Raw genomic sequence first — 72,089 nt, 5'->3', positions numbered from 1 at the left:
AACAATTTTATATTTATATCACCATCTTGAGGAAAAGCTTCTAATGTCGATTTAAAACTGCATACATACGAATAAACCTGATGAAACATGTTCTAAAATTGTGAAATGAGTTCAGTTTTAAATTCGAGAAATATTGATAATTCTTGTATTAGACTATTCGTTGTAGTCGAATACAAAATATATTTAAAGAAACTTAGGTTGGCCTTCAGGCAAAAGGGATCCTATCAAATGGTAAACTTGACTTTGTATCTTAAAAGTAAGCATGAAAGTACCTTCTGATAATTGTTGAGCACCAAAGGATCATTTTAAACGCACTACTATAAGAGCGAATATTGTCTAAGAACTGTTTAGATTGCACATGTTCCTCCAAAAGTAGTGATTTCAAAGGTTCCGGTGTATCTTCAAACGAAAGCCGACTCCTTACTCCACTTTAAAGCATTACAAAAATAACATACTACGTTAATATCGCCTATACAGAAGATGATCTGTAATCAATTGTGAGGTTATAAGCAAACCCACTTTTATTATATTTGTCGGACCCCACCACCGAATTCGTAGATTGATCTTCTATGTTTACCTCTAATCTAAGTCATTAAGACTATGTCGAAATCTGTCTGCAGTAAGAGGGGCCTCTCGATATTCGTCCGTTTCCAGAGACCGAATAGTTTCAATTCTTAATCTTTCATTAAACAAACTTATTAATCGTTCTTATCTCAAATAATGGTAATATTCGCGTCCCTACTCTAGTCATTGCTTATGCTCATGTTCATCTTCAAGAGATCGAATAATATTATGATGCACCCTATCATTTGTCAAACGGTCTTCATATTGAGTAAAGTTTCAGATTCTCGAGATAAAATATGACTGTCGTGATCAGTAGTGAGACGTAATTCCCTCTCAGTGAAGGTTTCGGTCTCACGGGATAGTACATGCCGTTCGCGGTCAGCTGTGAGCCGCAATTCTCGTTTCAGGTTCTCGGCATAACACATGTTGTTTTCGGCCTATAGTAGTCACCCCGTGATAGTTATTTAGGAAATATATTTCATGTACAGATTTAATAATATAAGTATAGGTACATAATATATTTAGATTCCAATTTCCATGTAACGTTAAATTCGACTATACAATAACTAACAGACAACGCAGGTTACTCTCGTTTCCGTAAGTTGAGGCGACTACATATTCGGTCCTCATAACATCACTTTTAGTGAACGAAACGACAGCGCGGTTTAATTCGATGCCAATACCATCAGAAAAAAGGAAATATTTTTAATTGTGAAAAAATATTATGATTTACACTATTAACACTATTTTAATATAAAATATATGGCTGTGAGTGTGTAAAAATAAATCCAGCTAGTTTCACATCACACTTATATTTATAATTAGCTATACGACATGAAAATATACATATTAATTACCAAGCAAAAATCATACAGGTAAATACTGAACAAAAGTATTAACAGTCAAAGTTTATTTTTACTAACATTTAACAACATGTAAATGATGAAGAAATAATAATTATCAACGAACTAACCTTTTCTATAATACTTAACACAGCACATTTTTTAAATTATCTTGCTCAACTCTGCTCAAAAATTTGAGGGTTTTGTTGGAACTTTAATGTGTCAAAACTATGATATATCTAAACTACGATACAACTTGCATGCGGAAATGCTCATTACAATCTGTGAATTTAAAGAATAACTAACAACATACTATTCAATTTTATTGAGCTGATGAATATCTTTTGCCTGGAAGAGATCACCGCCGCCTAATAATATACTGTGTTTTCTTATAAAATCGTAACATAATTTCTTTTATCTACTAAATTTTAATAAATAAGTTCTCTTTGTTATTTTTATCTAAAAATGAGCTTGAGCTTATATTAGGCAAAAGTATACATTACAATTTCAGGACCGCACTTTAAATGGGGCGCTCGGAAAATATGCCTACGGGTTATTAATAGAAAATGATACACAACAAAGTTATGTTGGTTCCATTTTATTTATAAAATATAATGAAAATGGGCAAATATAAAACATATTATGTAAAATGATTAAAAATAAATAAATGAAGCAACTACGATTCAAAGAAAACATCTTTTTCAGTGTGAAAATGCTCTAAGCAATCCTGGATGATGAATATATCATGTACTCTCATCCCAGTACGGTCGGTACCTTGATAGCCATAACGATAAATATTATAATCAGATAACAGCAAAGTCAGAAAAAAATCATAACTTGTACAGTTGTGAGTGCAAAATTTATGTTTCATTTGGCAATAACATTTTTTTCGGTACTATTAAAACGTAGTAGTTTGATATGTGGTTGGCTGCCCCTCCTCTCCTTCCTGAAAAATATCCTCCAAAATTTCCCGAGATACTTCCAATGATTGAACCATTGGACGTTGGACATTAACTTCAGTCAAAAATTGACGAAGCGGATGATTACTAATTTCCACTTAATCCTCGCTGCCACTATCTTCATCATCAAATCATCAATTTTCAAGTGGTGTTGTAAAATTGTCAGCAGAAATAGCCTTTCCAAAGGCGATATAATTTTATGAACATTGAATCTGTAAATAAAAAATCAAAAGTTAACTGTAAATCTATAATAAAGCTACTTACAAATAAAATTTTATCAACAAACTACTGTTCCCAACGCACCTCAAAATCTTGTAAAAGTCAAAAAGAATTCATCATTTTATTATTTCATTCTAAAAGTGTAATATAAAACCTTTATAAAACCAATAAAAAACATGAATTGCTATCATTATAAATAATAAATAACTATGTATAAAAGTAACAACTTACCTTTTGTGGGAACGCATGGTGAAAATTCACAAAACACGAAGATTGAATTTGATATTTTTGGTTTTATGACATTCAAATCCATACTAATATTATAAATGCGAAAGTAACTCGGTCTGTCTGTCTGTTACTCAATCACGCCTAAACTACTGAACAAATTTTCATGAAATTTGGTATGGAGATATTTTGATACCCGAGAAAGGGCATAGGCTACTTTTTATCCCGGGAAAATGACGCAATCCCGGAAATCCCACGGGAACGGGAACTATGCGGGTTTTTCTTTGACTGCGCGGGCGAAGCCGCGGGCGGAAACCTAGTGCTTTATAAATATAAATTTATAAATAATAAATTTATAAAGAATAGAAACATTCGATCACGAAATTATGCGGGTTCGAGTCCCGCCTCGTGATCGAATTTTTTCTATTCTTTATAAATTTATAAAACACGAAGATTTTAAAAATGTAACCAATGAACACAATCCTCACACAATCAATATTAGATTAATTGTAATGGTGTCTAGTTTGACTTAAAATAATCTACCCTCACTTTTAAAAATGTAGTATATTCACACTAAATATAAGCGCACCTTATAGGGAAGGGAAGATATGGGTTAAAGAGTTAAATAAATAACATGATTATATTTAAATTATTAATTTTCAACAGTATGTTCAGTAGTGTTAACATGTAAATTGATTTGATTTTTACAAAATCTCATAGATGGCGCTGTTTCAAATTTGTCTTTATACTACTAAATTCATTAAACTGTTTCTCTGCCCAAATTACGTAAATGACATAGTTTTTATTTTGTAAAGCTAGATAATAGCATGGCTTACTCGAAACCAACATTTAAACATGAGTCTTTAGATTGTACGCTGTCGTAGTACACGGAATATGTAAGAAAAATAAAGGTTCACAGCTCCTCGCCCGAAGGTGATATCATGATAATATGTTTAAACTATCCTCACCCGACCTCTTAGGAATATTCATGCAAAATTTGAAGTAAATCTATGCAGTACTTTTCGAGATTAGCTCGGTCAAACATACAGACAAACAGACAAACAGACAAAAATTCTAAAAACTATATTTTTGGCTTCTGTATCGATTATAGATCATGGATTATGTATTCTTTTAAAAAAATATTCAATGTACAGTTTTGACTTTCCTACGATTTTATTATATGTATTTACAAAATCTCATAGATGGCGCTGTTTCAAATTTGTCTTTATACTACTAAATTCATTAAACTGTTTCTCTGCCCAAATTACGTAAATGACATAGTTTTTATTTTGTAAAGCTAGATAATAGCATGGCTTACTCGAAACCAACATTTAAACATGAGTCTTTAGATTGTACGCTGTCGTAGTACACGGAATATGTAAGAAAAATAAAGGTTCACAGCTCCTCGCCCGAAGGTGATATCATGATAATATGTTTAAACTATCCTCACCCGACCTCTTAGGAATATTCATGCAAAATTTGAAGTAAATCTATGCAGTACTTTTCGAGATTAGCTCGGTCAAACATACAGACAAACAGACAAACAGACAAACAGACAAACAGACAAAAATTCTAAAAACTATATTTTTGGCTTCTGTATCGATTATAGATCATGGATTATGTATTCTTTTAAAAAAATATTCAATGTACAGTTTTGACTTTCCTACGATTTTATTATATGTATAGATTTACCAAAACGGCCGTTTTATTACTATACGTTGGCAGTAATTTATTGTAATTGGTCAGTTTCGTAATGACGTTTGCAACCAACAGAGTTCGGCCTCAGCACTTAATTTTTTGCTCATAAAACGTAGCGGTAACGAAGCAATTTTAACTTTTTCTATGGTCACCTTTAGTTTGTTCAGAAATGAATTGCTAAATACTTGAAGAATTTTTATTGTCGTCCCTATATAGTCGAATGCCACCGTCCACCTTCCGCCCCCTACACCAATAGCATAACAAATATACAGTCATTAATCATTATCCGAATTAGAATTTCAATTAGTTAACCTTCTTCACTTCTATTAATTAACCATATTCATATAATTAATGGTTACATAAATTGTGTGTTCTTATAAGGGATTGTTTGTATTGTGACGGGTTCCAATTAATTACTGCAACATAGGTATTTTAGTTATTGAACAATTGGTTGGGGGCAGCTTGAAGGGTTCTAGTATGAAGAACCCGCATGGAATATGCTGGTGGGTTAAAAACCATGAAATTCTTCTATAAGTATATAAATATATTTTATTAGTAGGTAAACAAATAGAATACTTGGAAAAATATCCATTCCATTATATTCAACTTCAGCAACTTCAGCATTATTATATCTACAAACAAGTTATTTATATTATTTTGCACTTGATCAAGTGGTTTTACATTTCATAAAGGAATTAAGAACCCATAAAAATTGTTTTTATTAAATTCATCATATTATTTTCCTGTGCCTTTTTACGCAGTAGAGCTAAAAAATATAACGTAATATAATATTCACGCATTCGATTTAAATATCATTTAGAATAGGTTATTTTTTCTAATGTAAATTATCAAGCCAGAATCGGACCAAATTTAAGTTAAATTTGAAAAAACTAGTTTTACTAATTAGTAACAATTAATTAGCTGATTAGTTGATTAATATGTTTAATTAGCGGGTTGATGCTTTAATTTTATCGTTGTTAGATCTAGAACATATTATATTAAATTACCTATATATTTTTTGAAATGTTTGCTTAATACGATATTCGACGAATAAGGTTAACCACGGATTGAAAAGTCAGTCCTTAGAAATACAGACGTGTGACCATAGTCCACACCTGATGAAAAATGGGCAGATTCTAAAGTGGTAAGTCAACCCAGAAGGTATTTTAATTTTATCGTGTTATTTCGGGCATAATTATACCCAGTAATTTACAGATAAGTGCATTTAAATAAACACGAAATAACGAATCCCCAGATAATATTCAAGTAAACATAGCTGAGCTCTTATAGGTAATTATATGCTTAATAGGCCAGTAGAAATCGACACTAAAAAACCCTAAATTCGCAAAGCACGATGTAGATTTGAATTTTTGGTATGTTGTTTGGATCAGTTAGGGTGATGTAAATCCCAATTTGCAACTTCGAAAAAGTTGTGCTCGCTGCGCACCACGTGATAAACTGCGAAAATTTTGGACTTATTTCACTTTTTGCTCTAAAAGTCATAAACTATGAGTTTCCGACAAGTATGAATCAGTACATAAATTAAGGTTATTAAATTTGCAACAATTTAAGCCTAACCGCAGCTCTCTAAACCTTATAACGACTAAACTGTGGCCATTCGAAGATGGTTCATTTTTCCGGAAATATTGAAATTTTTAGTTTTGCTCCCGTTTGAAGCAAAATATTGGCAAAAACCGCTCGTTCTATGAGAAGTTCGTATAATAAAGTTGTAGTGCATTTAATTTTCTTTCATAAGAGCATAGAACAAAGTCTGTGAGATAAATAGTTCACTCACAATATCTGAAAAACAAAAGGAAGGTAGAAATAGATTTTTAAAGAATTGAAACTGAGGGCATATAAAATCATAAAAAGGATAATACTTTTTCATTTGCAGGATAGGTAATTAACAAAATTACAAAGATAATTAAATTTGCAACAATTTAAGCCTAACCGCAGCTCTCTAAACCTTATAACAACTAAGCTGTGGCCTTTCAAAGATAGTCAGTTTTTCCCGAAATTTTCAAATTTTTAGTTTTGCTCCCGTTTGAACCAAAATATTGGCAAAACCGCTCGTTCTATGAGAAGGTCATAAAATAAAGTTGTAGAAAATTTAATTTTGTTAATTACCTATCCTGCAAATGAAAAAGTATTATCCTTTTTATGATTTTATATGCCCTCAGTTTCAATTCTTTAAAAATCTATTTCTACCTTCTTTTTGTTTTTCAGATATTGTGAGTGAACTATTTGTCTCACAGACTTTGTTCTATGCTCTAATGAAAGAAAATTAAATGTACTACAACTTTATTATACGACTTTCTCATAGAACGAGCGGTTTTTGCCAATATTTTGGTTCAAACGGGAGCAAAACTAAAAATTTGAAATTTTCGGGAAAAACTGACTATCTTTGAAAGGCCACAGCTTAGTTGTTATAAGGTTTAGAGAGCTGCGGTTTGGCTTAAATTGTTGCAAATTTAATTAGCTTTGTAATTTTGTTAATTACCTATCCTGCAAATGAAAAAGTATTATCCTTTTTATGATTTTATATGCCCTCAGTTTCAATTCTTTAAAAATCTATTTCTACCTTCTTTTTGTTTTTCAGATATTGTGAGTGAACTATTTGTCTCACAGACTTTGTTCTATGCTCTTATGAAAGAAAATTAAATGCACTACAATTTTATTATACGACCTTCTCATAGAACGAGCGGTTTTTGCCAATATTTTGGTTCAAACGGGAGCAAAACTAAAAATTTGAAATTTTCGGGAAAAACTGACTATCTTTGAAAGGCCACAGCTTAGTTGTTATAAGGTAGAGAGCTGCGGTTTGGCTTAAATTGTTGCAAATTTAATTAGCTTTGTAATTTTGTTAATTACCTATACTGCAAATGAAAAAGTATTATCCTTTTTATGATTTTATATGCCCTCAGTTTCAATTCTTTAAAAATCTATTTCTACCTTCTTTTTGTTTTTCAGATATTGTGAGTGAACTATTTGTCTCACAGACTTTGTTCTATGCTCTAATGAAAGAAAATTAAATGCACTACAATTTTATTATACGACCTTCTCATAGAACGAGCGGTTTTTGCCAATATTTTGCTTCAAACGGGAGCAAAACTAAAAATTTCAATATTTCGGGAAAAATGAACCATCTTCGAATGGCCACAGTTTAGTCGCTATAAGATTTAGAGAGCTTTAATTAGGCTTAAATTGCTGCAAATTTAATAACCTTAATTTATGTACTGAATGATACTTGTCGGAAACGCATAGTTTATGACTTTTAGAGCAAAAAGTGAAAAAAGTCCAAAATTTTCGCAGTTTATTATTTGCGTATAATCTTTTTTCCTACTTTTCCAAATTTTGTAATTTTGTTAATTACCTATCCTGCAAATGAAAAAGTATTATTCTTTTTATGATTTTATATGCTCTCAGTTTCAATTCTTTAAAAATCTATTTCTACCTTCTTTTTGTTTTTCAGATATTGTGTGTGAAATATTTGTCTCACAGACTTTGTTCTATGCTCTTATGAAAGAAAATTAAATGCACTACAACTTTATTATACGAACTTCTCATAGAACGAGCGGTTTTTGCCAATATTTTGCTTCAAACGGGAGCAAAACTAAAAATTTCAATATTTCCGGAAAAATGAACCATCTTCGAATGGCCACAGTTTAGTCGTTATAAGGTTTAGAGAGCTGCGGTTAGGCTTAAATTGTTGCAAATTTAATAACCTTAATTTATGTACTGAATCATACTTGTCGGAAACGCATAGTTTATGACTTTTAGAGCAAAAAGTGAAATAAGTCCAAAATTTTCGCAGTTTATCACGTGGTGCGCAGCGAGCACAACTTTTTCGAAGTTGCAAATTGGGATTTACATCACCCTAACTGATCCAAACAACATACCAAAAATTCAAATCTACATCGTGCTTTGCGAATTTAATGTTAATTTCCACTGGCCTATAAAGCGAAAAATAATTAGCAACATGCGCACGCAAGCATATCTCATATTACTATCTAATCGGCATTCTGTTAATAAACTGAGCGGGGTGTGGCCGAGTAATTGCAGAGTCACCTAACTAATACCTGCATGCAAATAAAAACACCTAGGGCTGTCACTTCTTTGTTAAATGTAAGTTATCAATGTAGATGTTAAAATTACTAGCACTCATACATATATACTAACACTTATAGGAATTAATATCAAATTGATGTGAGTGTCAAGTGTCGACATACATGTAGATTAACCCTTATTTTGCGTAAAAGAGTACCTACTTACCTTACAAATGTCCATCCATCCTTATAAAGTATAAACTTACGTCAATTCTCAAACATATTACAATAGTATCAGTTGATAATAAACGATTGCAGGACAAGAACACACTATTGTTATGTAAATATATGAAACATAATTTAATAATTCGCTAAAAATGTGGTATAGCTTGGAAAATTTGTTAAACTGTCTTGTTATCGTATAAAATTGTAAGTTGCATGAGTTCAATATTTTCATAGGTATGTATCGATTATACAGCATCAAAATATCTTACTAAATTCAAAATAAAATTCAAGTGACAACCCTGACTCACCGCGATCCCCTGGTTAGCCATTTGTCAATAATAATTCGTTTTGAACGCAAATATTATAACCGAATAATAAACCCTTTGATTGCAAAATGTTATTTTAGTCCTTTATTAATCCCAGGTAATTAGTTATGATACTTCTGCTTTAAGTACGTGTCTCAGTGGTTTGAAACTGCTTATAGACGTATGATTACCTATAGTTACACACTACACATACTATATTTGCACTCAACTTACAATTTTCTCGATTTCATTATTTCTTCATAACTATACTATCTCCTTTTACTACTATTTTTATCCAAAATAGGTTCGTTTGACGACGCGGTGCATTGAGTAAGTACTTTATGATGATAATATTGTTATGTTTGCTAATGCATTTATAAGTACACAATAAAGAAAGGATTTTCGATGTTTCTTGCTTTATTTGTCGATGTTGTTTTGCTGCTGTTCGAAAAGGTAATTAAGTACTTAATTAACGCTAAAATAGTTATTTAAAGGTGAATAGTAAAATAAGACCTACTGCTTAAATTATGTAAAAATTGGATACATTTTTTACTTTGCAAAAAAAAAGTTCGACAACATCGTCCACAGACTAAAAATACACCTAGAACAGAACCATAAATCGAGCATCGCTAATAGAACTAAAAGATTAATGCAGCTACTTTAAATAATAGCTGGCTGCATCATTTTGCACCGTTTGTATTTATACGCGTATATTTAATAGTCAGAACATGGCCAAAGGCTCTACCTGACAGTTAAGACAAAATATGAAAGATTATCTGTCGGCAGCAAAATGGCCGCTGCCTGGCTTGATGTTTTAATTAGCCCACAGGCAACGGTGTTAGCCATTTGCCAATTGGTCTGTAGGACTGTCAATAGTGCGAATTAGATATATTATTGGTGATGCGATTTTGTATAGATACAGGAATAATGTAATATTAGAACTTAACCTTCAAGTAACGTTGACCAATTAAATTGTAGAAATATGAAGACCCCAATGGAACTGTGACGACTAGACAGACAGGCAGACAGGCAAAAAATGTATAACTATCATTGACCCATGACTGTATATTCCATACCTTCCACATTTGTAAAATATTCACATATCTATTCTTCATTCCTTCATATTATAAGGCAGAAGAGTTTGCTCGTTTGCCGTTTTCAAAACATCTTTTACCATTGGATATGTTCGTGACCCACGTGCGAAACCACGGCGGACCATTAGTTCAATTACATATATTAAAAGTAAGTACTCGAATTGTTAATCTGTGAAGATTTATGATGAAAAAACGACTAATGAATTATGAAATATTCGGTACAGATACAGATGACGACTTTCTTAATCTAGATTAATCAAATGGACTCCTTCTTTATATGATTACCGAGTGCAATCTAGAATTTTCAGATTTTAATCACACGCTAGATTTATGTTGAGAAAAGTCAGATTTGACGACGATTAAAACAATTTTTGTGTTTTAAATGCAGATGAAACAACCCGGTGTCAGTATCTAATCATACTATCTCATCAAGACCTAATAAAGATTTAAAATTATTGTCATAAACTTTCTTCTTTATACATCGTTTAAACGTAACTTGTCAGTTACGGGTATGAATATCACTTAAAAACCACCTTTAATTCATCAAACATAATTGGTAATTTTGAATAATTAGTTTGTAATTATGTATCAGGAGCGATTGTAAAAACGTTTACGTTAGTAATAACGTTTGTGAATTTCATTAATATTCAATTAACGAAATTAAGTACTAATGAGTTCAAAATATATGTATTTGCATCGTAAGAACGGAACAATGAGCATATTATATTGACAAGAACGTTGCTGTTTTTTGCGAAGTCTAATTAATTTTTGCAGATATTGCACATTGAATTTGCATTTACTAATTGTTCTAATATTATATTGGGAACTTTAAATGTTAATTTATGTTGTATAAGCAATATGTATTTTTTTACTAAAGAATTGATATCCAAAGCATTTGACACAATCACATGTGTCCGTAGGGAATTTTTAAGCCAGGCGCAGGCGTATTCATCCGTAACATTTTGTTACATTTTTTTTAACAACAACGCATTTGTGTTTGATATTAGGCAAGTATTATGAAATATTATATAATTTAGGGCTCTAACAAAAAAAAATTATTAACATTTTTTTTTTATTTTTGGCAACCCTACCTCAAGGTTGGTTAGTTACTGCTATGAAGTCATGAAAATTGTTTAACGCCCTTCCAGTGTCGGCGAATATCTTCATTTAGCTCTCCGTATTGAAAACTAATTTTGAATCAAGTACCGGAAAGTATTTTTAATTATATTTCTGACATAGGGGCGGTACAGTCTACAGAGCACTTTATGTTTATTTATCGGGACAATAAATTATTTATTTTCAAAATAAAACTCTGCAAACGCAATTCCTGTCAAAATAGCCTTGAGGTGTGCCAAATTAATAAATTTATTTACTTTTATCACATTTCTTTTATTTTTGATTTACCTTATTTTCACTTGCCTTCATCTTAACTTGTTAGAAAATGAAAAGCAACCAGCAAAGTAAGACTTTTTTTACCGACTTATTTTATTATTTAGGAGATGACTCAAATCGTCGTATTACCTATTTTGACGATTATTTTTTTGTTGAGATTTAATTTTTCCGGGAACATTAATTAAATTTAGAAACTGTAGAAATTTACGTAGCATAAAAATTAAGAAAACATTTTACTTACCTATAAGTCTGAATTATATATAAGAACTTGCCAAAGCATTACATTGCAATACGGTTAATTAAAAACTATTCACTTGATTACAGTTTCGATAACTAGTAAATCTTGTTTTTACACTTGAGTAACAAATAAAATAATTATAAATGCAGTGCAATGAAATAAACTTATTTAATTAATTAGTATAATTGTACGTTTTATTTCAAGTTTATTTTACTTAATTATGTATAACGCATAAAATTAAAGCTTATTACATCAAACAACCCACATTTTGTGTAAGCAGTGTGGACGTACCATTACATTTTTTGGCACCGTGTATCCGCACCATTACTCGAATGATCCTTAATCTCAAACCGTGATTAACACAAGCTCAATATAACGCCCACTAGCAAGTGAGTTATCAAAACACGTCAACATTCCGATTAACGATCGATTCTCGGTATATTATTCGTGTGAATTAATCGATTCCATTCGCAATTTTAATAATCGATTGCCAGTGTATGAGTTATGTTTATTTGTTTTCGGACATGTTATTTTTGATTTTTTAATGAATTGTAGTGGTTAGGATGGTTGGGTAATTAAAATAATTATATTGTATTCAATTTTAATAATATGCTTAAGGTAAGTTCCGAATCAAAAGAACAATTTGAAAATATCTATTAAAACATCTAGGTATAGATCCTTATTAAAATAATTGTATTGAACTAAAATTTTAATAAGTGTCAATTAAAAATAACAGAAAAAAATATGAAAAGTACAACTCCTATCAACCACTAAACGTACATAATGTTAGGTAGATACTAGCATAGACAAATATAATCAATTATATTATTCGTCCATGGTACTAGTGAGATTTCAGGTTACTCATATGCTACGTGGCTCAGCTTACAATTTGGCTTACAAACATCTTACAAATTACAATACATTACAAGTCTGTCAAGACTTCGTCGATGACGTATTACTATCCAAATTACACGCCTATTACCACAGACTATAAAAAAAACAATTCACCATTAATTATGTTTAAATTTAATATCGACACAGATGCATAAGATAATGCAAACAATACAAGGGCATTTACTTACATAACGAGCGAACAAAATAAATGGGTTAAAAATTTTAATTTACTGAAAAAATGGCCGCTGTTAACTTTTATCACTACCAGTATTTAAAGGTTATGTACTGATATTTTATTAATTAAATTAAGGAAAACGTATGGTTGGAAAACATTGTTTTACAACTATTGGCACCTACTGATAAAATTCATACAAGTTTATCGGTTTTATGATGGGATATTATAACGTTTATTTCAAAACGATACAAAATTATTTGCTCAGTAAAAAGTTTCGGTTCCTTTTTTATTTATGAGTGACAGGCAAAATATTTCAATTATATAATATTTAAATTTTAACATAGTTTATTTTATCTGTAGCGAAATAATAATTGATCACTTGTTTACAATAATTATAAATTGATCACATTAGTTGTACGACCGAAAATTATTATCAAACTACCCTCTTTTATGCGTATAAAAATACTTAAGTAATAAATTACAAAAATTTTAGCCAGCGTGGTATTTATTTAAAAAAGTGTTCTTTGTCCCACAAAATTGGAAACATTCTAATGCTTACCAATTACCATGTTCAACAGAGTATCTAATAATTACTTCATACGAACAAATAAACAGATTTGATGATTAGATCAATATCATCTAAAGAAAATGCAGCAGTATTTAGTAAGTTCATAAGTAGGGTGAGTTTTCTGTTTGTTAAGTCACTTAGATAGTATAAATATTTTTCTCAATAATTATAAACAATATGCAAAGAGCTCAGATAACCAGTTAAAGGAAATTAATTCAATAGTCTATATAATTTTAGAATCCATAAGTATACCACAGGAAATGCGCCTAGAACAACATGGTCACCAACCTCAAAGACAACGCATTACACTTTTTACTCAATCCCCATTTGGAAAGTGTATCTGAAAATGGTATTAAATGCTTCGTGGAAAAATTTCATGTCGTCACTCTCATTAGTGATCACCGACTGTTTAATATGACGCGAAAACTTGCCAGCAATCGATGTTACACTTTTTGCCTTGCCTACTTAATTAGCATACAACTGTTGCTTCTGCCTTCAGACCCCATATTAGGCACCTCAGATATGTGACTATTAAAGTAATGATAGGTTTAATTGAGGTCTTCTATTCCGCATATCTGTTTATATGCAAAGTAGTCGAAGTCAGGTTGGAAGGAAATCCTTGGTACGGAGAAACATGTTGGCCTGGCTAGAATGTTCGCGTTTTTTGGTTCCCAGGAGCGAATTACATTGATTATCTGATTATTATAGATAAGTAGATGTTTACTGAGCAATGTTCAGCGAAAAAATATAATATGACAATTTTTCTTCAAGGTGGTCTCACTATCGTTAGGTACTACTACTTACGGATTTCTTGGATATCGCAGTTTTTGTGGATGATTTATAAATGTAATTTCTCAGAAATGCTTACGAACTGATAGTTATGATGGAATATGGCAAAGCATATACATATTTCTTGCATATAAGTACCTATGATATGATTTTCCAAGCATGTATTTTCTTTTGATTTCAATTGTCAATCCTTATAAACACTTGACCTTCTTCATGTCCATATAGGTACGTAAGATTGTAGAAGTTTAGACATTTTACACAGCACCATCTTCTTCATTTCATCACGAAATACCTCTTAAAATGAGAACCAAAGCAAACAATAAAGAAATCCATCCCGTAGCACAAATAAAATAAATTAATTTGGCATATAGTTGCCAAGCATCACTTACTCTAATTATTCGTCGAGTTATCTCACCAAAAATGGCCAAATAAAAGCCAACACGAAACTGGTCGACAACACGGCCCTTAATTGACTCCAATTCTTAGAAAGTAATTTCACAAATTACTTTTAGCTACTGGATTTAAGAACGACACCGGGGAAGGGACCTTGTCGAAGTGAACCGTGTGCTTAATTATATGGGTCGGTAGAGAAGCGCTTACTGTGACAGAGTTGTATGTTTTGCGTAAAGGTGTAGCGTGTTTTCGACCCAATGTTGAAGGTGTATGATGAAATGTACATTTTCATTTGTGACTGAATTTCTTTAAACATACTTCTGCAATGGTTGATATATGTGCTGTTAATTGCATGTACTAATGTTCGCTTTTATTTATAACATTATTAACATAATATTATATTTATAAACAATTAACACATTAAAAAAACGACGAAAGGGAATGTGGTTTCATATGTCAATGTTTACATTCGCAAACTATACATAAATATAAAGTGCAATTAGTTTTAAAATAGTACTCATCGTACAAGATCATCCTTATTTATTGTATCACAATTAAGGATACAGCAATGGGCATCTATTCAGTTGTTATTTTAAATTATACTGCCTTACACCAGTCTTTTATTGAATAATAACAGATAAGGTATATTGAACAACCATTTATGGCAAATTTAATCGTAAACATAATATATTGACGTCTGATAATTACCGTATGAATGCATTTGTTTTTCCAACTTGTAACAATGCATCTGTTCACTTATTTATGAAAACTATGTATGTGTTTAGAAACTACGTGCAAATAAAATAATAACAACTGTCCCTGTCAACTCATATATAAACACTATGTACGTATAAGTATCTGAACTAAAAAAAGCTATGGAATTAAATCATTAAAAAAATAGACACTTTAAAGGATGCCAAGATAATACAGTTGCACCGTGTCATTGACCGAATCGTATCAAGAAAAAGTATCACTTAACATTGTGTGCCCAAATTAAAATTCGTGAATTTTGTCGTGTATGCCTTGGAACGAGGAATTTCTTGAGATATAAATTTCCTCATAATTAAACTTAATTTGTATTGCGACCACTGGCGAAACAAACGTGCCTACCTCATCTTGACCATATTATTATGGCTTAAAAGCGCTCATTATAACCATAAATTTGCTTAATGATTTTTCTCATTATTGTTAACTTATAGAAATTCCACTTCAATTACCGACCGAAATTCTAATTAATCTCTGCCCATAATGATCATTTAATGCTACCGGTTAGTGTCGGCGACGAATATTTTCGTCCAATTAACTTGTTACATTCTCGCTTCCGAAAATAGCTACCTACTATATCTACTTAAAAAAATCAAAGGTGCGTTCCTTGAAATTCGACCATTATCAACCGTTACCTCCCAAATAGAGCGCGATCGGAGTTCAAGATAAACCCCTTCACGAAGCTACTACTAATTGGTGCAATAAATTTAGAACAACGCGGCTACACCAAATACTCACAACTGACCCATCACCAACCCTATTATGAACTTAAAAAGTATATTATTTGATACCACAGACTATACGACTAGGAATCTGTCAAATCGATTTCTTCGAACACACGATTTCCATCTCTATCGACGCCAATTAATGAACGAACACGAACAAAATCGCTCCAACGTTTACGGATGCAATAAAGAATTGTCATCTCGTTTAAATTCCATTTTTGAACGAAAAAAAAAACTCGAGGCACTGGAAATTCGACCTTACAGCCGGATCGAACAAAAAAGGTCTAATGAGAAACTTTTGGAACTGTGATGCGCTGGTGACAAAATATTACGCAGATTTATTTACTGCCATGGCATTTTGAACTCTTTGTGTTGCAGATAAGATATAAATTGTATATATACGGGAAGTTGTTTGTATGTTATAGAGTCGTCGGGTCCGCGCACCCGTTTGTATCACGTCATGAGGACGGATGCTTTTTGTCGTTTTTAATTATATTTATTATTCTCGTTATTTATTTATTGTTTTGTGTCCGTCGCTACCGTGCGTGCATTTTAACGATGGAGATAGGATGGGTAACCAAATTAGGGCGACTTTTTGAGGATGCAAATGTGGTCCTTTGCATATGGCTTGGAAAAAATACATCGAGATTGTCTCAGGAAAACATTACTAATGCAAACGATGTGGAGGATGTATTTTTAACGTTGAATAATAAATATGCAATGGACCAATTACTGTTGCAACGTTTACTACGTATTTTGGACGGAAAACCAAAAAAGTAAGAAATCTGGTTTCTAAAAAAAACCCACTATGATTAGTATTTTTCTGAAGAAAATTAATTGGTGTGTTCTGTCACAATGTATCCCACTAAAGGTCCGACTTTCGAGGCTTTGATAATTAAGCTATTATCAGAAATCTTACATAATTATCAATAACCAACATAACATTTATCGCATAGCATCGAGTGTACTATAGCAGTTCATTATTTAAGGTCGATTATTAAGTTGTTTATCGAATAAAAAGTTGTAATCTGTATCTACTATCTAATACCTACTGTTTTATTATATTTTCTCTTTTTTAAAATTTTATGTAAATAAATAATTGAATGTCTAACTTATATGTACAGATTGATCCGAAATGGATGTCCCATTGACATGATGGAAAAAAACAGCGAATTAGCTCCATCCCCGTTTTCTAACTGGAGCTTATTACTGATAAAAGCAATTGTTTGAAGAACATTTACAAACAAAGGACAGATTACATCTGGGAACGATAAGATGTCGACACACTTGATATGTAGACAAAAGAGGTTGATCTTTTTATTGTTGCCACTTAGAGGGATTTATTTTGTTGAACTGAGGGGAGGGACTTCGAGTTTCTTTATAAATTATAAATAGTTTTTTTTTAAGCGTAATAATATTATTATGTGATAAAAATGTTAACTAATATGACTAGGAATAGTTTGTGATTTTTACATCATATTATTTCGGTAATGTCATTAATTCATTATCATATTTTATCAGCTAGTGACTGCACTATTCATGACACTATTTTATAATTCGTAACTTAACATTCAGTATGGCAACACTGTTCCACACAAAGCAACCTTAATAATTGTAGGCTTACGAAGCAATTTATCAAAGAGGTAGGCGATAATTCAAAATAAGTAAATAACACATTTATCGGCGTGTGGTCACTGTGTGCACAACATAACTTTTGTTGATTATTTCTTAGAAAATATATTTTACACTATAGTAGGCATTATTACGTTCGCGAAATTGACTTGCAAAATATTAAGTCGTTGTATAGAGGGATGGATGCGTTTGATACTTGAGATTATGTATGTTTGGCTCTATAACTGTAAAAGTTATATTTTATTGTAATAATTAACTAAAGTTCTTGTTATGCTTACTAAAAAATGTTAAAATATACATTTATTTCTAAACAAATCTTAAATTTTTTCTTTTAGAAAATAATATAACAAAAAAATTATAAAGTGTTTTCTTAAACTCAACAAATTATACCTACATTAAATCGTTCCTCATCTACCACTCTCTCTCTATTAAAAAAATCGCATCAAAATCGGTTGTGTAGTTTGAAGATCTACAAGATCTGCATAGATACAAGGCAGACATCGGGAAGCGACTTTGTTTTACACTATCTTTAATTGATAATGCACTCAAGAAATCCGCTAATCTTAGTGTGTAAATACAAAAAACACGTGAGTGAACAAGGCCTTATTAAAACCTAATCACTTTCTCTCCAAGTATCATAATTACTTGTGCCATCTCTACGATTTCTCAATTACGTAACAATGTGAAATTGACGAAGAATACCACAGCAGGTTGTATTTTAAGAAAGCTTCTGAATCATTGGCAATATTAACATTCCTTAAATATACTGATGTAATAATGTATCGTAATATCTACTAATTACATGAAAAAACTTTTTATTGTAAACTTGATATTGTGCAACAATAAGTTAGTGTTTATATGATGAGTAGTAGGAATATTAAAGTAGGTATGTTTGTTTAATAATTCATAAGCAAACTTTTTATTATTTTTACACTTATTTAATAGCACTTGACGTTATCACACAATATCTATAAATGAAAATAAATGACTTACAGATATAGTAAGTTCTATTATTTAAAAATTGTTGTATTTTATATAAACATTCATTCTTGTAGGTAGGTAGATACCTATGTTTATTAGGCTTTAAACTTGCGCATTTTTAATATTATGAAGAACCTAAGTACTTCCGAATAGATTTTTATGAAGCATTACCTGCGTAGTACTTAGTTAACTTAGTAACTTAATGTTCAATATAATATGCATGCCTGATACTAAATCTAGTAAGTATATATATATATATAAGATAAAACAAAAAGTACAGTCACAAATAACGGTGTGCATTATGAACTACTAGTCTACAATACTGTTATTCATTATCCCCACGAAATCATTGTAAAAACTGTATCAATGAACGAGAGTCATTAAAAGATTGGCACGAAGCACTCATTAAAATTACGACCAGGAAAAAACATTTTAACTCTCCCATCTCTTCATTATAGGGTTGATATCTCGATCTTTATCGTACAGATATCAGATAGTTCCGTCTCGACTATAATTGAATTTTTTTTACTGGCAACACACGTTGGTTATGGTTTAACAATATTTTTAATCTGTCATGTATCTGTCACTTCTTTCATGTCTTCATTAGAGGTTGTACAAATTAACATCGGACTTTGTAGAGAGTTTAAGAAATCTTTACGCCGTTATTTTTACACCACTAGCCACATTTTATAGCCTTATTTACTATCTATATATATACACTACGAATTATTATTTTACAACTAGAATAAGGATAGATTATGTAAGTATCATATTATATATTATAGGTAAATTTATAACAACTTATCCATAGATATTTTCATACGAATTCCTATATGTTTTCAAAAGTTAATTAACGAATGAAGAAGTTAATAATTAATTAAAATACAATAATACCCGTGACATATTAATTCGAGATAAGAATTTAATTAATTTATCCTTAAATGTGTAAACATTAATAACTTACCTACGTACAAAACAATTTTTTGTGGTCATTTAGGTACTTACCTACCATGAATTTTGCTTATGATAATTATTGTGAGCTTAACATTAAATAAAAAGCATCAATAAACGTATGGTTGCTGTAATAAAGAGTAACAGTACTAAAAGACGATGTTGCCTATATTAAAAATTATATTAAACTAGCTGATGTGTCCCGCGGTTTCACCCGCATTGTTCCGCTCCTTTTGGTCTTAGATGATACATAGCCTAGGTATATTCTTCCTCCATAAATGGGCTATCTAACACCGAATGAATTTTTCAAATCGGACCAGTAGTTCCCGAGATTAGCGCGTTCAAACAAACAAACAAACTCTTCAGTTTTATAATATGTATTAGTAATTTAGTATAGATATAGCTGTGAAATTGTCTTTAAATTTCAATTGACAAAAAAATAATTGAAAGTTTAGAAAATGAGTTTTAATTTCATCATCGCAAACGCATACCTATACATAACACGAAAGCCCTAAATCGCAGTCATTACGCAATTTCTGATATAATGAAGCTTTAAAGGCCAGAAAGTAGTTTTTGAATGGGATTGCATACCTAGGATTTAAAAGGATTAATGTTAGGCCTATAACTAAAAAAGGCATTAATAAATTTAGGAATAATATTAATAAAAACCTGCCCGTACTAAATGATCAATCCTATCCTAATAGTCCTTGTGAAATGTTTAAAAATCTTTTTAATTTAGTACATAAAGAATTTGAAAAAATATTTAAAGTTAAATCTTTAAATATTACCAAGGATTTACCATTTAGTAAATGGGCGACAGCTAGTATACATAGGTGCAGGAACATTCTTTATGAATTATATGGTATGAAGCAATATAATAAAGACCCATCTTTTCTTAGTTATGTTAGAAATTACTCAAAAATTTTTAAAAAAGTTTGTTTCACTGCAAAGCGTTTGTATATCAAAGAAAAAATACGCGACTCTGATAATAAAATTAAAACAGTTTGGTCAATTATTAATGGTGAAATGGGTAAAAGCAAATCAAGTAATACCATAAAACTTGTAAATAATGACAGGGTTATTGACAAAAGTGCTGATGTTGCGCTTGCTTTTGAAGAATTCTTCAGTAGTGTCCCTGCTACTATTACTAATAGTTTAAATTCGTCTTCAGCACTTGCAGAGACCTTTTTGAGGGACCATGTTGCGGAGTGCAGTACATTATTTGAATTACGACACGTAACTGCTAATGATATTGTTACTGCCTTTAAGACGCTTAATCTTAAAAATACTTGTGATCTTTGGGGAATGTCCGTAAATTTAGTTAATAATATAATAGAAAATATTGGGAAAATTTAGCTTCCATATTTAATAAGTGTTGTGACTATGGTACATTTCCTAATTTACTAAAGCTTAGTAAAGTTATACCTTTATTTAAGAAGGGCGATCAAGAAGACTGTAACAATTATAGACCTATCTCTATTTTACCAACATTAAGTAAGGTATTCGAGAAGTTAATATTAAACCAATTGAGTAGTCATTTTGCATCTAATAATTTACTGCACACCAAACAGTTTGGTTTCACAAAGGGGCGCTCAACCACAGATGCTGGAGTTGCACTTCTAACACATATATATAAGGCATGGGAAAACTCAAAAAATGCTCTAGGGATATTTTGTGACCTCTCCAAGGCATTTGACTGCGTTGAACATTGTACTTTGTTACGTAAACTTAATCACTATGGAATTAAAGGAAAAGCCCAGAACCTCATAGCGTCATACCTGCATGATAGGATACAGACTGTAGTTGTTAATGGAGAACGTTCTAGCGGTGCGTCAATTAACATTGGTGTTCCACAGGGGTCAATTTTAGGTCCCTTCTTGTTCTTGGTATATATCAATGATCATCCCTATTATTTGCAGGATAGGTGTGAAATAGTTCTGTTTGCAGATGATACCTCATTAATTTTTAATGTGGATAGGCATGACCCAAATGTTGACGAAGTGAACAGTGCTCTTTTACACATATCTGAATGGTTTACTGCCAATAATTTATTATTAAATGCCAAAAAAACCACTTGTGTTGAATTTTTACTTCCTAATGTAAAAAAGTTGAACAGAGATATTACCTTGAACGGGGAGGTATTGCATCCTACTGAGTCTACTGTATTTCTAGGGTTAACATTGGACGAGAAACTACAGTGGGGAGCCCATGTCAACACCGCTGCAGGTAAGCTCAGTTCTGCTGCATATGCAGTCCGAAAAATAAGGTATCTCACCGATGAAGATACGGCTAGATTGGTTTATTTCAGCTACTTTCATAGCATTATGTCCTATGGAATTCTACTGTGGGGCAGGGCTGCAGATATAGAAACTATATTTATCTTACAGAAAAGAGCCATTCGCTCTATATATAATTTACGTGCTCGGGACTCACTAAGAGATCATTTTAAGAATACTGGTATCCTTACTGTACCATCACAGTATATATTTAATAATATTTTGCATGTACACAAAAGCTCTGACTTACACACAAGAGTAGGAGATAGACACGATTATGGCACAAGGAACAAGAATAGAATTGAAATGCCATTTTTCCGATTAGCTAAAGTTAAAAATTCATTTATGGGTCAAGGTATACGCTTATACAATAGAATTCCTCACAATATTAAAGAGTTTAGTAGTTCTAAATTTAAAACTTACATAAAAAATGTACTAGTTCAGAGAGCGTACTACAGTGTTCAGGAATATATGGACGATAAAGACCCATGGAGGGTTGTCGCGTAAAAACCACAGGACAGTTCTTTGGCATATTATGTAGTTAGGTAGATATAAGTTACATATTATGTAAATTTATTGACATTATTTAAAAGAGCAACTATGGAGTTTCTTGCCGATTCTTCTCCATAGATACTGCTTTCCGAATCGGTGGTAAAATATGTTAAAAATACTATGTAATGACGATTCGAAAGTGCTACTAAATAGTAGTCTAATTGAATAAATGAATGTTTGAGTTTGAGTTTGAGTTTGAGTTTAAACCATATATTTTAAGCGTTACTAAACAGCCCTGCACCAATTAACAATATTGCAATTACGAGAAGCATGGCATCTTAATAACAGATAAATGTATCTAATTAGCGAACAATGAACTACTGATTGTATTGGAAATGGATGGGTTTATACTTTATGCATGTGTTGAAAGAAGGTAAGATGTTTTTATGCTATAGTGTGATTGTTAATTTGCAGTTCGATAGAATGCGAAAATCTTCATTGCAATGAATTTAGATTTAAATAATAGACTAACAAAATATCAAAAAGGCGCTTAGAAGTGGACTACAAATTACAAGTAAGTACCAACATTAATAAAAAAATGCTAATTAAAAGTAAGTAAGTAGATAACGTAAAATGCTAATACAGAATTATCTTCTAAAGTGCATATGCTCGAATTTTCTTGCCAGTCTAATAGGTATTAAATCGATTATTCTACCGGATCGCAAGCAAAGAAAAGTAAAGCAATGTAAAGTATTTGATGGAACAATGGAAGTCTCCATTCTTTTTTATAGATATAAAAATGTTAATTATAGAACAATCGAGGAAAATAATAGGTCGTTACAAATAAATTGCGTTATGCGTAAACAATAGTTATAATGTTTCACTCTTGTTTAATTCCATCTTGCCTCGTGGAAGCCTTCGTGTTTCTGAGAACACCTTTGATGAACTAAAAAACTGTGCCCACTATTTAGTCTGATTTAAACACGTTTTTCCTTCATATTTTATTGAAAAAATGCATTAAAATGTCTCATGAATAAAAAAAAAGTTAAAAATTCGAAGTTTAAAAATTCTATTTGCAGATGTATCAGTTCAGAGAAATTATTAATATTTTTAATAGCTACTAATGTGTTGTTCCTTCGATTTTTTAATAACAGTATTAGTAAACGTACTTAGTTATTATCTTATTTGTGGTAGGACCGTATTGACCGCCTCCTTGGTACAGTGGTTGTCGCGTGAGTGTAGCACCGAGGGTTCCTGGATTCGATTCCCCGTGGAGACGAAGAAAAAAAAATTCTTGGTCTGGTAGGACACAGAAGGCTGATCACCTACTTGTCCCTAAAGAATCAAAGATCAGTATACCTAACGCATCTGCCCCTTACCCCACTTGGTGACATGGGACTTCAGTTTTTAGGTATCTAGATATGCATGCAATTACCATTTATAATAAAAATTGTGAGTATTGTATTTATTTAAGATTGACACGTATTGAAAAGTCTAGGTATTTATCGCAGCTGTCAATTTCCATGCATCAAAAAACAAAAAAATAATTTAAATTGACAGCCTATAAATATCTCTTGAATTTTTATCACCAGAAAATAATTACCTTAAATTGACAGAAAGGACACACAATTAAATATTAAAATTTCCAAGAAATGATTTAACACATTCTCTTTTTTATATTATTGATCGTAATTGTTATTGACGTTGATATTGCAAAATATTTCGCATATTGTTGAGTTTAATACGATTTTCTAAATTATAACTGAGATATAAAAGCACAACAATTAAAATAAATTGCTTATTATCTGAGCTAAAAAAATTAATGTTTTAAATGCATCTATTATTCTTTTTTGTTCGATATTTACAATATCTAATCAACATACAAACGTATAGTTTTAACGTTCCTATTCTCAACAACGCATTCTAATTTATATCGTCTTAAATTAATCCAAAAACCAAAATCATAAAACCATTCCATCAATAAAAAAGCGCGCGCTTTTATTTTTTTTAAGAAGTATTTCGAAGAGGCAAAGGTAACGATTCATAAAGCCAATGGTTAGTGGCATAATAAATAGAAATTCATCATCACATTCTCAAATCCCACGGGATACTAAAATGAAGTCGTTATAGATTAACTTATCACAAAGGATTTTATGAGTTACTCCCTCGCAGTGGTCATTTTTTGCAATTCATGAGTGAATGGCCCCTTTATGAATGAATCCACTTGTCCATAGACAAGTTTTTAGAAGATAAAAATTTGTTTTGTTGAATGTGATATTATTTATGACCATTTTAGTGAATGAAGGTGTAAAAGCGTGGATTCTGGATGGCTTTACCTTATTTTTTTGTCTGCATTTTTTGTAAAAAATGCTATAATTTATTTCTTTTTTTTTAGTTTCTTATAAAGTGTGATATGAAAAGGATTTATAATTTAGGAATTAATTTTTATTATTGGCTGTAGGTAGGTAAGTACCTATTTTATTAAGAAATATAATAGATAATGGCTCTACGTGAGCTAAACTTATCTAATCTGTTGGCAATAGGTATTCTAATTTACCGATTTACTCATAATTATTTCTTTACGTGAACATCAAAATGAAAACATCTCAATTAGTAATTACATACAGGGAAATACACAAAACAAATTACAATAGTGATCAAAAAGCATTTCAATCATTAACACTGAAATCATCACCTCATTCAGAACACAATCCCACGATTTTCAACACGTGAAAAATGACAAAAATATAATTTTACAAAAAGGCTAATGAGTCAAGACGACCGCTTTATTATCATCGGCATAAGCTTTAAAATTTAATCGAGTGAAAGAAATCGATTCGCTTGACATTCGGTAGAAATGTTCCCACGCAACGCAAAAACGTTGTACCTTTTGTATTTTCCACCTGCCCAGCGAATGATCGAAGAAATCGATTTTATTGATTTGACGAGTTCTTTTCGATTGTAATTAATCGTTTTGGCCAACCCTTTGGTACGTGGATTGTACAAGGAACATCACACCCTTAAAAGTGAGGGCTGAATACGGCTGAATTATTTATAAATAAAATATAAATTACTTAGTAGCGAGAAAGACATGAGGTAGGTAGATGTATTTCATATCTATCAGTTTTATGGAAGAATTTTTTTTACAGTCATTCATGCAAATGAATATATACAATCCTATATTCTAATCCATGGATTTGTAGGTGTCCTTAGTCTCTCAACTGTTACTTCAGAAAGCATTAGATAGGGTTTTGTCTATCTATTTCTAAGTTGTGTATTATAGTATTATAATACTGCTTTATTTTTGAGTATTTAACTTTACATTATTACTGTAAGGTAATTAAATTGTAAGGTTTAATGGATATACTACTATTTTCCTTATGAGCTACATTATTAGCTATAATATTGTGGTCCGGGAGCCAGAAGCAGATTTTATGACCAAGTCCCTCTCAAGCGGTAATTAGTAAAATGCATCAGAGTATAGTATTATAAAGCCTCGTGAACGTCAGCTGGAGCTCGGTTGGGGGGATGAGCGGCTGTAGCCTCCCACGCACGTAGGAAAAAAAAATATATTCAGTCATTTCCTCTCAGCTAAAAATTTGTCAAATTGTAGCTAACCCAATATCTCAACGAAAAAAAATAATCAGCTGGTTACAACGTGGTGTATTGTACGTCAGCTGGTGTCTCGAACATGAAAAAAGAACAATTATTTTCCGTGATTTCCTCTCAAACAAAAATTTACCTGATGATAGCTTACATGTAACTGTGGATAAATATATAAGTCAGCTGGCTGTATCTTGGTGGAAAAACCGTCAGCTGCTACTTTGAAAGTTATTACATATAGGGGTTAGACAGAAGCATCTATTGCCAATTTATATGCATCAGCTGACTAGGTTTTCCTCAACTTATTGCTAGCTGATTTTTTTTATTTATCGCATCAGTATATTAACAATCAGCTCACAAATTTTCATCTGAGAGGAAATGACGTATCTTTAATTATTCGACATTGCGCTTCAATATAACACCTTGGCCACGGACACCGGCGGCGCGACCGACGGCGCGACTGGCGGCGCGGCAATTCGCGCGGCGCGGTAAGCACGCCACGGGCAGTTGCGTTCGCCGCCGCGACCAGTGTAGACGAGGAGACGAGATGGCTTTATCAAAGTTAGCCCGACGTTGTTTGGAGAGTAGCAGCTTTTTTGCTCAAGATTTAATGTTGGGAAGATATAGTGGAGTACACGAATTAAATAGAAATCGTGTTACAGACGGAGAATTCCACCAAAAATATGAAAAACTAGCGGTCCGCCCCGGCTTCGCCCGTGGTAAATATTTACGTTTTCTCTACATAAAAACCATCCTCGTAGTTCAAGGAATATAATAAAAAAAGAATTATCGAAATCGGTTCAGCCGTTCTCGAGTTATGCGCTTACCAACACATTTTGCGATTCATTTTTATATATAAAGAAGATATAGGCATGATGAAAAATTATGTTGCGGGTGGCTAGACTTCCAAATAGCTGGTCTAGCTAGAATTTCTGCAATAAAAGCTTCCGTCTCCATTTTCGCGAAAAAAAAAACAAACTATTTTAAATTAAGTTCGCTCCGGGAGTAGTCGCCGCGTCTGCCGCTCGACTCCGTGGCCTGCGCCGTAATAACTCATACATTTGATTCGATCGCTAGTCGTGCCGCGCGATTCGCTCGGGGAAATTCGCCGGTCGTCTCGCTGGTCGCCGCTGCGCGTGGCATGCCCAGTACATTTCCATACATTTGATTCATTCGCAAGACGCGCCGCCAGTCGCGCCGCGCGAATTTTCGCTATAGCGAATTGTCCGTGGCCAGCACGTAAGAGTTGAGTTGCAATAAACATTCAGTATCAATATTTTTGAAACGAATAAGTATGTAATCAAATAATTTTATATATTTAAATAATTAAATAATCAATTAGCAATAAATGAACTAGTTACTCGATAAATAATATTTATTATATAAACTTGATAAAAAATGATAATGAGAACAATATGATTTATTCGTTTTCGCTCTGGCTTGAGTCACTTTCCTCTCTTTCCGATTCATTATCAGAGTCGATAAATACCAACGATGTAAGTTTCGCAGGACGTCAACGTAAATTCAGATTGAAATAATTTCTCGTAAATGTTAGTAAATGTTAAATGAAGAGTTTGTTTGCCATATGTACGGATTTAATCGTCTAAAAAAGATCAATGATTAACGTAGTTATTTTTATTTAATACTTTTTAGTGTATTTTTCAACACGAATCCAACGAGCCCAAACTCGATACCTAAAGTTGAGTCAATATATTACCGAGTTCCTATGGCCACCTTCCGATTCCATCATCAAATCAGCTCTATATCATGATAATGTTTCATCGCTATCCAATTTACATACGTATACAAAATTTCAGCTCAATCGGTTACCAGGAAGTGAATCAAATTTACTTGCTTCATTTCAATTAAGTCATCGAGATTAGACAAAAATGCTCATAAAATAAAAACTACTGGGCCTATCCGAATAAATCCGAATCCGAATTTTTATGGGACCAATTCGACACCATTCCGCATCAAACAAAAAAAAAAGAATCACGTCAATCGTTTCAGAAACCTCGGAGTAAACGGTGAACATACATAAAAAAAAAACATACCGGCCGAATTGATAACCTCCTCCTTTTTTTGAAGTCGGTTAAAAAATCAGCTAGCAATAAGTTGAGGAAAACCTAGTCAACTGATGCATATAAATTGGCAATAGATGCTTCTGTCTAACTCCTATGTAATAACTTTCAAAGTATCAGCTGACGGTTTTTCCACCAAGATACAGCCAGCTGACTTATATATTTATCCACAGTTACATATAAGCTATCATCAGGTAAATTTTTGTTTGAGAGGAAATCACGGAAAATAATTGTTCTTTTTTCATGTTCGAGACACCAGCTGACGGTAACCTATTAAAAACTCGAATTTCTATTACCCGAATTTTAAAACCCCGAAAACGGTTGTTAGAACTTTTAAAAGACAGATGTAATGAATGACAAATTTTTAAAATTCCTTTTTTAATTTCCCAGATGAATCAATTTCCAGATGCACCAAAACCAGATTTTTAAAAAGTATTTTTTTGATTCCCGTATTCTCATAATACAGATCTCATTATACCAGATTCTCAGAATACTTTTTTTTGTTTCCCATCGTACCATTTTCCAAATAAACTATTGCCAAATTTTCATAATCTTTTTATTTGGTTCCCATATAATCATATAACAGATAAACTATTGCCAGATTTTCATAATCTTTTTATTTGATTTCCATACAATCGTGATTATACCTTTACTATCGACTGAAAATAATCATTGTCAGTAAGTAAATTTATTGTTTTACATGTCCATTACAGACCAGGTGTCAAAGTCGACTCAGTAGGTTAGGTTTGAACTACGACCCCCACGCTAGAACTGACTCGCTATTGTTTTACTTGCCTATTACAGAAAGGTTTAAGTGTCAAATTCGACTCAGTAGGTTAGGTTAGGTTTGAACTGTGACCCCCCATGCACGAGCCGAGCGAGCGAAGCGAGCGTGCCGCGGCAGCGGCCGGCGAGTGCCAGATCCGACTCGCTATTGTTTTTCTTGCCCATTACAGAAAGGTTTAAGTGTCAAATTCGACTCAGTAGGTTAGGTTAGGTTTGAACTGTGACCCCCCACGCACGAGCCGAGCGAGCGAAGCGAGCGTGCCGCGGCAGCGGCCGGCGAGTGCCAGAACCGACTCGCTATTGTTTTACTTGCCCATTACAGAAAGGTTAAAAGTGTTAAAATCTATTCAGAAGGTTAGGTTAGGTTCGTGCTGCGTCCCCCTGGAAGGATTTCGTTTTGCTGGATATCGTTTATTTGAATTTAAAAAATCTGGACATTGTTTGTCTGGATATCAATTAGCTGTATTTCAAAAATTTGTGTTTTAAAAATCTGGCCTTCGTGCATATGGATTACGGTCATCTGGATTTTGTGCATTTAGATTTCGTATGTCTGGAACTCATTCGTCTGGATTGTAAAACGTCGTACAAATAAAGAAATGGGCAAATGAAATTCGGAGTTGCGATTATATGGCAAACAAAACTTCGAAATTTTAAAATTCGGGGTTATGAAAAAATGTCCAAACGTTTTCTGGATTATGATATTCGGAATATTAAAATTCGAGATTAACCCTTAACTAGAGTCGTGAACAATTGTTACGTGTGTATAGTCGTGGGTCCATTAGACCCATGTATTTTTAAATGGTCATAATTACTTATTTATGCATTTATTTATGTAAATGTAAATTTAAATAAAATATGATATGTTAGTTTATGAGGAATATATATTATAAAAATCAACAATTAGAACTTTAATTTACTTAACATAATTTCACTTATAAAATCAGTCGTTGTTTTCTTATACAACAAAAAGGCGTCTTACAAAAATTAAAAATCTCAACAAAATTTTTATGTTTTTTTTAATCAATTTTTTTTATCTAACTAAAAAAAGTATGTTGCTTCCTAGAAAAAACAAAAACAAACTAAAAACTCTTATAAATAAAAAAATAGCAATCCCTAATTACGTGCAAGATTTACAAATTATATTTGCACAAGTCATGCATATGGGCTCCCTGCATTTAGTGCACAAATGTACAGTTTTTGCTCTTTTGCCAGGCAAACAGAATGAACATCGCTTCCTTTTATTTCTATCTAACAACAAAATCTACATCATCATCGGAAAACTCATTATCTGATTTAGGTTCTGCAATACGGGTAGGTGTTGAGTTTTCATCGGAGTCTTCATCATTTCTTAACAATTCTTCATTTAACCATTGTTCTAACATCTCTTCGTTATCAACACATACACTTCTGGGATTCTACATAGCGATAAACTAAATAAAAATACAATAATAAATTTAATAACGAAAATAAAAAAGATACGTATCTATAGTCGTGGGTCCAGTGGACCCCTATAAAGGTCAGTACCTACCTAAGGAGTACCGAGCTCAACACGTCTGTCTCACAGGATACGCTCCGGCGTACTATAGGAAGGTACTGAGCAGTGGGAGGTTCTGCGGTAAGTGCCGTGGAGTAAACGAGACTTTAAAAACTCAACCTGGGTCCATTGGACCCACGACTCTAGTTAAGGGTTAAGATAGGTAACCCCAGCTGACGTATAATACACCACGTTGTAACCAGCTGATTATTTTTTTTCGTTGAGATATTGGGTTAGCTACAATTTGACAAATTTTTAGCTGAGAGGAAATGAATGAATGTATTTTTTTTTCCTACGTGCGTGGGAGGCTACAACCGCTCACCCCCCCAACCGAGCGCCAGCTGACGTTCACGAGGCTTTATAATACTATACTCTGATGCTTCTGACGAATTATCTCTTGAGAGGAAATAATGAACCCAATTTGCACCTGGCTCCCTAACCATTGCAAGTATGGAAATAAAATTCGGAAATAATAATTAATAACACCCCACAGGGCCACACCGTATTATATGCAAATTTTAATGAACTAGTCTAGTTCCTTATTCCTATGAAAAGCCAGCCAACCGCTTTAAATCACGATCACCCCTATAATCATAAAACACGCACAGATAAAACAGTAATAAACGTTCAGAAATCATCTTTACACTGCGGCAATCTCGCACCCTCGCGAATAAAACTAGCTGGTGTATAAATTCAAATTTCCTCTCCACACGATCATTTCCATATCTCGACCGCTCTCCCTCTGCGCTTTATTAAAACTCCAGCAAAAACCGACACTTATTCGGTATCTACGTTCGGAAATAGCATTATCGGAACGCGGGCCGAATCGCACACGTCTCAGCCAATAGGGCATTCTTATCAGAAAATGACTCATTTCAAATGACAGAGTGCTTCACGGCGTATCCGAATATACAACACATATAAGCGCGAAATTTCAATACAAACTCTATATAGTACAGTTTAAAGCACATTTTTTAATAACAAACCTAAGAGGTACGAGGTTTCGCAAATTGGAGGACGTTCGTAGCGAAAGGAAATTGGAATAAGAAAATTTGGGGTGTAAAATGAAAGATAGACGAGTGCTAATTTCCGGCTATTACTGCCTCTCTTTCTTTCGCGCGCATTTATTACGGGCTGAGAGGGGAAAAATGTGCTGTCTTTTTCTAACATGCGGGTTTGGACGTGCCAGCAATTTGGTATCGTTGTACGCAAGTGTGTTCCAATGTTTGTTAACCCGTAACTTTATGAATTTTCAGTTAAGTTGGTAGATTAGTCGTTTATATTCTAATTGTATCATCTAACATCGATTAATTTGAATCTGAATTCTGAATCCTACTGTGCGAACTGAACTGTTATTCATTTCGAACATTCACCGATTCCATTGTGAGTTGTGATCGAGTAGACATGATATCCACACAGTGCGTTACGTTATTTCCAGACTTATTTAAACAACCTGTCATCTAAGTACACTGATGATAGACTTTATCAATTAAAGATATAGTCTATCATCAGTGTACTTAAAAATCTCTCTAAATAAACTCTACAATACACTCTAAATAAACTCTAAATAAAAAATCTCTTACCTGCTGGTAAGAGATTTTTTACAAAGCGTCATTATTTCTGAGTTAAGTAACTACAAACGCGCTACATTAGTTTACATTTTTTATCTAGGTATAAGAACTATCATATCTATAGGTACTGTTAGATACCATATTAATTACATAACTTAAAGAGCTAATACCATAACCACAATACATTTAAGAAGACTATACTAGTAAACCAGTATTATCAACACTTCACGTTGGCAAGTTGGCATAACGTCGGACGTTAGAAGCGCTCACAATTGCAATGCCAGCCCAACTAAATTGTGTTGGATGTTTCGCTTCGCTATTGAACGATCTATCTCAATTTACAATCGCGTATCGTTCTAAATTACACTTCAAAATAACAATACCTGTTACCTGAGTGATCGTTTATTCAGTGGAAATTGCTATGTACATATAAATGTTATTTATAAAGCCAAGCTACTTCAACTTTATTTCTGGCCGACAGGAAGATTCCAAAATTTAAAGGTCAAATATGAATATATAAGTTATATAAGAGAACCTAGGTCCATGATGATAACCTAAATAATAACCTTAATAACCTAAAACAAAACATTAACATTAATAACCTAATTTTTGACCGGTACATAACATGATTTTAATTATTTTTTTACCTTTATTACACAATACCTCATTAAATATAAAAAAATGAATACATCTTCAAATAACCTGATCTTTTCGTCGCTCACTTTAATTGTTCTGCACACAAACCGTATAATATGACAAACCGGACAGAGTGTAATTAAACTATCAGCAAATCGGGCGCTCATAGATTTTCTAATCCATTTGGGACATAGTAATTCGATATGGGACATCGAAGGCCATTAACGCTAAATGAAATCACGACCCAATAGTTATGACAACATCTTTAATTGATAGGGGACCGCTAATACGGCAACACAATATCTGTCTCCTGCGGTATTAAACGCTCAATAATATCATGGTGTTATTAACTCTAAGCCACTTTATATGAATAGAGATATTCGTCTTATATGAATTTTTGTGAATCAAATTAGAATCAAAAACAAAATAAAGCACATCCCTATAACGGCCATGTATATTCAATGATACACCAGCAATTTCTATCAAATTAAAGTTCTTACACCGCAAAAAGCAATACACAATTAATTCAAATTGATTTCCACTTAAATAAACGCTGGCCGCGAACGATCAGAATTTCAAATTGACCTCTAGCAAGCTGGCAGCACCGTGTAAAGGTTCTTTTTTGATTCCAATATGCCATTTAAACGGAAAGCGCCAAAAGAAATAGTAGCCACGGCCGAGTTAGGTTGGCCAGCCTGATGCTATCTTGGCAGTTGGCACACCTGACCGACGCTAATTGGACAATAAATCAATTCTTCCCCGCTTCTTATTGGCGAATCGTGGCATTCCAATATAGAAAATTTGGCCGCGCGATATTGACAACATGATAAAAAACAATAGCCCGTTATCTCTTCTTTTGTGTTCATCTCGGACCCCGGTTCTTATTAAGGCTGAATCGTTTTATGTTTTGTTTGTTGACTCGAATGTCTTATCGCTTAGACAATTTGTTTTTGGGAGCTCGTTAAGGAATTAATAAATCATTTATTATAATGCATTGCTCTTTAGTTGGCTACCTACTCGCATGTCAAACAATGATACCGATTTAATTGGAACTTTGGTTTGTGCGTTTATAACTTTATTGTAGCTGTCACATTTTAGGACATATAATATAAAACATAGATAATACAATAAAGCAATAGACAATAAATACCATAAATAGATTTGAATAGTGCGAGGGCGTCATCCATTACGGGAGTTATTAACAAAACGGAACGCGTCTAACTAATCTGGGTGCGTTGTGAGCGTAATTAAATTCTGAGAACAAGCGAGCTATTAAAGCGAAACGGTAGCGCGACGCCCATTATGAAACGGAACGTGCATAATTATTTCGTTCCCGCCTTTTTTTCTTATTCCAATTTTGAATTTCGAGTAGCGCTAATGTACCGTCGCCGTACTCGAGCACGTCTTGTGTACAATGTTCTCGTAAAATCTTATTTCAATTACAGAACGAGTTAAGTAAACGGATATGTTTATGAACTGTTAATTATTGTAAATAGTTATTGAAGGCTTTATGTACCTACATTTTATATGTCGTATCAATATAGATTTTAATCGTTGGTCTCAAAACTTATTTTATGATTTAAGCTTTATAATAATTACTGTTAAAGTAAAATAATAAGTTAAATAATTCTATATAGGTAGATAGCTAGCAATCATCTATAGAAAGAAATAAATTCTACTTATTGAGGGTTGGTTTGGAACTACCTTACAAACAACGTATTTTTATAAACTACTAGCTGTCCGCCCCGGCTTCGCCCGTGGTACATATTTCGCAATAAAAGGTAGCCTATGTTCTTTCTCAGGGTCTAAAAATTATCTGTGCCTAATTTCATCAAAATCCGTTCAGTAGTTTATGCGTGAGAACCATACATACATACATACATACAAACCTTTCCTTTTTATATAATACTAGCGGTCCGCCCCGGCTTCGCCCGTGGTACATATTTACGTTTTCTCTACATAAAAACCATCCTCGTACTTCAAGGAATATAATAAAAAAAGAATTATCGAAATTGGTTCAGCCGTTCTCGAGTTATGCGCTTACCAACACATTTTGCGATTCATTTTTATATATGTCACGGCTAAAGGTAGGTGAGAACATAAACTTAAGATTAGCCGGCTAAACTTAGGTTTATTTTCGACGAGGTGTTAATGTTAGTTTGTTCTATCTTTAGCCGGCTAAACTTAAGTGTAACCGCAGGCCCGTGGCTAAAAATGTCGGGGTGGGTAGATTTGGTTAGCGCCGGGCCGGTGGAGGGCAAGTTTATGTTCTCACCTACCTTTAGCCGTAACATATATAAGAAGATTAGTATAGATACTATTTCTCAGAAACACCATTAAGTATTACAAATGAAAAAAAAATTAAGTTGATAAAAAATTACTGAACTTACGTATTACTAACTACAAGTCCTTTGTGTAGGTACTAAGTACCTGCAAAATTAACAAAAAATCACCCCCACATATTATATGCGCCTTTAATAGAAAATTGTCTATGATTTCCGTGAACCGCGACTGCACCATAATTGTCAACGATTTTCACAATTACCCAGAAGTTGGACGAATATAGACCACCAGCGCATTCAAATAGCGCGTATATCATTAAAAGTTTCCATGTAAAGTGACAGGTAGCTCGCTGTCACAACTCACATCCCTCATAATATTGTGCCCGTTTATCGGATGTTTCTTGTTCCATCTCATCTCGCACTGTTAACATGTATTTTGACATATGACATAAGTTTCTCGTATCTTAGGATTGGTATCACATGTGTGGTGTGTCCATAGCTTTTGGATTTTGTGGGATATTATCTATAATTGTCATGTTGAATTGAAATTCAAGAATTTAGTAATTTATTGACTTCCCCATTTTCGTATAAAATATTACTTATGTTCAAACCGATTATTATGAAATATGAGTATTATACACAAAAATTTTAAAATCCCGTTCAGAACATTTAAAAAAGCAAAGAAATAACTTCTATTAATATCCGTATAGTATTCAATCAATCTATTTGAAAAAGCTGACCCTAAGTATAATAGTTAATACAACATTTTATTAGATATATTTTCTTAACACAAAAAGTGCTCTTTATATCCATCTGAGATATGTAACGCATATTAGATATTCACAATAAAATCTCGAAGAATCAAAGAGTATACCAACCAAAACAGTCCACAAATTCCCAAAAACATGGTCCCACCACCGATAAAACGATTCTCGAACAATAATAAGCTCCTGTCTTACGTTCACGCGCGACGCTTGTAAATCAATGTAATGGTAGCGACGAAAGGTGTTTGATGTTTATTTTATTGTAATTAAAACGAAACATCATTATACACTATACTATTGAATTAAACATGAGCATCTATGACAAAAAGCCGCTAGTCGAAATTATCAGCGGCTCTGTATGAGGTTTTTTTTTTTAATTTAAAAACCGTGGACAACGACCTGTTTATAACCTTGTTGTTGAAGAGTTTTGCATATTATGTTTGCTAATTATTTGTCATTGTTAACATTTTTCAAAATACATAGAGTTACGAGAATTTTATGTAAACTCTATTTCTTTTTTTTTGTCTGTGTCTCTATGAAGCGGCATTTTATTTAATCATATTATAATGCATGCTCGAATCATTTGAATGAATACCTCTACATAATATCTTTGGTTTACCATCAATATTATATACAGCCTTGTGATTAATAGCTAGACCGTAGGTAGGTAGGTACCTCAAGAAAATTTTTATACCTTTAAGAATTCCTACTGACATATAACTTTGTATATTCAACTACATAACATTTTATTATAGGCAGAAGTCCAAAAAGACAACCTCTATATCAAAAATATTTTTTAATTATAATTTATGTTTATTTTAGCCAATGGAATGAATTCACATCTTAAATACACTTTACGCAGTACAAATTATGAAATAACATATATAAGTCACCAACAAATATATCTAATAGTCATAAATCTTATGACTTTATTATATTCATAGTAAAAACCCAATTACAAGTTTTCTAGTTAGATCCTATCGCTGCGGGCACGAGGCAAGATCTCCATTTGAGTGATGGATACGACGCCACTGTTCTACGTCTGTGGAGTTAGGGCTGCTGCATTGTTTATTTTTTGAATAAATTAATATTTGGGGGATTTGGATTTAATAGGTTGTTAACGGAAATCATCGAACGGAGAGTCATCCTAGATTTATTCCTCTGAAATTCCGCTAACCAAAAAAGGTTTACATTCATTATTTTAATTAGTCAAATCAATTGACTAGGCTCTGTCTGGCAGGCATAGAACAGGATGAAAACAAACTTCAAAATGTTATTTGTCTGAGTTTAAAAAAATGTACCTAGGTAGGTATCTACTAATAGTGTCTGTAATGTAATTTTTAAATTTGAAAAAGTTTTCCTATACCTTAAACATTTTGTACTTTATCTAATTTATTAACCAATTATAATAGAATACTAATAACAGCCTACGCAAAAGTAGCAAAAGCAAAAGTTTAAAAACATTTAACAGAAATTACCTTTTGCCACCTTTTCAAAACGGAAATAGAGTGTAAATAATCGCTACAAATGAAGACATTATAGTGATTATACGCTTATTAATAGCTTAAAATTATAGGCATAAAAACCATTAATTGATAAGTAAATTACAACAAAAGTCGAATGCGTAATTTGCCATTTTAACTGTATATAAATATTTACAAATTATTCTTATTGTTTCATAACAATTAATCTTTTTCTCAGCATTACGAAGAAATTAACTGTTTTAACATTTGAATTGTTCTCAGAATAATATTTAATTACAATTCGAATTATACAACAATTATTAAGAACAATCACTTCTGAAGTTAAACGTCTACAGAAAAAAACAGTATATTATATTGTACAAGTAATTTGAAGTAATTTGAATTATCGTTTTGGAAAAGATTATTGAGCTTACTGTAGTTCAAGAATATGACTAAAAACTTGCCATAATTTATAAATATTATTATCTTACATCATAAAAGAGCTAAGTTTAAAATTTATTATTTAAACGCACGGATCATCAACCTAACAAATGACTTAGCCATCGGTAGTCAATTAAAAGAAAACAATAATATATTACAAGCTAACCCTGCCGAGATAAAGTCCGTTGAATGGGCAAGAATGCCTGGAATGTTCTTTTGACAAATATATGAATCTAGGACGGCCTGACATCTGTCCACGCATGGTCATCCTACAATTAATTAAAATTAATACATTCTTACGAACTTGCCTATAGATTAGATTGTATATCACGTAAATTATTGTTATGTCTTCATTATTGAGTTTATAAAAGTAAATTTTATGTGTGTGGAAATGTTCGACTTTAAATTGCAACATTTATGATAATACATATTAGTAAGATATTAGTAATATTATATGTAGTAATATATTTTTTTTACATTGCTTCCTTACTCTGCGTTTATGGAAGTAGATCTTAGTGTGGTACCTATTAATCAGAGACGGACGTACGAAACTTCGTCTAGGATACATTAAAAAAGAGCGTGTGTGCCCAGCACACGAGTCAGAAGGGAAGCCTTATTTTGCAATCTTGCTAAGATCTGCTATTATTTTTTGGTCCAACTATTTTGATTTTATGCCGCATCTAAGAAATACGTTAGTGCGTTCATTTGACTAGTATAAAGACCAAAGTTATGATAATACATTTTATATATGAATTGAAGTTATGTTGAATATATAGAGAGTAAGCGGTAGGTACCTATAACATAATTCAGAACAGAAGACAGGGTGAAGGTAATAAGGTAATAAGGCTAGGTAAGTAAAACGAGCTTATATGTTATTAATTTATAAAACATTTATTTGCAAACAATAGTTCAACAGATTAGTGAATGAAAGAAAATTCAATCGATTATAATATTCATACGGATAAATGCGGCCAAACACATAAATACGTGAGTAATACCCTTAGATCATTAAGTAAATGATCTAAGGTAATACCACAAGTAATACTAAAAAAACACATATTATTTTTATACTAAAAAACATCCAAAAGGATTTTTATCTCAATTCAATTCAATTCAATATTTTAATTTATGGCAGTACTGCGGATTTATAACTCTCCAACTATTTCGTACAAAAAAGTACGCTGTCATCCATCCCTTGTCAGTTGTCAATGTCAAAAAATTGAAATTCAATTGTCAATTGTCAACTGTCAACCGTTTCGAAAGCTTGTGTTTGTGTTTGTTGACGATAAAATATTAATATAATGCTGTTTTAATTTAATAGACCTACATGTTGGCTTCTGCATATATTTTATATGAGATTTAATAACAAACCTGTTCCTATAAAACAATTACAATGGCTGACGATGATGGTAAGGCACTCGTGTTTTAAAGCAATAACAAGCACTTAAAACTTCTTATTAAACATCGAAAACTAACTGTAATCTAGTACATATTAATAAAGATAACCGGTGTAACTTCCTGATGTATACACACTTAATACAATTATTATTATAATTCAATTCATAACCTCATAATTCTCATTTAAACCATTATTTGAATAGACTTATACATAAACAGCTAACCTCCTCTAAGTATTTATAACTACTTAGTATCAAAACGCAATTATTCAATTAATCATGTAGGTATTGTATTGTATTAGACTGTTGTGTCCCAATGTTGGGCAAAGACCTTCCCTACTGTTCCTAGGGCAGGCGGAAATTCGTACAATGACCTAAAAGGGGTACCCAACCTGTTGGTAACCTGAGAACATTATTAAAGGGTGAAAGTGAAAGTGAAAATCTTTATTTCAGTAACCTACATTATATAACACTTTGACTTTGACTTGATTATATATCTAACTTACTTTGCAGTAAGCTGTAGGTATGACACAATTTACAACAAAAAAAAATGTTAGACCACTTCTGCTCTTAGGTTCTAACTTCTAAGTGTTTTATAATAAAAATAATAATTAATATTTTAGTAACATCTTATGATATTGGTGAATTATTTACTTTTAGTAAATAATTCACAGTTAAAACAAGTAGTCAAAACAAGTTTGTTATCTCTGAACGACCGCGTCGCTCACCTCACCCTGTACCATGAAAGCGGTACGCTGCGTAAACAATAAAGTTGTGTATGAAGAGCGATAGGTTTTGTAGGTATCGTTTTATTTTGATGATAACATAATACTTCGTGTCATTGTACGAATTTCCGCCTGCCCTAGGAATATACTATAGTCCAGTCTATTTTAAATTGGTCCAGTAGGTATTTAGTTATTAAATATGTATTTTTTTAATTTTCAGCACCATCAGATAGCAGTACTTTAGTTATTATAGTGGATACAAACCCCAATCAGAGATATATCACAGAAGACCCGAAGATACTCACAGGATGTCTGGACGCGATAATTGCCTTTGCTAATTCACATTTAATGCAGAAATCTAGGAACCAATTGGCCGTTATAGGGTGTCATTTTCATAAAAGGTAAAGTATTTTTATTTAAAAATATTGCTATATGATTATATTATCTTAGCTATAATATTATGAATATGAAGATGTGTTTGTTTGAACTCACTAATCTCACGACTACTGGCCCGTTTTCAAAAAAATCTTTCTTTCAAGCGCATAACTCGAGAACGGCTGAACCGATTTCGATAATTATTTTTTTATTATATTCCTTGAAGTACGAGGATGGTTTTTATGTAGAGAAAACGTAAATATGTACCACGGGCGAAGCCGGGGCGGACCGCTAGTTTATAATATATTCATTTATTTTCAGTGAATACTTGTATCCTTCTCCTGGCAAACCATTAGATGTAAGACAAATTGATGGACAATATGAATTATTTACACTTGTTGAAAAAACTATTAAAATGAGGTATGTATGCTTAGATAATTCATTATTCATAATTCTTTATTTACGATACACATAGTATTAAGATGTTACATTTACAATATAATATTTAAGAAAGCAATTAACAATAAATAAATTTATGTGAATATTTTGAGTTATACCTAAAGTGGATAAAAAAAAGTAAATAATTTCTTAGTTCCTTATTTCCAAAAAATATTTTACAGATTAGTGAATTTAATAAAAAGCCAGCCACATGAGGAGAAACCTGGTGAATCCTTACTCGCTGGAGCTCTGGCTATGGGACTTTGTTTTATTGCTAGAGTGAGTAATATATAATATACTGATATTGTGTTTTATGGCATTCAAATGCTTTAAAAATATAAATTTTTCAAAGGCAGGACCCTGGACCCCGGTAAGGCAGAAGACCTATCGTATCCGCTTACTGTGGCCAGGTAATCCCGCCAGAGCAATCAAATTTATTCTATTCTTTCGGTTTTATGTGTCTAAAAGGGAATTTAATAATGTATTTTATTATATAAAAATAAGTCGGGTTTTCCTTCCTGATGCTATAACTCCAGAATGCACAAACCGATTTCCACGGTTTTGCATTCGTTGGAAAGGTCTCGGGCTCCGTGAGGTTTATAGCAAAGGAAAGGTGTCTCTGGTTGCGAAACGGAGTTCGCCCGGTTTGCTAGTAAGTAATGTATATAGTACAGTAGCTTTTCGCATGCTTCTTTGCCAGTATAGTCCATGAAAATTATATCTCCTAAAATTGCTCTGTTGTGATGTGATCCATCACAACAAACCAAAAAAGTAGTGAACTTTATTTATAAATTCAATTATATATGTAATACATATATTGTTACTAGCTGTTCCCCGCGGTTTCACCCGCATTGTTCCGCTCCTGTTGGCCTTAATAATAATATATAGCATATAGCCTTCCTCGATAAATAGGCTATCTAACACCGAAAGAATTTTTCAAATCGGACCAGTAGTTCCCGAGATTAGCGCGTTCAAACAAACAAACAAACTCTTTAGCTTTATAATATTAGTATAGATTATAATAATCAAGTTCATCAATTGATTTCCTATTAAATTATAATTTTATCTTAACTTAAGAGCGCTGTCATACATGCTATTTTATGTATTGGATCATTTTATTATTGTATGTTCTATAAATAAATATACTATTTCCAGATGCGTCGAGAAGCACAACCAGGACTCAGGATGAGCAGTCGAATGCTCATAGTGACGGGCAGTAGCGATACAGCTGCACAATACATTAATTATATGAATGTTTTCTTTACTGCACAGGTAATTATGTTACGCTATAGTGAAGTAATGTTTTTGGTCATGTAGATTTTGAGTAATATGGATCATTCAAACAATTTTTTTTAATAATTGAAATATGTTTAAAAATAGTAATAATTTAAAGCATGTAAACCTTTGTCACACAGGAATTATGTATGTAGATCCTATTGGGAAGTGATGACATAGTGAAAAAATAATAAAATGTTGTGTGGTTTTATGCAACCACGGTAAAAGTGAAACTGTTCGAACGGTTCCGAACAATGCTTTGTGTAGCGCATGTCGCGTGTCGGTCGCGTGTATCGCGTGTATCGCGTGTATCGCGGCTGCCGAGTAGGTATACCTACTCGGCAGCCGCGATACTCGCGACATGCGCTACACAGACCAAACAGTTTGAGACGATGTAATAAAAGTTTCACTTTAAAAAATTCTAAATCGATTAAGTAGTTTTTAAAACATACCTTATACTTTGATAATGTTTATACAATAAATTGCTGTTGTACATATTTTATAGGTTTTATATCTAATATTTTATTATTATTGACTAGCAGCTAGCTCAATCCTGACATTACTCACATTATAATATACCTGTTTAAAAATAGCCTATGCATAAATCACATGTGTATCACAAATCTAATGTAAGCTACATAAAATCTATCTTTGTTGCAAAGGCATAAAGTACTAAATCATCAAACAATAAATAAATGTATCACAATAATTTACATTTACATATCTGAAGAATAAATTGATATATTCTTATTTATAAACAATTGCAGAAACAGCAAGTACTTATAGACGTGTGCTCTCTCGACAAGCACCTCAGTCTACTGCAACAGGGCTGCGACATCACCGGAGGATTATATCTTAAAGTACCCTCGTTGGAAGGATTGTTGCAGTATTTGTTGGTGAGGTTTTTTTTTATATTAATTAGTTTATTATAGGAATTTCTAAAGAAATTTTGATAACCTTTTTCTTTGTTTATAACTCAATTTTAGAAAATTGGCTGTGTTCAATCATTATATATTTTTTATTTAGTCAATCAGGAAACTGTATACTTTTTAAAGAATAGAAAAAATCAGCAAAATACATGGGTTCGAAGCCCATGATAAAATGATCGAATTTAGTATTCTTTATAAATTTATATTTCAACGATTAATAAGCGTTCTTTAAATTTTTTCTGAACCTTTTTTTTATAATACATATTACAATTTTATTATGTATTTCTATAATTGCACACTACTTATTAATTGTCTTCGATTTTGTGATTCTTTATAAATACAGGATATAGTAACAAATATATTAACTAACATTGTTCCTTTTTCTAAATATTTTGTATCCCAGTGTGTATTATAATTATTTTTAACGTGATAACGTTTTTAAAATCGTTTTAGTCGGGTGACACGTTCAGTAACTTGTGTCACATCAAAACCTCACGAGCGCGATCGCAGGTATAACGAGAGAGAGACGGACCGATCTCCCGTCTCATCTCGAGCACTGCCACCAATAAGCACGTAAACATCTCGATAGTAAACCTACTTTACAAACAACCAATTTTTTTGACAATAATGTACTATTTCCCAGTGGGTATTATAATTATTTTTTGACAAAAATGTACTATTTCCCAGTGGGTATTTCTCCCCGAGGTATGGGAACGCAAGCAGCTGGTACTGCCGGGTCGCGGGCGGGTGGACTACCGCGCGGCTTGCTTCTGCCACCGGGAGCTGCTCACCATCGGCTATGTGTGCTCCGTGTGTCTCAGCGGTGAGATATATGTATATGCTACAGTCAAAACCCTGAACCAGTCAATATCCTTATTAACTGATTTTATCAGATAAAATCAGTCAATAAGGATATTAACCACGCCCTTAGTCAATAAGCTTAATAACCGTCAATAAGGATATTGACTGGTTCAGGGTTTTGACTGTAACATATACATTAAATAAATATTAACGGTCTTACTAATAAAATGTTACCCATTCGCTTTGCAATGGATTAGTTATTGCAATAACCTGTCTTGTTTTTATGATTGACGTTTCATGTGAGCAAGAGCAGGACACAGCTATGATAGAAAATGGTAGAAATTTATCCATTGTTTAACTTTTTATTAGTAAGGCCCTAAATCTATACTATAATATTATAAAGCTGAAGAGTTTGTTTGAACGCGCTTATCTCAGGAACTATACTGGTCCGATTTGAAAAATTATTTCGGTGTTAGATAGCCCATTTATCGAGGGAGGCTATAATATATCAATACACTAAGACTAACAGGAGCGGAGCAATGCAGGTGAAATTGCGGGGGACCGGTAGTAAATAAATAAAAATACAAGGCAAAATTGATAAATCTATCTGTTACCAAGCTCTAGGTAACAGATAGATTTATCAATACAATTATCAATAGGATACAGAAAATGCTAGCAAAATCTAGACCCATATTGTTTTTAATTTTATGTAACGTAAAATATATTCTAATATACACCATTTCTTTTTCAGTGTTTTGTAAATTCAGCCCCATTTGCACGACTTGTCAGTAAGTATTTATGATTTTTTTTATTTCTTCAAGTTAAGAGATAAGAGATAAATAAAATAAACTAAAAACTCGAAAATCAGTTTAGCAGTATTTGAGATATAATAATGCATGTATAAATATTAATAATTAATAATATGCAAGAGTTATTGTTTCATAAATATGCGTTATGTAAAATAACAGCAAATACAATTATTACATTGACATAAAATGCTATACTATCAGTCTGTTTAATGTTTATCTATTTTTTTTACAGTACGGTGTTCAAAATTGCTGGCCCGCTTCAGATCAAACCTAAGAAGAAGAAAATTAAGTTATAATTTTGTAATTTGTAAATAAGTATCAATAAATAGTTTTTACAATGAAATCTTTTTTTTTTTTCAATTTAACATTCAATAAAACATTAATTAATATGATATTATTTTTTTTTATTATTGATTTAATTTTTGATCCTTCAAATCTGGAAAGTCAGTAGTCAAAGGGACAAAGGGTAGGTAATTTTATTTTTAATACACATTAGTAGTATGTAGTATAATCTATAAAGGTTTAGTTAAATAAAAGAATAAACATTTTGTATCAGTCTTATATTTCATAAAATACATGTTCACTTATACATTTTATAACATCGTAAATATAGATCTATCACTCATACAAAAAACCATACCAAATAGAAATGTTCGACTTTGAAACATAAACTCATTTATGAATCCTAGAGTAGACGAAATACAAATATATTTACAATTATATCATTCAGGATCGTACATAGAATACAAATTACAATATAACATGTAAAATAGTTTTTTTTTTTATAACGAAATTAAATATTTTTTCAAACGTAGATAAAAAACGCCGCTGTATCAAAATGTCATGCAAATAATTACGTTATCACATTTGAGTTTACATGAGAAAACTCATGTTTAACAATTTTTATTTTCAATATTTTTACTGTGGCCGTTTAAAAACAATATGAAATTTTACATTATGGCAATATTAGTATCCCATAGTTTGTACAAATGTTGCCAACAATAACAATTTTACAAGTATATAATCTATTTAAACTTGTAACTATTATATTTTAAAATCTGGATTTCATGGGGACTACCTATATTATAAAAACAATACAATAAACGACGTAGGTACCTAGGTACTTATACAAAAATATTATCTCCTTATATAATATTGCTAATAGACGTCTACAACTGCGTACTGATAAAATGTGAAGAGGACTGAGATAAGGGTGAAATACGTACCTACCTAGTTAATCGAATGTATAAGTAAGAATAAAGTTAGATTTTCTGTGAAAATATAAAGACTGATTTGTTTAATAAAACAAATTTAAAAGACAAAAAATTCATTTTAAAGATTGACTTGTTACTCTTGTAATTAAAAAAATACATCGACGTAATTAATTTAAAAAGAAATCATCTAACCTACTACATAAATCATAATTACATTGTGTAGTCCCTCTACCTGAATGCAATTTTACAATTAAGTAATTCCAAAGGTCTAGGTACTACATCCATTTAGAGATATTTCTCTTATCCTGAAATTATTCATACTACGTATTATAATTATTAAGGTGCATACATTTTAATAAAACCTTCTTAATATTATCTAATGAACGACTTTCACTTGAGAATAACAGAATTATTTATCACACAAAACTAATCATAAATATATAATATCTTGAAATATTGATGATATTATGACATGTTTGACGCCACACTTAGCCTATCTTACCATCACTCATTACTATCACTATACTGAAGGCATCATAATATTGTAGTCTTTTTCTTCACGTGCATGTATAATATTTTAATTTAATTTTTTAATACACATAGTTAGCTTTTTTATTTAGTGGCAACCCTACTCATTTTAAATAATCTATATGAAAAAAAAATTACGCCATTGCACCTCATCTCTATGCCTAAATTATAAAAAAAACTTCTAACTTTCCCCCCTTTTATTTGCATACCTACTAAATACGACCAAAAATTTAATAGATAAATAACATCAGATATTGCGTATATTATCTTAACCCTCACTGTGACAAGGGCAATGTCTTTTCATATTTTATCTCATATAAAATTTGTTTACACTGTGGTTTACACATTAGTATCTATCAATTTGTCCTTAGGAGTTAGGACACAATGTTCTCTAAGCCAACGTAGAGAAAATTTACATCATTAATTACAGTATTAAATTTACATCATTTACAGCATGTAGGTATATCCAAACAAAATTAATGTTTGCACGTATAACAAAAAAAACGTTGGTATATTTGTACAAATTTATCAATGAGTCAACTTTTAAAAACCGAATAACTATATGATAACTATGCACATTACATTCTTTTTGAATCTAGAAACATAATAACAAAAAAACCGGCCAAGTGCGAGTCGGGCTCGCGCACAAAGGGTTCCGTAGCAGCAAATATAATAAATTACAGTTAAATCAACCTATCTCAAAAACTATAAGAGATACTTTGATCAAACCAAAAATCGTTGAAAGAGTTAATTAGCATGCATCACCTCTATTTTTTTTAGAATTTTATACCCCGTAGTTATAAAAATAGAGGGGGGGGGACATACTTTTTACGACTTTGAGAGCTGATATCTCAAAAACCGTTCACTTTAAGAAAAATGTTTTTTAGAAAACTTTATATCATTTTAAAAGACCTTTCCATTGATACCCCACACGGGTATGTACATCGAAAAAAAAAATTTCATCCCTCAGTTACATGTATGGGGGGCCCCACCCCCAATTCTTTTTTTTACTATTTAGTGTCATATTTTTGTAGCGGTTCATACAACACATATTCCCATCAAATTTCATCACTGTAGTACTTATAGTTTCCGAGTAAATCGGCTGTGACAGACGGACAGACGGACAGACGGACAGACGGACATGACGAAACTATAAGGGTTCCGTTTTTGCCATTTTGGCTACGGAACCCTAAAAACACGCGGGAAACATAGACCAATGTGACTGAACACAGATAAGCTATTTTCATGATCAATGCGTGACGCTAGAATCGCATTACATGATTATATTGAGTTTTACTCTTATTTTCCTAGAAATATACAAACTAATAATAAAACTTTATCAGCATCCAGCAATCAGTATATATATTTTTACGCTCACAAATTATACTTTTAAATCTCTCAGTTTTTTATCTCCGTGTCCATATTAATTTGAAATAATATCATAAATCTCAATTTACCTAACTTCACTTCAATTTAAGCACTTATTTACTCTTCTTTTTTATTACAACATAACTTATACCTACGTTTTATCGATAATTTCAAACGCATTATCGATTTCTTCGTCAGGGTTTATAAAATCTGTGCTGTGACGTCTCTTGCTTTCCGGTTTTCCTTGATGTTCTTTATTGCTTGCGTTTTCCGCCTTTATTTTATCCGCATGTTCCTATAATAAATTTTATTAGTTAATTAGACCATTAAAACATATGAGTTTTTGTGATAGATTAAGATTACAAAATGATATCGCTAAATTTATTATTTCCCCATCCATTATTGTTAATTTAAAATTATCAAAATGAAAATAATAAACACAATATCTAATCTGACCGAATTTCACTTGATGTCTATCTGTGTACCTACATAAAAGAAGTCTTTAATTAGGATCGATACCTATCCACTGACCTAAAGTACCTAATCTTCAAAGATAATGATCATTGGGCACCTGTACTACTTTTATTACTCTTTATTTATTATTAAAAAAAATGATTAAATAACATTTGGTGGTGTAATCAGATTTATTGTAAGGTAGGTAATACGAATGTAAAAATGCATAAAAGAATTGCAAAAAGTAAGCGGCATAGAATAAAATCAATATTCGCAGCGATGAGGATCAGCCATCAGTAGATTATAATTATTTTCTTCCAAGGATAGGAATAAAAATCTTCTCTTCTAAGTAAACGGAGAAAGAGTTTAACGATGCCGCAACATACAAACAAAAATTCGTTACATTTTGAATTTTTATTTTAAAGTTATATTTAAATATCAAACTAAGTCCATACTCTAGTAACTACACTGCTGTCTATATAAAGTAAAAGAAATATTTTTTTAAAGCCCATGTCCATGGAGTATGTTTACATATAAATGACCAAGGACAACTCTACCGAGTATACCTACATTTGTTTAAAAAATTATTATATCTTTGTCTCGTTGCTAAGGACGAAGCCTTGTATCATAGCTGATTATCACAAACATATGATAAACAATCAAATCGAATTATATTATTTATTCAATATATTCGTAGTTAGTTTATTTAATTTTATATGTATTGTAAAAAGACGATTATTGTGGAATCAGGTAGTTACTAATGTTTTGTTATTTTCCCCAAACACAGGACAACTGCATATAAATGGAACTGATATGAATTCCAATAAAGAAAAGTAAGTAAGCTGACTAGCAGTTATCAGTACAAATATTGACTTTCATAAAAATAACATCTGGCCGATTTTCTTTTATTTTCCTGTTCATTGAAACTTAGACACTATTCTATAAACGTACCTATTGATTTTGAAGATTCTCTACATTGAGAAAAACTTTCCTGAGAAGGAATTTTAGATATATAGGTACATTCATTTAAGTATAAATTATATAAGTAGACGAGATCCTCACCTGACCATAAACATCCAAAGACAACGATTGTCTTTTCTTGTTGGCTTGCCGCATCCTCCCAGATCGTGATATAGACAATTTCCTTCTAAAATCCTGTGGCGGGATACTGTTTTCCTCGTCTTTTTCTTCAAACCGAGAGAGTTTTCGCCTCTCCGACGAATTGAATAAGGATTTTATAATCTTGGCCATTTTATTCGGTTTGGTTTGGTCGGTCAAATAATCATGTTAGATTAGAATCCAATTAAAACTGCAATCTAAATTAAAGATCACTGATTAATCTTTAGATAATTAATAAGTTTAATTCTGGTATATTAATAAGGATTTTGAAAAAACAAGAAATCTGTTGTGTTGCGCGAAAAATTCTAATTAACTAGGTACCTGCAGAACAGCATTAAAATACCAGACAAAATAATTAAAAATTCATCACTCTAGGATGAATTGCAAAAATTAGAACCTAGAGTTATCTATACTAATATTATAAAGCTGAAGAGTTTGTTTGTTTGTTTGAACGCGCTAATCTCGGGAACTACTGGTCCGATTTGAAAAATTATTTCGGTGTTAGATAGCTCATTTATCGAGGAAGGCTATAGGCTATATACCATCACGCTACGACCAACAGGAGAGGAGCCACGGGGGTGAAACCGCGCGGAGCGGCTAGTCTACTTATAAAATACATTATAATACATATGTAGAAATTATACCATAAATAAGTACCTAAACCTAAACCTAGGTACCTAAACCTTTTGCAATAAAACTGTGTCCACTTACCGTTCAATAAATTAGCACATTGAATTACCCATTAACATTATCACTACCGGAAACCGAATCAAACACAATTGTTACTACCGATAACTATGTTTAAAATTGCTATTTGCAACAGATAAGGTGTAAGGTGCAAGCTATACTGCATTGTAATATAACTATGATTATTTACCATATAATATAGATAAGATAAAACGCGATATCTCGAATTATCATAAATATAATATCGCTTTTTAGATAATGTATAAGATAATCATAATAGCTAATGATTATTGTTCCGCTTGATTTTGCGATACCCGTATGTTTTAATTGAAGCATTGCCCTTTTCAAGGTTCAAACGTAGAGGTCAAAGCTTAGAATAATACTCGTTTGATGAACTAATAAGCAAAGCTTTATCGCTTCATAGTTTAAAAAAAAAATCGGCTTCCGCTGTGTCTGTCTCTGTGTATGCCTTTAAAAATACGCAAAGGATTTTGATGCTAGTTTTTTGAATAGATAGTAGATACCTATGTCCTAGGTCCAGATTGATACTGACATCCGTCGTGTTTTTCATAGACTTCTTTTTCGTGAAGTTCTCTCCATTATATTCTAAAACTCCGTGCACTTTAGCATTTAAAGCTTAATTTAAATATTAAATATAAATATGATAACAAAATTAGGTTGGTTTATAATATTTTACAAATTAATGAATACGCATGAAGAGTTGTTATAAAAAATTAACAGGCGCAAAAAAAATAAAACTACATATTCTAAGACATATTCATCAGTAATCATGAAATAACCACTGAAATAACAAATTATGGGTATTTTTATTTTCTTGGTACTTATCAAGCTTTAATTTAGGTGCCCTGTACTAGCTAGCTACTAGCACAGACTAATAATAATATACTACGTATACAACTACTAGTTATTATTCTGTGCCTGTAGGTACCTACAATAAGAAAATAAACACAAATTATTGCACTAAGTAGGTACATAGACTTAAAAAATTCTCTTTAATCTCTAATCTTCTTCTCTTATATATAAAAATGAATCGCAAAATGTGTTGGTAAGCGCATAACTCGAGAACGGCTGAACCGATTTCGATAATTCTTTTTTTATTATATTCCTTGAAGTACGAGGATGGTTCTTATGTAGAGAAAACGTAAACATGTACCACGGGCGAAGCCGGGGCAGACCGCTAGTGTTTAATAAGTATTGTTGTATCAAATTTACTATAGAACTTTTGTATGAACTATATCAGGAAGGAGCAGACTCTTGAAAGTTGAAACAGCGAAATATATAATATTGGATACCTTGTTCAATATTTTACTTTTATATTTTATTAAATGATATTAAAGCCCGTCGTGAGATTTACCTTATTTGTTTTGTTTTATTTTGTGGTTCACAACAAAGAACTTTTCATTGCTTGTTTGCTATAATATCTGATAATTAATTAATCTTAGGGAAATGAACTAGAAATGGCAGACAGACTAAACTAAATCATCGGTGATTAAATTTTTATCATGATATATTATGATAACAATTAGTTTTTTAAATACTTTTAAGTTTTAACCCGAATAAAAGACACTCATGAATGATTCAAAGGCGAGCTTAATCCATATAATGCCAAAATGTATGCATACAGCCTTGTATTGGAGTTATCTCTTTATTGTGCACCAAACTATACGAAATGCGAAAAAAGTAGTAGAATTAATAGCGATAGTGATCAAATAATACATCTACAGAGTAGGAAGTCGTAATAGAAATAGTGATAGACTATTATAATGACCTGAAAATAATTTGATATCAGTCATGTCGGATCCAATAATTGGATTTTATATCATACTAATATTTGATATTTTATACATTCTACAATATCTAGTAAAATTTCCTAAATTGTGTAACATTAGCTATGCATCTAAGTTCTAACGGTTCAACCGCTGACAAAAGTATGGGCCATTTATATTATGTCTATTAGCTGTTATTTCGGTACATGATATAAATCCGTTCAGTAGTTATGGCCTCCTAAATAACAAACATCCAAACTGTTGCATTTATAAAATGTTTAGAATACCTTAACTTTTTTAAGGAAAATATTGAAATAAAACAAAAACCTTCAGTATAAAGCGCTTTATTAACATTTCGTTAAATCAAAAGGCAAAGCATTATACAAGCTCGATATGATCTCTTTAATCATTGAAATAAATACAATTCATCAGAACAGTGTAACATTAATTAATTAAAATGTCATGGAAAACGGAACACAAATATTTTTTGTCTTTATTACACGTAATTATATCTATTTTACTGTTATTCCGACCTTTTCCGAAATAACAACAATAAAAAAACAATCCAATTTGTATTTTTTTAATAAATTACTGCTTTATTATACATTATTTAGGTACATTTAAATTATTCATATATTGCATTCCATTGAATGTTACAATAATTAAAAGTATGAAATTTTCTATTAATATTAAAATATATTGGACAATATTATTATAGGTACATTTATACAATTAATAAAACAGAATTATCATAATATAACAAAATTAATACTAATCTAGTAGTTTCCATATTGTGAATAAATTGCGCATTACAAAATAATACAATTTGATAAATCAAACATTCCAAATATATTTAAATAAAAACTATAAACCCATAGCATGCCAATTTTAAAAACGTACGAAATTTACATTTTAACAAACTGATCGAATGAAATCAGCACCGTCAAATAAATCGTTTAATTCCCAACCAAAATTGTGATACAAAAATAGCAAATGCTACAATAAATAAAGTCAAATATTTACATGCCTTTATATTTAAATAAAAAAAAACGACATTCGTTATATTATCTATTTATCTCAATCACACTTGTTACAGCGCCATCTAGCGCCGTAAAAAAGTACTAACTTATGTCATGTTAAAATAATTTACATAATCTGTATTATATGTCAATGTCGTTCCTTGGCCGTCGTTGTTTTTTTTTTACATGTGGCAAGTATTTGATGCACTAGTGTATGTTTTTTCTTTCTATATTTCAAACGACTTGTTCAGAATCGTCTCTCGTAGTAACCGAGTCTGGGTGTACGTGATTCGAACTTCTGTACAATTTGAGATTTGACTCTGTGTAGTCTAATATTTTTCGGCTAGAGTGGCGTATGTATAGCATTTGTTTGTGGTAGATTTTTAGCGCGCCTTTTAGGGTGATGTATGTGAGACCGCCTAGTATCGTTCTGTGTAGGTTATTTCTAATTGATCTGAAGAAAATTTTGCCTATAATTGTGGAAATTGTGGGGAGGAGGAGGGCGGAACAGAATATTCTAGTGGGTGATAAATGTGAGTTGCCATTTTGATTTGCTGGGTTCGTCGGCCCTGTGACGATCTGTGCTCTGTCACCTTCGACGCTGAAATAATAAAAAAATATGTTATTAACACAAACATAAATATTAATCAAATATTTTAAGGTTGGTAACTTAAATATTCGCACAGTTAATAGAGTGTGATTTTTATTACTGAAATGTTTTGAACAAAGGAAATAGAGAAAAAGTACCTTGTAATTAAAATATTTTTACAGATATGATATAGCATGCAGTCACCATTCAAAGTTTCCTTGTTTATTAATTATTATGCAAATTATTTAATACAAAAAATGTAGGTAATTATTTCGAATATATAGAATTTTACCAAAAAAATATATTACACCCAGTTAAAAATAAGACTGAGAACATAAATAGTTGGAGTCTACATAAGGAGTCTACCTTGGCTGTTTTTTAAAAACTAGTTGTTCTATGTCAAAGTTATATTGAGCATTTTTTTTTTAGTAAAAAATGAGATTTTGACATGTGGTATGTTCTTATAAATACACTCACTTTCCAAACGGCAGTATGTACGTGAGCGCCGGTATCTTCGCGCAGTACTTCCTCAAGAACAAAAGCACGGAGTCCTCCCAATTGTACATCTTCGCGCTGATCAGCGTCACCGGTATCGTGGGGAGCAATACGAGAAGCACCAGCGGGTCAGCTGACTCCATCATCTCTAGACCTTCTCTGTGACCGACCACCTGGAATGTGAAATTGGCTCATTAACAATTATAGTATCACTACAAAGTCACTACATAGTATAAAACAAATTCGCTTTCGCGTCTGTGTGTCTGTATGCTTAGATCTTTATAATTACGCAGCAGATATTTATGGTTTTTTTTAAAGATAGAGTGATTCAAGTGCAAGGTTTTAGTATTATTTAATTTATTAGGTTCAGACAATGTGGGCGAAGCCGGGAGTGGCATGTCGATATACTATAATTAGACACATTTTATGATAGTTGAATCATGCCATTGCCCATTACACATTGACATCTAATCATGTGTGCGTAAGTGTGCCGTTTTTGAAGACCGAATAGTGCGTTGGTAACCTATCAACACTTTTTTTATTTATAATATCATGGTAATCCATAAAGCAGTCATTGGCATAATATCATTTATACGCTAAAATTACACATACAATATAATATTTTCTTTTAAACTTTAAAATTTAAAGTTCAGGTTACTTCCTATGAACACAAAGGTCACCATAAGAAAATGTCAAAATGAATTTATTTGCAAACATTAAAATACATTTATTTTAGTTGAATAACTAAATATCAGTAAATGGGTCTACAGAATGAATCATACATTAACAGAAACAATTAAAACATTCAATTTTACGTATGTATTGTCTTTAATTATTAATTATTCCAAATGATAGTGACATTTTACAACCATTGCGTTGCCAACTGCTAGCTCGTTTTATTGACGAATATCTTTCTGCCTGCGGCTTCGCACGCTTTTTCAAAGGGGATTTCGGAATTTCCGGGATAAAAAGCCTTAAGCTACCATAACATTAATTCATTGTAATCGGTTCCTTATTACTTGCATGAAAGAGTAACAAAAATCCATACATACTCACAAACTTTCGCATTTATAATATTAGTAGGATTAATTGATTTGTTTTATTTAAATCGTGACAACACATATTTTTAACAAAGCTTAGAATTCGTCTGTATTCAATTTTTTGTGTTATACCCAGAAATACATTCATTTTTTTACAAATGAATGTCTTTCTGGCCTAATAATATTTTAACAAAGATAATTCCTTTATTTTGGACATAATAATTAATTATATCGTACAATCGTATGACGTGTCACCTTTATGATTACGAATATGCAATATTTTAATGGGTTGTTGTTTTGGTATGATAATTTCCACTAATTGATAGAAGTATCGGTTATTTTCAGGTATGACATTGGTTTTTTAATATATCAAAATATTTCCTATATCCAATCTAACTTTTCCTATATCCTAAGGTTGCCTGGAAGATATCGCTTTTTAACGATAAGGCCGCCTATTTGTACCGCCGCGCTCCAGTGTATATTATTATTGTTTGATTTTGTTATGTTTTGTGTGTGCAAATAAAGTGTTTTTTATTTTAATTTTTTTTTTAATTTTTAACAGCTATAAAAAAATACGAGTCAGTCTATCGACCTTGCAAAATGTCTAAGGCCTCGCAAAGTTTAAGATTGTCTTTACGTGAAAAAGGCCTTCCCGTAACATAATAATATAATATATTCTATTTCCGCATTAAAATAAATCTGGCCATTTGAGATTACATGAAACAAACACTTTTATTATTATAATTTCCTCGCTGATAATTTCATACAGTAAAAATCTTACAAAATATGTACATGATGTACTGTTTTAAACATACCCTCATTACATTGACACAAAATATGAAAACACCAACAATTTTCCAGTTCATTGAAACTAACATTGATCTTTATAACTGTTTCATATGTGACAAAGGTTCAAAAACCTCATTCCCTCGATCGATACGAAAACTGTTATGTTGTTATGTTAACATTGAGGCTCACTAAATGTTGTTTCACGATATTACCCGTTACATATACGTAGTGACATAAAAACCTACAGTAGCCTACAGTATTGTGTATGACGAGGTTAGTGTGATAATGAATTTATTCACGAAAAAACTACTGAACCTGAAATTTTCTATGGAAATAGATTTTGCTCCGAATATATTATGTCATTAAGCACACGAACAACCTCACAACTCCTATTAAGACCTTTTTCAAGTGAACCTAGAGTAATTTTTATCTATATAATTATATGTATAAAAAAGAGAATTTTTATCAGCTTCCGATTTAACGAATAATTATGTAAAGGCCAATATAATTTAAAGGTCATTTGCGAGAAAGTAAACGACTTTGCGACACGAAGGTAAATTTTTATAATTAGCTTATTACATACAAATGTAAAATTTAAATACAACAAAGGCAAATCTTAAACTTGCAGTATTGTGAGATTAAATGCAAATTCTATGCTATCTTATTACTAATATATACTCGAAGATCTCAATCCTTTTTGTTATTCTTTGTTCAGAATCTGATAAAAAATAATCGTAAATTAAGGAAATACATTTTCTTATTTAAATTGAACATGGTTTTTGTACAACCTTCCAAATAATATTCTTATAATATTGTCTGTAAGTTTCTTTATTTTACCGTAACTTAACCATTGCCTAATAAGTAATAACATTTCAATATATCACTACATAACTAGTATAAAACAAAGTCGCATTCTCTGTCCCTATTTCCCTATGTCCCTATGTCCCTTTGTACGCTTAGATCTTTGAAACTACGCAACGGATTTTGATGCGGTTTTTTTTAATAGATAGATTGATTCAAGAGGAAGGTTTATATGTATAATAACATCCATTAAATAGTGGGGAAGTACTGTTATTTTTGAGGTTTCTAATGTGATGTCGTAAATAATTACATTTCTTACGCTTACATTGCAAACGCAGGCTGAACCCTACGAGTTTTATCAAAATAATGTACTAAGTATTGTACACATTGAAAAGGTCTACAGACAGTGGCGTGCATTCCATAAAGACATAAAGACACTGCCTACCCTACCATTTACCAAACTCTGATCAATATTTAATATGCATAAATGAAATTCACAGCGTCATTAAATTTTATTAATTGCGCAATGTAGTTATGAAATAAAAATATATTTCAAATATATTTTAGATCCATCTATCGGTATTTTGGTAGCATTATTATCTAATTTCTATAACACCGGCTCGGCTCAAGTCACTATTCATGCGCTGCACTAGCGCCGCCACAGGACCCAGTACGTCACGGGACGGCAAAGACACAAACTATCCGTGTCTAAGTTTTTATATGTGTGCTCTGCGTGTCTACGCATATTTTATATGTGTGCGTGCCTATAAACACGGCACACTGATGTAATAAAACCACGCACACAAACACACAAGGTAGGCAGTGTCTTTTTACGAAGATATACGAATTAGGTACGAACCGAATTCGGAACTACATCGAAAGTCGAAACTGAAGTTGAATATGCGACCAAATTAAGAAGTGTGATAATGTCTGATAATGTATACAATTTTGTAGCGGTAAAGACCATCTGCAAATACAGGGTGTCTCATAAGTACCCAACGATTTCAAAAGCGTGTCTAGACTAGCCGGCGCAACTGATGGGAGCGGTGAGTGCGGCATTAGCTAGCGCGTTCCAAGGATTTTTAGTTGCCGCCATGTCGTTCACGGGAGAGCAACGCGGTTTTTGCGTTCGCGCCTATTTTCAAAACAATAAATCGATGGCGCCTGTATCGTCTCAATTATCGATTGAGGCATATTGATGAAACGCCCAGCAACTCTACCATACTCTCATGGATCCGGAGTTTCAACACTACCGGAAACACAACAGGAAGCAATAAATCTGGGCGCCCAAGAAGTGTAAGAACGGATGAAAACATTGAGTTGGTGGCAAGTTCGGTGCGACGTCAACCTCAAATAAGCATTAGGTGGCCATGCTACGCAACTTTTTCGAGCCAGAGCTTCAAGAATGTGAGCATTATAATGTCAGGACATGGTTCCAACAGGATGGAGCCAAATCCTATACAACTAACCACTCAACTGAAGCCCTACACCAATTGTTTCCCGAAATAGTCATTTCAAGAAGGGGTGACATTGAATGGCTCCCCAGAAGCCCGGATTTGACGCCACCCGATTTTTTTATGGGGGTATCTTAAGTCAAATGTGTATGAAAATTCTTCGCAAACTTTGAACGACTTGAAGACCAACATCGGAGAAAAAATTGCGTCCGTAGATAGACCTCTTCTTCAGAAAGTTTTCAGAAACTTTCACCAAAGACTCGAAGAATGTCGGCATCGTAATGGACGCCATCTCAACGATGTAATCTTCAAAAAATAAAAATTAAAAATTAAAATTAAAAAAAAAATTTGTCAATATTATATTTTAAAACCAATAATTAGTTAAATTATTTGCCTCATGAAATCGTTGGGTACTTATGAGACACCCTGTAGTATCATTATTCGTTTGTTTTGTTTTGGAAATAACAAACGTTTACTTTGAGGTTAAATTTGTTTTTTGAGAAAATTAATAATGTTTACTACGACAATTTGCAAGTGAAGTGTTTTGAGAGTAACTAAATAGATTATGTATATCATCAGTGTATTTTGTAAGATAATAAGCCATAAGGCATACTTACCTAATATTCTTATTTTTGTTTTATGAATAAACTTTTATCAAACAGAGAGTGATAGGAAAAAGGCCGATCTATGTATAAATGGATCTATACCGGAATTTGTAATACACAAAGGTAAAGTTAATCATTAATTACATAATATAGAATACTAGTTAGGATATCATACCTACTTTGACAATTATTTTATAGATAATATGACCTATGTTCGTGATATGTTTTCCATTATTTTGCGGAAATACTATATGTATCTCCAATCAAATATCAGTACTTACTGCAATATGAAATATTAGTTTTTATGACTTATTATCATTGCAATATTTCTGCCTACCCTTTTTTTTTTTTTTTTTATAGTGGGGAAATCTTCCAAAGATACCCACGGCCCCCGGGGAAGGAGCCGTGGGTTATGTCGGATTCTTACCAACTAAAACCCCACTGTGTTCCGTCGAGCCGCTTTAATGATGGGGCCGCGGGTAGGTATTTGTTGGAATTCTTCCGCGACCATTTCTGCCTACCCTGTCCAAAAACTCTGTGCACGCCCCTGTCTACAGAAAAGTCCGCGATGGCATATGTCTATCTCTTATGGATAACCCACAATAACTTTTTTTGTCATTTACTTTTTACGACAAATAATGGCTTATTTTCGAAGCGATTTTAACCAATACAGCATTAATCCTTAATCAATTAAATACCTTGAATACATTGTTCATTTAATATAGATCTATATGGCCCTTTACATCGTGTGATTTAAGTGAATATTTTCGAATATATTACAGATTTAAAAATTGCGGGACGTACCGTTTGCGGCGGTACCGGCCGGCCGCGGCCGGGCCGCTATGTTTTTAAAAACGTTAAAAGTTTTTCTGTAGTGTATTAAGTATCAGCATTGCATCCGTGCGAAGCCGGGGCGGGTCGCTAGTATACATATATATTGTATCATTTTGTTACTTTACTGCAGATTACTCAATTGTATACATACAGGCTTATATTTTATTATTAGGTATTATAAATGCATTTTTTAATACAAAGAGGTAGCAATTAACTTAATCTACTAATATTAAGAAAGTAATAGCCACCGATTCGATTCATATCATGATCCTATTTTTAATCGTTATAATCGTTAGCATCATATTTCATGCTTTACAACATTAGAATAACTTTTTATAATAGTTTCTTTAGAAAATCACATAGTTTCCGGCACTTATTTAAACATAGTTTATTAATTGCCATTTACCTATAGATTCTTACTTTACTTGAATTAGAATTTAGAGGTCATTTTTGTTTTTCGAAAAAACACTGACAAATATTTAAAGAAATAGACGTAAATTATTTGAAATCGAATATCCATGAAGACATTGAGGAAATGCTAATGATCTGAGCATGGAAATCCATATCTAATCTAATTTAGTCAATGCAATATCAATGCAAGTCGAACGACTCGATAATTTTACAAAAATTCTAAACATAAATAATTATTCATACAAATTTTAATGCTTTCGCGATTATCATAGAAAGTTGATTATTTTCATACTAATAGATACCTATTATAAAACAAAGTCTCACACCTATGTCTCCGTTCGTATGATTGTTTAGATCTATAAAATAGAATATATATATATATATTGTATGATGAAACAACGCAACGGATTTTGATACGGTTTTTTAGCAGAAGTAATTACTGTGCATGCCATTTAAAAAATTTGTTTCGCAAGAAATAACCGCTAATAAATCATTTTGTCAGTATTCAAAGATTTTGTTAGCATTAATTAAAATTAGACTGCAATTCGTGTTCTGTAAATAATCATTGTGGTCAGCAATTTATACACTAACTGGCAGCGAGTTTTATTATGTATCTGCAAAATTAACAGTCACTCGGCAGAATAATTACTTGGTCAGCAAGATTATACATACGGTCAGCAGAGAATACATTTCTACACGCAACTTATTTGACTGGAGACCATATTTTAGTTCAGAAAATATTAATAATCTCAAGAGGCTTTCAAAATCAAAAATGCATTTACGAACTTTGGACTGTCAAACTGCATTTATCAGTATTATTGTATATTTTTTTTATAAACATACTGTTAACTGTATTCCTACTTGTAAATTTAATTTATTATTTTTTTAACAGTATAGTGTCAACATATTGTTCCAAGAAATGAGTAAACACTTCCTATATATCAAGCACATCGTGAAATTTAATCAACATAACATTAAACGGTTAGGTATATTATGTTTTCCATATATCCCGAAGCTTTTAGTTTCAACTGTATGTTTGTATGTAAACGACTCCGTTACACTCGATTTAAACTCTCTTTAAAGACAGATTTTATTCATACTTTGCACACTTATCAAGGGACGGTGACAATACAATTATTTCAAGAGTTTGTAGTGTGTAATGTAATGTATGTGTGCGTCATAGTATATAGTCCTGTTGTTCATCAGTCTAATGCAGTTCAATACATACTGTACTACAGCATGACTACAGCTTACAGTCGAGCAAAGTGTTTCATTTACCACCAACCATTGCAAGTTTTTCAGAATAAAACATACTCGTACCATTAAAGCAATTAGTTTAAATCTGCTATTATTGTCTTACTAACATCTAGATGACCTTGTGTGTCATTGCACGATAGCATTAATGATTACGTACTGCGATATCATTATTTCTGAGCTATAACGTATAAACAACTATTCGTTAATGATATCTAGTAATTACTTGATATTTTACAGATATTGTAATTTATTTCGAAGCTCTCGTACCTACGTAATTTGTTTTAAAGGTTGATATAAAATAGTCAATAAAGTAAATAATTTATTTATTTATTTATTGTGAAAATATACAATATACAATAATTTGTTTAAACAATGAAACAACGGAGTGCACAAAAAAAATTGGGTAAACATTGCAATTTATAGTTTAAAAAACAATATCCCACATCGATCATAATATTCATTCACTATAACTCTAATCCGAGGTGAAGACCCCCAGGCACTCCACTATATGACAAAATACACGGTACCTACAGCAAAATGTATATACTATATACCTATAAAAATAGATATCTACGTATAAGAAAAGACAAATATGTAATATTGTCTTTAGTTTACAAAACCATTACAATGATAAAACGTTTGAGATAAGTAATGATATCAGGTTCTTTGGATTTAACTGTTGTTAAGATTAGCTTAGACTTTAGATTTTAGAAGAATGCGAAAATTTTGTGGCACTGTTTAGTGGTAATATGTGATATCGGTAAAAGATTACAATATGCAACGCATATTACTGAATTAACATTAATAACTAACATATTCACAAATTACAAACATAATATATTATTATAAAGCACTATCACGATCACAACTGATAAGTCAGTAATCACAAGATAGTGCTGCCAAAAAATATCAAATCAAATAAAGAATATCTAAACGATCGATTTGCCGTGCTAAGCTCCCTACGTTGTATATACGGTATTCATAAAACATTTCGATAGCGCCTTCTAGGATACCGTCAGCGACATCTAGTAGTGTGATAAATAAAACAGGCTACTTATATGACGGCTTCGCAATAAAATTAAGTGTAGATAAATACTTGAGTACTGGTTTCCTTACAGTTTTACAGATCTTTAACCAGTAAGGTGTTCAATCTTATACTTTCTGTTACGCTGAACTTCGACGGGGAATAGATCAAACATTAAAATGCATCTTAGTTTGTAAGTTGCTGAAAATTATTTCTTTTTTATAAACTGTATTTCTAAAGGAAAATGAAGTACTTTCAAATTAGATATACAGGGTGTCCCGCTATTGGTATACTAAGCGCGAAGCAACTTGTAGTTTTGCATACACTGATCACGTAAAAAATACATAAACAACAAAATTACGTTCAAAAATTTTTGATAAATTTTTCCTGAAAATCCATGTTTTCTTCTCTAGCTTCGCGCAGCCGTCATATACCGCTTCTCTAATGTGAGCATTTTGTCTATGAAAACATAATCTTAAACGATAGCTCACGTGCTAGTGGCAAAAATGGGCGGGTTGCTTGTTATGGGTGTACACATAGAGTTTTAAGAATTCATCTATTTGAAAAAAAAAATGCGTCTGGATTTTTTTAAGTATTTTTTACGTACTCAGCGTATGCAAAACTATAACCTCCTTTGAGCTTAGTATACCAACAGTGGGACACCCTGTATAACCACAGAATACACAATAGTAGCTAAACGCTACAGAACGGACACTCTCCGCCTCCCGCCAAAATTAAACTTACCTCACCCCCGCGCGATCAGACATAAAATGGGCCATATTTTTCTGCAAGGACGATACGCAACGAAGATTGACAACATTAATCAAATTGACTTAAAGTAATTTTATTATTTTGGATTTGTGATTATAGTTTTTCGTAGAAAATGGTTAGATATTGTGCTGTTTACGGATGTATTTCATCAGAAAAACGCGAATTTTTTTTTACGCTAGTCACAAATGTGCCAACCATAAAGCGTTAACACACACATTTGCAGTCTCTACAGTGTGACTGTCAAAACGATCATTTTGTATGGAGTGTCCGGGGTGTGATATAACTTTATAGTGAGCGTCGCCACGAGTTAAATGATTAGTACCTACCTATATGAGAAAATTTATAGAAGACCATTTAAATCAGTTTCAAGTTTGAACTTATTAAAATAAACATAAGTACCTAATCTAAATCTAAAGCATTCATATCGTGATAAAACTTGTACATCTATCTTTCTAACAAAATACAGAAAATTTCATCCATTAACCAATATAAAATGGGCTCTTATCAAGTTTAAAGGTAGCTTCAACATGATTATCATTTTCCGCATATAACTGTCCACGGGTGATTAAATAATTTTTATATTGGTCCAGTAGTTTTAGAGTTAAATCATAACACACAAATTATTAATAAGATCGGGAAGGCCATAAACAAAAAAGAAGAAGATCATTCCTACAAGACAAAGTGAACACAAAAAAAGTTTATTTGACCCAAAATACACAGGGAACTGCTGTAGGTCAATTGAACACAACACAAAATTTGTAGCTCCATTTTTTTAGGCAGGTATCTAAATAAAAGCAGAAAAGGCACTCACTTGCATAACAGTAACAGCACCATAGGTAATAGCGATCCAATATATCGATCCCAGAAGCACACCACCCGCTATGAACGGGCTGATCTTGTGCGTGATCTCTTCCATAGCATCCAGGAGCGCTACAAATGTCCCCATGGAGGGGAACACGACTATGTACTCCGCTTTGCATTGAGGACAGAGGACCTTTCTGCTGATGTTGCCCCGCTGTTTTTCGTCCACCCATCGCTGGAGGCAGCTTTGATGTACCTGCAAGGAAGTTTAGGATAGTGGATTTTTTTTTAAATGAGCATAAAATATCGTTTTTGTAATAGCAATTGAAGTAACGGAATCTTGGCACGTTATATTACTCAATATTATATTAATATTAATGCGAAAGCTATTGTGTGTTTGTTTGTTTTTCTATCACATCGCAACGGAGCCAACTTTTGATAAGTTTTTTGTATCTGAAGAGTTAGGATTCTAGAGAGCGACTTGTAATCGTTAAAGTTTTATTATTATCTGACTTGTGTCCATAAGTTGACGATGTGTGTGTGTTTTTCAGAATGGACATATTTTCCGTAGAATAATGACATCTACTATTTCCCCACGGACCTATATGATGAAAGCTGGTAAATTGTGCTTCATTACTAAGAGCTTATTGCACGCCTCATAAGCGAAGCGTTGAGGTGGGTACTACTGTCACTTCGCGCAAAACATCTGATTTTTCAAACTTAAAATGTCTTTAAGTATCATACATTGCACTTGTAAGATAATACATACACACACATATTAAGAAAAAACACTATTTTTAACGTTCATGATATTTTTGATGTCATTTTTGTTATTTAAACTAGTTAAAAAACAGTTTAAAAAAGTTCTGTCTTGGACGTCCGTGTGTCTGTATGTGCGGATCCTTTTTCTTGTTAACACGATAGCGACCGAAATACTTTACTAATCGAGTCTTTTTTTTTCTCTTACGCTTGAGTATGCTCAGGAATAGAACCCTTTCATTTTTCAGGGTCTGATTCGATGTGGTTTAATTGTTATTAAATAAACAAAAATAATAATTAATAAATATTTATTAAAAAAAAATTATGAGGCGTGCACTTTTGGATTTTCCAAATTTTTTACTTTTTCAAAATATTATTGCTAGTTAGATATTATATTATGTAGATTCTAAATAGGTCCTGACTCCTACCGGCTCATGGCCAAATTGCACTCACCAATCAGCAAATGGGTTCATTAACCTAACGCAATATCGATACATATCATTGTTACAAACTGAGAATTGAAATAACGATTATTAATAGGTAACTACTTGGGAATCGTATAGCTTCATTTATTGTATACTAGCGATCCGCCCCGGCTTCGCCCGTGGTACATGTTTACGTTTTCTCTACATAAGAACCATCCTCGTACTTCAAGGAATATAATAAAAAAAGAATTATCGAAATCGGTTCAGCCGTTCTCGAGTTATGCGCTTACCAACACATTTTGCGATTCATTTTTATTTATTGTATATTATCTATTAATGGTATTAAAAGGTTTTAGAATTTAGACAAACTAATAATGGTTTCGATATAAATAGGGAAAAAATACCTGCGAAATTAATAAAATTCTGATAAGGTTGTTTATTTATATGTGTGATATAAATGAGACAGAACTACCTGTGCTAGTTGTTGTTGCGAAAAGTAATAATAATGTGACAAAGAAAATAATATACTATTTTTTGCAAACTCCCATAACCAAACACACAATTAAGTATTAACCAATCCTTTGCATTTAACGAGCTTCAAGGACTTTCCTTGTAATTTCCGCCGAATTGAATTCCGCTGGTCGATGTCCGAAACGAACAGAGCTTAACTCAGATACCTAATATTTTCATACATGATACAACCTAATGTGTAAAAGCCAAAGCTATAGGTATTAATTATTATGGACTAGCTGACCCACGCAAGTCGCAACTTCGTCTATAATCTACTCTCAATTCGTCAATTCGAACTGCTAGTTCAAATTAACGAATTGGTTTGATTGAATTGAATTGGAAAAATATTTTTGTGTTGTATAGTTGACTTATCGAGGAATGCTATTTATTATCACGCTACCAATTAGGTTTTCTGATAGCAGTCTAAAATACGTCATCATTGGTCTTAAATAATAGGCATAAACAAGCACGCATGAAGATAAAATCGTAGAATGTTCTCTCAATATGATTTACGCATAATTATGAGAATTTCCCATCATAAAAACGTCTACGAAACTAAAGAGCTTTATGTTATTGTATTTTATTGAAACCTACCGCAACTCGCAAGGTCTTGCTGCTAAAAACTTTTTTTTTACGTTTTGCGGTTTGGTATTATCACATTTTAAGCGCTAACACATTAAGTAATTAAATAAAAATAGTATTTGTCTAGCTAAAATTAAACTTATTCAGAACATTGTAGGTAATACAAATATTTGCTCTGCCTATAAGTTATCTATTAGATAGTAGACAAATATTATACCTGCTTGCTTATTTGAACATTCTAATCTCTAAACCACCTGACAGAATCGCACAATATTGTTGTTTGATAACCCAATTCTTAAGAAAATAAATTATAATTACCATATCTAAACTTCACACTTCTACATAAAAATTATAGTGGGGGGTTACCATGATGTCTAAAGCATTATTATTTCCAGTGTTGAATATTGATGGGGTTATTAGTATATATAGGTTATCTAGCGCTATCACTGATCACACTGAAATTAATACTGCTTTATGACATCATGGTAACACTCCTGTTCATGTATACTAATAACTATTATAAAGAGGAAAGGTTTGTAATGATGTATGTATGTATGTATGTATGTATATGCTTTTCACGCATAAACTACTGGACCGATTTCAATGAAATTTAGCACACATATAGAGGGTAACTTGGATTAACACATAGGCTATGTTTTATCCCGGAAATCCCACGGGAACGAGAGATACGCAGGTTTTTCTTTGAAATCGCGGGCGATGCCGTGGGCGGAAAGCTAGTAAAAAATATTTACGGAAATATCTTTTGTTTCAGAGGCATTGGTCAACAAGTAATCCAACCAAAAATATCAAGAAAAACTAATTATATGTACTATACTGTAGCGTCTAAATATAATTGCTTCAATGATAATAATGAATAGTATTATAGCGTAATGTCAATTCATTTTATCGCCACTCAATTGATACGATTTATTGGGTTCAAGGAGCAAATCTTTATTGACATCACATTGCATTGAATTTTCCTTACAATATTTGTGAGAAAACTATAAATGGTTTGTGGAAACGGTTATGTAAATACCCTTACATTTTCTCAATGTAACGGATGCAACCATTTAAACATAATATGATTTCCATGCATCTTATCTAGGCAGAATCCACGGCATAATTAACTGCTACGATATATTATATCTATTAACTACAATGTAGAAGTACGGGAACAATAATTTTAAAAGTAAATATTCGTTAATGGTATTTGATCCTCATTGAAATTGGGCCACCATTGTACTTTCGGCAGCCCTACAAATTCAATACAACAAAATAAAATAACATGGTATGGTCTAACTACAGTATTATTTTGTTTTATGCAACGGTGAAGGGAGTTGGAAACCTAATATTATACCTATATATCCAAACTAACCATCATCAAATGCTGGATCATCCTGTTAATATTATAAATTTGAAAGTTTGTATGGATGTTTGTTACTCTTTCACGCAAAAACTACTGAACCGATTACAATGAATTTTAGCACACATATAGAGGGTAACTTGGATTTACACATAGGATAGGTTTTATCCCGGAAATCCCACGGGAACGTGAACTATGCGGGTTTATCTTTGAAAATGCGGGCGAAGCCGCGGGCGGAAAGCTAGTAGAGCTATAAAAAAACGAAATATTGATTGTAAAGTCTGCTTGGTATTAAATACTACTACTAAAACAATATTATACCTAACAAATAAAATATAAATGTTGTTCTACATTTTCTATAATGAACAAACTTAATTTATTTTCGCATATTGTGAAATATCAGTTACAATTGCTGATTGTAACTGACAATATTTTACCTTGTATGTAAAAATACTACTTAAATAGACCTTACAGTAATTTTATGAGAAACCAAAAGACTTTGTCTTTTTTAAGTAAAAAGGCTTTTATCATTTGAACAACATACTTACACCATCAATATCTTTATAGATATGAATCATGTTTCTTTACAATCAAGGAGACAACAAAAGCAAAGTTGCGACACAGTTCACTAACTTATCCCCTTTGAAAAGTAAATTACAATAACATTGTTATTCATAAACCATTGTCAGCTATTATTAACTTTCTAAGGTAATGACGAAATAACTTAAATTCAGGTCAAACTTATTTTATTCCTTTTTAGACTCATCAAACAAGTTAAATTGTTACAATAATGTAAAAAATAATGGTTTCTTAATTTGTACATGAATATTTTAGGTAAATAAATGTTCATTTTAGCATGCCAAAGTTGTCATTATACCGAACTACTGATGTAAGAATGGCATATTTTAATGTGTACTTATTAATTAGCAACAAATAACCTTAAACCAATTCTATTTTCCTAATAGTTATACTAAAATAGCTGTGTCCCGCGGTTTTACCTCCATTACACCGCTTTTTTTTGTCTTGGGACCGATTTTTCAATGCTTGGATAAAACTTATCCGTCCAATAAAGATACACGATAATATTAAAATGTCACGTAAGCTGTCAAATACGAGCAATTAAAATGGCAGTTTTATACATTAGGTATTCGATGAATAAGTTTTATCCGTTTTATCCAAGCATCGAAAAATCGGCCCTTAGTGCAACAATATATTTTAGCCTTCCTCAATAAATGGGCTATCAAACATGGATAGAATTTTCAATATATAAACAATTTTTCTTTAGTACATTGTGTTCTCTGTTACATTCCAAATATTGTAGGAACATACAAATGTATAATGTTTTTGTTACTCTTGCTTTCAAAACCTGATGTGTACCTATGCTAAATTTTGTCTGTGTTCTTTGACACACAATACAATAATGTAAATGCCTAACTTAATTTTAATTTAACATTCATAATTATAAGTAAGTTGAAATAAATACTTAAACTTTAAACTTGTAAAGTTTGGTTATTAAATAATTATGACAAAACATGCTCAGTCAGTTTTTGTCTATTCGCCAAGCCATTATTATTTTATTTAATATTTTAAATTATTGAAAATTATAATTTTATAGAAAGATTAATAGAAAGATTTAAAAAATCAACCTCATATTGATATTATACACATAACACATAGGTAAAATAATCTAATGTATTTGTAATCATAAATGAGGTGCGAGTTTAACTTTAAATAGGTTTTATGCATAAATATTTAACTAATATTATTATCAAATTAATTGAGGGTGTGGATGTGCACAATTCATATTAATTTAATGTTTAACGCATGGATCAAAGTCCATCATTTTCACATTGTTTATGTTTTGAATGTGATAACAATTAATACATCTTACAAGTCACTACAAATCAAAATGGACAATAATTTTTTTTATTACTTTATCCTTTTCCTGTAATAACTCAGGCCCCGGAATCACAGACACAATAGAAAATCTATTGTGTCGTGGACCGATCGGGCCGTTCGGGGCTCAATGGGTTATTCCTATAAATTTGGTTGACTTGATCAAGTATCAGGTAAAAGATTTAAATAATAATCCTACTTGAGGGTATTTAAATATTGCCATTACAAAATTGCAATTTAAACTGCTTATAACATTAAAACCGGGTTGGCTTTAGTTAACTGCCGCACGAATTTGTTGGAAATATTTATATTTTTAGTTAGCTAGGTAATGTAAGATTGTAATTCCAAAATATTATCGTTAGGAAACTTGTAGTTTTTTAGTTATTAATTTTTAAAGTTAATAATTTTTTGTGCGAAAAAAGTGCATTTATCCGTTTTGTTGTGCAAAAAAGCGGACCAAGACGTTCCATTTCACTGTACTGTGACTTTACGCTGCGGCCGGCGAGTGCCAAAAGCGATTTTAGGGCGATTCCTACTCAAACAAAAAAAAATCTACGTAGGTAGGTTAAAAAACTATTAAACTTTTATTTTTAATATCCAAATAGGTAGCGAGGAGCGAAGTGACGAGCGTGTTAGGTTTACTCTTGAACTGCCGCACGAGCCGAGCGAGCGAAGCGAGCGTGCCGCGGCAGCGGCCGGCGAGTGCCAGAAGCGACTTTTAGGCGATTCCCACTCAAATAAAAAAAACTACGTAGGTTTTCACAACTTGTTTGTATTTTATTTATGTATCGTAAAATTTTTGTTACACCAATTCCATACATTTTGAGGTTAGAATAGGAAAATTGATTTTTCTCCAAAACTATTGGTTTCCTAACTTTCTCCTTTTGGTGGGAGGGTCCCCCCCTCCTCCCCCCCATCCCCCACCCACAAAAAACCTATAATTCGTGCGGCAGTTCTCTAAAGAAACCCCTTAAAACCGGCTAAAACCTTGTGGAAATAGGCTTATTCCTTATTCAACTTTATAAACAAGCTACTCACCCACTTTGTAGTTCCAATGCACTTGCAAGGCTGAACCCACGCAGCAAGTCTGTCGTCCTGTTCTGTCGCAAAGCACACCCAACATGATTTCAAATTCTCATCATCAGCTGCTTGTAAAGCTTGCGAATTTATCGTCGAACCCACTTCACCGTTCATGTCTTTATCCTCACCAGACATTACTAAAATACTTCCGAAACAACCTACACGACTTTAAATCACCTATGCGTGGCTACAAATGTCAATAAGATTATCAAAACAAAAATATTGTTGCAAAAAATTATGATTATTGCGCACCAAATTTGCCAATGCACTGTACACAAACACAAAAGGAAATTTTTGTCACCTTTATGATTTCGACACGATATGTGTAGATAGCAGATAAATCGAAATGTACTGTGAAATCTTTATCGTTATTCGCTTTCACTTGGCAGGTCAACACACGACGTTGTGACAAACATGAACTATGAAGTGTAAATTATGAAACCTGAAAAGTGAGCTGAAAAGCGAATGAAATCAAAGACAAAGATTTGACATCACTGTGCAAACGTCAAATGTCAGATCCTCTGTGACAGACTGTTTTGCATAGATCTTAAAAAAATAATTTCGTATTGTGTGCACGCTCGTGTGCACGGGTGACGGGTGTTATAGGCTGTTTTCCAATTACAGAGCATAATGCGACTCACGCTGCCACAATTTGGATAAAATTATAGCCGGGAAATTCATAGTAGCAGAAGAAACCATTAAGAATGATAAATTAAAGGTCATTCAAACATTTAAAAGACAACTTTTTACGGTGATATCGCACTTGCACTGAGCAACAGCGGGGTCATTTTAAAAATTTCTGGTAATTAAACACCTTGTTATTGGTTTTAATTTGTTTTTATTAATCATAATGTTAATTCAATTTTTGCACTTACCACATTTAGATTTCAATTTTTCGATTGAAGCCTTCTGAATAATAAAATGAAATTTTCAAGGTAGCTTCATGATAGATAGAGCAAGTTTTTAAAAGCCAAACAGAAAACATTTTTACACAGATTTTTAAGTGATTTTATTTTTTTACGGGCCCTTGAAGTGGTGAACATACTGGGTTATTTTATCTTTCTTGGCATTTAATTCTTTTTTTTATTCCATTCAAAGATCTAGCGATGGTAAATGTTACCATACTGAATTGGCCTATCTTTCAGCTTAGCACACAAAAAAAATGAAGTATCTTCCGCAATAATTGACGTCACCATGAGTGAAAATATAATAGTACTCGGCGATCGGTGAAAAATTTAAAAAAATCGTCATAACTCCGAAAATACGGAAAATCGCATGACATACATGGGGGTGATTCGGATAGCCCTCTAGGTCCTCTACCTTTCGTTCATCACTACTTTTTGGGACATCCTGTATATTACAATAGTATAGAGCGCGTGTATTTATTTTTATATAAGAGATAAAAAATAATACGTCACAATATGTATTTAGTTTTACCGTGTGAGGGAAAATTTACCCCGCAATTCGTAAGATACAAATCTCTCAATATCATTATTCACATAACATAAGTGGATAATAATGAGATATCCACATTACATACTTACATGTCTATACTAATATTATAATGAGGAAATGTTTGTAATTATGTATGTATGTATGGTTTTCACGCATAAACTACTGGACCGATTTCAAAAATTCTTTCACCATTAGAAAGCTGCATTTTCACTGAGCAACATATATTGCATTTCCAAAAAAATTAGGGATCCTTACCAAAAATGCAATAACGTATCCTTAATAAGAATTCTGCCATCGCGTGCGCTGCGGAATCTTTTGAAAATAGAACAAATAAATGTTCTACGGTATTATAGAATGGACAATTAATATCTACAAGAAAGTCCGCGATATTCCATTCAAAAGATATAACGTATTTTTAAAAGTGTCAATTTACAGAAAATAGTAGGTATACTGTTTAATACAATGAGGAGGCGTAGTGCGGGACGGGGTGAAGGTGAGGAGGGAAGGGATATTCGCAGGAACTACTTTGATTCCGATTTTAAAAATTCTTTCAGTGTTAGATAGCCCATTGATCGAAGAAGGCTATAGTAGGCTATATTGTACCATAACACTTAG

At 32.1% G+C, this 72,089-nt stretch overlaps 3 protein-coding genes across 5 annotated transcripts; 1 reads left to right on the top strand and 2 right to left on the bottom strand.

The window, feature by feature from the left end:
• Positions 1–38,854: 38,854 nt before the first annotated feature.
• Positions 38,855–44,701, top strand: Tfb4 (transcription factor B4). Its single transcript, XM_090115481.1, has 9 exons — positions 38,855–39,018; positions 39,952–40,132; positions 40,428–40,526; positions 40,727–40,823; positions 41,700–41,816; positions 42,587–42,715; positions 43,436–43,571; positions 44,301–44,337; positions 44,591–44,701. The coding sequence occupies exons 1-9, from the start codon at positions 39,003–39,005 to the stop codon at positions 44,652–44,654; spliced, it is 876 nt and encodes a 291-aa protein (XP_089971607.1). The 5' UTR covers positions 38,855–39,002; the 3' UTR covers positions 44,655–44,701.
• A 2,771-nt stretch (positions 44,702–47,472) lies between these two features.
• LOC149898266 (uncharacterized) lies at positions 47,473–49,875 on the bottom strand. 2 transcript variants are annotated; one of them, XM_090115337.1, is made up of 3 exons: positions 49,752–49,875; positions 48,984–49,237; positions 47,473–47,763 (listed from the first exon to the last, which is right to left on the bottom strand). In XM_090115337.1, the coding sequence occupies exons 2-3, from the start codon at positions 49,170–49,172 to the stop codon at positions 47,620–47,622; spliced, it is 333 nt and encodes a 110-aa protein (XP_089971463.1). In that variant the 5' UTR covers positions 49,173–49,237; positions 49,752–49,875; the 3' UTR covers positions 47,473–47,619. The 2 variants fall into 2 exon arrangements, with proteins under 2 accessions (XP_089971463.1, XP_089971462.1); XM_090115336.1 differs by having other exon boundaries at positions 48,984–49,230.
• A 2,734-nt stretch (positions 49,876–52,609) lies between these two features.
• On the bottom strand, positions 52,610–70,467 carry LOC149898265 (E3 ubiquitin-protein ligase MARCHF5). Of its 2 annotated transcripts, XM_090115503.1 has the most exons (5): positions 70,321–70,467; positions 69,978–70,206; positions 63,415–63,660; positions 53,600–53,790; positions 52,610–53,134 (listed from the first exon to the last, which is right to left on the bottom strand). In XM_090115503.1, exons 2-5 carry the CDS (start codon positions 70,152–70,154, stop codon positions 52,768–52,770), a joined length of 981 nt encoding a protein of 326 aa, XP_089971629.1. In that variant the 5' UTR covers positions 70,155–70,206; positions 70,321–70,467; the 3' UTR covers positions 52,610–52,767. The 2 variants fall into 2 exon arrangements, with proteins under 2 accessions (XP_089971629.1, XP_089971628.1); XM_090115502.1 differs by having other exon boundaries at positions 69,978–70,464.
• Between the last annotated feature and the right edge of the window lie 1,622 nt (positions 70,468–72,089).

The sequence above is a fragment of the Colias eurytheme genome, chromosome 23 (genome assembly GCF_061535395.1).
Source record: "Colias eurytheme isolate Ceu_HAF_F1 chromosome 23, ilColEury1 Martin Lab GWU primary, whole genome shotgun sequence".
In the NCBI taxonomy this organism is placed as follows: Eukaryota; Metazoa; Arthropoda; class Insecta; order Lepidoptera; family Pieridae; genus Colias; species Colias eurytheme.
This window is presented reverse-complemented; position numbering and strand designations above follow the sequence as displayed.

Bases quoted from the DNA above. Each gene is read 5' to 3' on its own strand.
- Tfb4 (XM_090115481.1), top strand. The intron at 40,824-41,699 runs GTGAGTAATATA...TACTATTTCCAG, and splicing joins GACTTTGTTTTATTGCTAGA to ATGCGTCGAGAAGCACAACC. The intron at 41,817-42,586 runs GTAATTATGTTA...AAACAATTGCAG, and splicing joins ATGTTTTCTTTACTGCACAG to AAACAGCAAGTACTTATAGA.
- LOC149898266 (XM_090115337.1), bottom strand. From the start codon at position 49,172: ATGGCCAAGATTATAAAATCCTTATTCAATTCGTCGGAGAGGCGAAAA. The intron at 47,764-48,983 runs GTGAGGATCTCG...AATTTATTATAG, and splicing joins CTTTGGATGTTTATGGTCAG to GAACATGCGGATAAAATAAA.
- LOC149898265 (XM_090115503.1), bottom strand. From the start codon at position 70,154: ATGTCTGGTGAGGATAAAGACATGAACGGTGAAGTGGGTTCGACGATA. The intron at 63,661-69,977 runs GTGAGTAGCTTG...ACTTCCTTGCAG, and splicing joins GCATTGGAACTACAAAGTGG to GTACATCAAAGCTGCCTCCA. The intron at 53,135-53,599 runs GTGAGTGTATTT...TTATTATTTCAG, and splicing joins TACATACTGCCGTTTGGAAA to CGTCGAAGGTGACAGAGCAC.